The sequence below is a fragment of the Rhineura floridana genome, chromosome 5 (genome assembly GCF_030035675.1).
Source record: "Rhineura floridana isolate rRhiFlo1 chromosome 5, rRhiFlo1.hap2, whole genome shotgun sequence".
NCBI classification, from domain to species: Eukaryota; Metazoa; Chordata; class Lepidosauria; order Squamata; family Rhineuridae; genus Rhineura; species Rhineura floridana.
The window spans coordinates 96,171,821-96,243,909 of NC_084484.1; the positions used below are offsets into that span (position 1 = coordinate 96,171,821).

Here is a 72,089-nt window from a genome sequence, read left to right on the forward strand (position 1 = left end):
CTTTCCTCGTAAGGGAGTCGCTCCATCCCCTTGATCATTCTGGTTGCCCTCTTCTGAACCTTTTCCAACTCTAGAATATCCTTTTTGAGATGAGGCGACCAGAACTGTACACAGTATTCCAAATGGGGCCGCACCATAGATTTATACAACGGCATTATGATATCGGCTGTTTTATTTTCAATACCTTTCCTAATTATCGCTAGCATGGAATTTGCCTTTTTCACAGCTGCCGCACACTGGGTCGACATTTTCATCGTGCTGTCCACTACAACCCCGAGGTCTCTCTCCTGGTCGGTCACCGCCAGTTCAGACCCCATGAGCGTATATGTGAAATTAAGATTTTTTGCTCCAATATGCATAATTTTACATTTGTTTATATTGAATTGCATTTGCCATTTTTCTGCCCATTCACTCAGTTTGGAGAGGTCTTTTTGGAGCTCTTCGCAATCCCTTTTTGTTTTTGTTGAAATGCACAACAGTTCAGTTTTGTACTGCTGTGAGGTGGATTGCTGTGTTTTTATTTCCCGGACTTTGTGTACCCTAAGGCAACACAACAAGAGAACACACAAGGTGAGTAGGAATAAAATAGAGTAGGCTTAGCTTTACCAAGCAATTATTTATTTATTTATTTATTTAAAATATTTATACCCCGCCCTTTTTCCAAAGAACCCAGGGCGGCTTACAAAAATAATCATGAAGAGTTAAAACAGTAAATATACAGAATTAAAATAGTTAAAATGAATTAAATCAAATACAAGGTAAGAGTTAATTACCAATTCAATTAAAAGCCTGTCTGAATAGGATCGTCTTCACCTTAGCACGGAAGGAAAGAAGTGAGGAAGCTAATCGTACTTCACTGGGAAGGGAATTCCACAATCTGGGGGCATCCAGCAAAAAAGCCATATTTTGTGTCTTTGGGTTTGTACTGCAAGTTGTGGGTGGGCCAGAGGTCAAATCAAGGAGCTGTCCACAAAATGGTCTGAAATCGCTACATGTAACCGTACACAGAAGGGTCCCAGAAAACCAAGAGCATGCTATTGCTTGTTCCCATTCAAAGAAATCCCTGGCCAACTCTGGAGTAGGGATGGGAAGATCTGTCTGTTTTGGTTCTCTCCGTTTCTCATTTTTCCAATGTTAAATTCAGTTCTCTACATTTCTACAGCGATCTCCAAAAAAAATCATGAAAATTCCCCACCATTTTACTGCTAATTTCTCCAAATAAACACACTTTTGTAGGCAGTTTTGACAAAGGTACACATTTTTGCAAGCCATTTCTCATCATTTTATGCCTTTTTGCATGTTATTTTCACTTTCACTTCACTTTCCCCTAATATATACATTTTTGTAAATGTTGTTTAGTTGGTGAACTGCAACCCAAAATTCTAATAAATGTGAATTTCGAAGGATGGCTGTGTTTCGGTTCTCATTTGTTGTTGTTATGTGCCTTCAAGTCGACTATGACTTATGGTGACCCTATGAATCAGCGACCTCCAACAGCATCTGTCGTGAACCACCCTGTTCAGATCTTGTAAGTTCAGGTCTGTGGCTTCCTTTATGGAATCAATCCATCTCTTCTTTGGCCTTCCTCTTTTTCTACTCCCTTCTGTTTTTTCCAGCATCATTGTCTTTTCTAGTGAATCATGTCTTCTCATTATGTGTCCAAAGTATGATAACCCCAGTTTCATCATTTTAGCATCCAATGATAGTTCTGGTTTAATTTGTTCTAACATCCAATGATTTGTCTTTTTCACAGTCCATGGTATGCGCAAAGCTCTCTTCCAACACCACATTTCAATTGTTACGGAAATTGCAAATTTGATTGCTTGAAATTCAAACTGAATCAAAATTCTCACCCATCCCTACTCTATAGTCAGTGGCCAAATGCCACTAACCTGGCCCCAAACCATTTAAAGTTTTTAAAGGTCATAATGGGCCCAGAAATTTACAACCCCTCCTTCTGCAGCTCCTACACTCCCCTAAAATCTGGCCCAGATGGTCCCCCAATCTTATAGAGCAGGTCAGGGAGGGCATGGGGGCTGCAGGGAAGAAAATGTCAAAAATTGCCTCCCTCCCTATTCTGCTGATGGATGCTTTCTGTCAGTGCAGGAGACACCATCGGTATACCATCCTATTGCTGTGAGTACTGTTGCAGAGAAAAAGGAAGCAAATATATACATTTCAGAGGCAAACAGCTGATTTGGCATACACTAGAAAAATATAAGAAGAAAGTAGGCACCCTGATCCTAAACATGTTCATTTGGAGATAAATCTAATTCCCTTCAGCAGTACATAACACTCCAAGTGCTGATATCATACAACTGTCATTTATTGAAATGAAGGAAGCTTGCCCAAGAACAGTGTCTGGTGCAATGCATCTATCATTTCATTTACTAAATAAATGCACATGATGCTCATAGAGATAAGAATTAGCTATATGTTCTGCAATAGTTTATTAACTTTGAAATAAAGTTAAAATGCCCAGAGGCAGAATGTTGGATTTTGACTGAAGTATTCTGAAAGATTTGTGATTTTGTGTTTTGATTGTTATTGAGGAAGAAACAATACTGAACAGTAAACTCATTCTTTCTGCTTTTAAGAGGAAAAAATGGAAAAGGATAAATAAAAGGAGGCAGAGCTTATTCTTCATTCTTGTGAGTGGGCTGCATTGAATAAAGGTGGTGGGTCTGGAGAGACAGGTTTGCCCATTAGTTACCAGTGTTTTTTCCACTGTTTAGAAATCTTGTGAAATGTCATCTCCATTAAACATACTCAGCATATACTTTTGAAATGGATTTCAAAAATGTTACTTAGAGCCTGATTTGTAGGTAGCTCTGTTAGGCACAGGTAGGGCTGGTGCCCACGCTAGGGCATTAATGCATTTGTGGATCGCTGTTTGTCCGCACATTTTCTGTGCCTCCATCCATGCAGGGGCTCTTTCAGTTTTATATCTCCAAAATGTATCTCAAGGTTTCTTGTCCACAATAGTGGAGCAGTGCTTCATGGGATGTATTCAGGCTGTGAATTATTGCCCACTCCCCTCAATTAATACTTCCTCATCCACCATAAGTTCCACAAACCTGACATCCATTGTAGCCACGCATGCAGGTATTTGTTTACCTGTGCATGCACTTTTTTGTTTTTGAAACGGATATATCAGATTTCTACGAAAGAAAGAAAGAAAGAAAGAAAGAAAGAAAGAAAGAAAGAAAGAAAGAAAGAAAGAAAGAAAGAAAGAAAGAAAGAAAGAAAGAAAGAAAGAAAGAAAGAAAGGAAAGTGTGTCATTCCAAGCCAGGCAAGGATTTGGAGTTGCTGGCATGAGAGGCTGCTGCTTCCTTTTCCGCCTCCTGTACCTGCAAAGGAAAAACATATTATTTTTAACACTGCTGTTTTGCACAAGAACAGTTCTGTGCAAAAGAGCCATTTTAAGCATAAAAATATCAGGAACATGCCTTCAGCAACTGGCGGGAAAAAGTAGGCTGCATTCTTCCCTTTGGGCTGATGGGAACAAAATGGATAGTCAGCAATCAGCAAAACATCACAACACATGTAAAAAACATACCAACATCATGGTAGGATCTCACAAAACTAGACTACTACAACATAGCCCATAACATCTGTACAGATCTTCCCTAACCATGGCAATATCCTCTTCCTGCAACAACATCAAAGGGAAAAATTATATTCAGATGCCAAAATGTGCACCTCACTTCCCTGCCCAACTTGGATGCTAGGGTGTGCATGTCATGGTGCTACTTCTCTCTGGGGTTCAGAGAGATGTAGCACCATGATATGCACATCCTAGCATCCAAGTTATGGTCTTCTTGTGTGGGCTTTAAGGTCACATCCACACCATACATTTAAAGCACATGGCTTCTCCTAAAGAATCCTGGAAACTGATGTTTGCTAAGGGTGCTAGAAATCAAAGCTCTGTGAGGACTCGCAGGGGTATAGTCATGCAGGGTCTCGGGGGGGGGCTTAGACCCCTTACTTTTTGGGGAACAGGCTTCCAGCCAGCTCCCTGTGTCTCCAGTGTCCTATGAGCCAATCAGCATGAAAGGAGACCGTCTTAGCTGCTACAAAGAGTCTTTTAACATGCTTCCTTGTCCTTTCCTGCTGATTGGAGCCAATCAGAGTGAAAGGAGATGAGTTAGTCACTGAGAAAACTGTTCTCAGTAGCTAACACACTTCCCTTTTGTAATGATTGGTGCCAATGACAGGGAGCAAGCAAGTGAAGAGGCGTGGCTGCGAGGGAACATGGCATGACTAGTGATTCATGAAGGGACCCCATACTTCTCAATTTGCCACTATGCTATTGGTGAGGCGTAAACTACAGCTCCCAGGATGCTTTGGGAGAAGTAATGTGCTTTAAATGCACTGGTATTGGTGTGCTATGTTTTGCTCCATATTAGTCACACAGGTGTGATTGTCATTGAATGTTGGGGGGGGGGGATAAGTTCTGAATTTTTACTCTTGCTCATTGACCTTAATAGTCAATTATGTTAGGCCACTGCTTGGTATGAAAAGATTTCTGCTTGCACCAAAGGTTACCAAGGGCCATAGCATTTGTTCTAATCAGAACATTCCTGTCTCTTTGCCTTAGATGGGCGAGACCTGTGTAAAGAAATTCTTATATTGGCAACTTCATATTTATGTTCCTATTCAAAATGTGTTATGTGCGGGATAGACATTTGAATTAAAATTGCTTCAGGTTCATTAAGAACATAGGAAGCTGCCTTATACCGAGAGAGACCATTGGTCCATCTAGCTCAGTATTGTCTCCACTGGCTGACAGAGTCTCTCCAGGATTCAGGGCCCCTCCAGACATCCTTTTAATTGTGCATGATCTGTGCACATGTTGATATGGGAGCAGTTACACAAGCTCCTGCTTTCAATACTGTTTGCCCCTGCAAAAGTTTTTGTCATACTACATTATCTGCAATAAGTGCACCTCCTGTAGCTTCCTGCTAATATCCTGCAACTTTTCATATCGCAAATGTTGGGGGTGGGGGATTGTCTCGCTTTTGTTGTGCTACAACACAAGAGTGCCCCTCCAGATGGCAATAACACAGTGACATTGAGGAAGCACCCCAGAACAACTAATAAAGCAGAATGATGCGACTGCTTTATTCTGTGACAGAATGCCGTCCAGTATAAATCCACCACTAATGCACTGTTTTTGCATCAATGACATGTTGCAGAAGACACCAGCAAACAAAACAAAACAGTCTAGAGGGGCCCTCAGACGGGGACATTCCCAATCCTACCTGGGAGAAGACTGAACCAGGCATCATCTGCACGCAAAGCCAACCCTCTGCCATTGAGCTGTCGCCTCTCTCTCTCTCTCTCAAGAGAAACAATGGGAAGCGTGTCAGTTTCTTTACAAACAACGCAAACGGACCATGCTGCCCTCCCCTCCTTTCAGGGGCAAATCTGCCTTGGATTCCAGCGTGCAAGTTGCGCAACAGCTGCCCGGTTACACCACCACCCTGCCTGGCAGTTCCCTTTCTGGTTGGGACCGCTCGGGTTCCTCTACCGCCGCCAGAGCGGCGAGAAGCGAACCCCGGAAGTGAGGTCATGGAATGAGCACACCTTGAGTCATCTGGGAAAAGAGCCGGAGCAGCTCGCCTGGCGGTCAGTCAGTTCAGTTCAGGTGTCTCAGGAGAGAGAGTGTCAGGCTGTCACGCTGGGGGAGGAATCCGGGGGCCGCATGGAGAAGGAGGGTGGCTCCCCGTGGGCCATGGGGCTGCTGAAAACCTTTGACTCCAGCGAGTTCGTCAGCTGGGAGAAAATCGGCTCCGGCGGCTTCGGGCAGGTTTACAAAGTCCGCCACGTCCACTGGAAGACGTGGCTCGCCATCAAGTGTTCGCCCAGCCTGCATGTGGACGAGAAGTAAGTGCCTGCCTGCCAAGTTGGGCGTCTGGAAGCGGCTCGGCGGGAGGGAGGCGAGTTGCCTGGCACCTTGTTATTGACTTTCCGAGGCTGCAAAGCATTCGGAGAGGACAGGATTGCGATCCTGTCTCTTGGCAGCAAGGCGGCGAGGATCCCGCTGAACAAGATTTGATTGCCGGGTAGGGTGGGGTGGGGGGTCTTAGTAGAAGGAGACGGCTTTGTTTGGGCTAAAGTGCTCCGAAGAGTGCGCAAACGACATCGCGGCAAAAGCAGCTATTACGGCTGCCACCCTCGGCGCGTTTTAACCTTTGGAGTGGTTCCCTTGGTTTCAAGGCTGCTGCTGCTGCTCCACACCGAAAGTGCCCGGGGTTTGGCGGCGGACGTGCAGAGTTCTGCACGTGTTGAAGGCTGCAAAGCCGTCTACTTAGGAGTAAATCCTGAGCAGGATTGCTCAGGATGGCTCTGCAAGTTACGAGCGTCAAACCGCTTCTGAAACAAGCATGGCTTTTTTTTTTTTTTTGCAATTCCTCTATACAGAGTACAACTGCAATTCTGAGCGACCTGCTAGGAAGGGAATTCTCCAATTTTAACTTAACTTACGAGTAAGCGCGTTTTTAGGCAACACTGGTTCTTAATACAGTAAGAGTTTTGCTTTGTTTTGAATTTGTCCTTGGTCAAGTTTTTAAACTTTTCTTTTGCATAGTTCGGAATCGAGGGCAGCTTGATATGGTGGTATTAAAAAAAAAGCTCGCTGCCTACAGTTTAAAATCAGCGCGCGGTTTACTCTGCTAGGCTTCGGATGTTAGAAATTCGTCCTGACTGTATCGTCGATTCTTAAGGAGCGCTTCTGTCTAGTTTTATTTATTTATTATTTGATTTATATCCCGCCCTTCCTCCCAGCAGGAGCCCGTCTCTAGTGTTGCTCGGATGCCTTGAGATCTCTGGCATTGAGGACGCTGGGACGAAAAAAACCGTTTTCTCCTGCCTTCTGCTAGTCTCCTTTGCACGGTGTAGGGAGGGATGCCCCCTTTGCAATGCACTCGCGTAACAAAAGGGAGGGTAGAGCGTTATTGCGGAGCCTCCTGGGGGAAGGAAAGGAACAGAAGAAAAGAGAAAAGATTTGCGGGTAAGTCATGCTCGGAGTAAGTCCATTGAGATAAATGGGCTTACTCAGAGGACGATTTGGTTGGGTGTCGTTCCGCTTGCTGCGAAACTGTTCGGCTGTCTGAAAGCGAAGCGAAGCTGCTTTGAAAGCGGCGGTGGCAGCGCCCGCTTCCCACGGTCCCAGGATTTGCAGCTCCGGAACGCTCGCTGCCTCTGGATGTTTGTCCCTCGTTTGTGCAGCGATTATTTTCATTATGCGGTGCCCTCTCCATAATGCGTTTGCTTACAAAGGGCGCTTTTGCACAGCGAAGCAAATTTGCCTGCAGATTTGTGCTAATGACCCCTTTGTAAGGCGCTCGCTTAATAAAGGCGAGGCTGCCTTTGTAAGGAAAACGCTTTGGCAACGGGAACAGACGCTGGAAGCGATCGGCTTGTCGTTGCCTGTGCTGTTCTGTGCCTCGCACTTCCTTGAGGGGTGTGCTTTGGAGCTGGGTGGCAAGGACCGGTTGTTCTGCAAAGCGGGTAGGTGGTGGCATGCAAAGGAAGCGGCGGAGGAGAAGGGAGCGGCAGGCCTGCCTCGTTTTCTGGGCTGAAGCTGCCTGGCTTGGCAAGGGCGAGCGGGCGGGCACGCTTTCCATTTACTTAGAAAAGGCTGGCCTTGATTGAGTGGTTAACAACGATGGGTTGGATCCAGACTAAGTTTGTTGCGCTGAGCTCCCATAGAAATGAGCGCGAAAAATTAGACATTACTAAGTTACCTCCCAGTAATTTCAGTGGAACTAATTTAGGGTGCTTCCAGATGCGTGTTGTGGGATTGGTGCTCCTTGCGCATGCAAGGGTATTTGGGTTTTTTTTTTTTTTTTTGCAGTGTCTGCATGACTTCGTTGACCTAAAAATGCCGTTTAATCCAAATTTACCATTTCCAGGGCAAATGTGATAAATGAAAACTTGTTGCCAATATCTCAGTGATCTGTTTGCAAATTAAACCATCATCCGACAGCACCCTTAGTCTGGATCCACCCCAGGGTTTTTGCTGTGGGGCTTACTAGTTGTTTCACATGTCAAACTAGGTTGCAAACCACAGAGTATTCCAGTCCACATCATCATCAGAAGTAAACCTATTGGGGTTTGTTTTGTTCTATGTAATGGTGGGTCTGCAGAGACCCTTACCTTGCATTGATTCCCCCCTCCCGCCAACCATCAGCAAAATTTCTCAGCTGCCATTTGGAAATTGCCAACTCGTACAAACACATTTTTTTTTTGCAGATCAGTAGAGTAGACGTATGCATATTTCCTCAGAAGGGAGAAGTGGGAGTTGCTCAGAGGTAACCAAAGCGCTGTGGCAAAGCACATGCTTTGCACAAAGAAGGTCCCAAGTTGGTCCAACCTCTGAAAAGGACCTCAAAAGATCCGGTAGCATAGTGATGGAAAAGATGTCTTCTGTCCGATACCGCTGAGATCTGATGGCAGTTGGAGTCAGATGGGCAAATAATCTGACCTGGTATAAAGCAGCTTCCTATGTTCCAAGTGGGTTTAGAATGCAGCCCAAATTGTTGTGTATACCTCACTGAAGTAAATGACAAAGCCATCATTGATTTTTTTTTTAATGGGTGGCTTGAATGTATTATCTTGAGCAGCTTCTGGCAACAAATTGCAACTATTTGGCTTCTGATCTGATAATCGATCAAATTATCTTTTTGAGATTCTACATCCTAGGCAAGCTGTCTGTTGGAGCAACTTTGTAGCCATGGAAAAGATGAAACTGATCACTGTCTTCCCATTTATTTGCTATACCAACGTCTGCTAAATAAAGCTTAAGCATCTCATACAAGTCAACCCTCATATGATGTGTATGGATGAATGTATATATTACTGTCACTTCACATCAGTACCGAATCACACTCTGGACGTGCTGCAGTTTGTAAGGGTCTCATATCAGGTCGGTGAATGCTAGAAGTGATGTGTACAGTACTGCTATATATATTCTATGGTCATATCTTGTATTCACATGTATTTTAATTTTCAGGGCTTGGGTATTTCATGAAAGACAAGCATCACAAGGAAATACTAAACTCTTGAATGCATAGAAAATTGAAATTGGCTTGTAGGATCAACTTGTCTGCAAACAAGTTGCAAAATCACAATTTCTTGTGAAAGCCTTGGCTTTTATATATTAATATATCAATTAATAACCACCAGAGTTAAATCTTACTAATCTGTACATCACTCAGACCTAACTCTCAGCTGCTACGATGGAATTTGGTTGCTATGACATCATTACTTATTGCAAAATATTCCACAACATTGGTACTCACTATTTGTTCATGATTTGTGAGCAATATATAGACCAAAATATTTGATACAGATCTATACTGGGTATACTGGTTCACAGGAAAGGATAGGCCAAGACAAAAATAACTTGATGGCAGTGTGTGGGAAGGCAGGGAGCCTTTTCTGAAACTGCTGGACCCCAAATTAGGGGTCTGGAATATAAATCAAGGTATCCTTCATAAACGTATTCAGCTCCACTTTAAATCAAGTGAAGTTTTTCATTCAAACTGTTCAGCAAGAGTGCTGCAAAAAGTTGTGCCTTTAAGAATGGAAACATTATAAACAAAAAGCATCCTGTGAATTCTAACCATAAATGTGAGCACCTTCTAGCCATGGAAGACCCTTCCTTCTCTCCAGAGTAGTTAATGAGCAACTCTTCATAAGGGCTGCTATAGTACATAGGCATGTAACGGCTCTTGGTGGGAGTTAACACCAGGGGTCTTGTCCCAGTGATATCTAGTGGTTGTGCCAAAGAGTTGCCTTGGTTGCTATTATTTTGATGGAGACAAGGATGTTTAAAAATATCCTGCCTGAAACATCTTTGGGAAGAAGCGCAAGCCCTATGTGGGCTCAAAAATATACCTTTTTGTTACATGAGGAGTGTGCAAGCTCTCAAACTGCATATGACTCTTCTCCAGTAGGTATATCTCTTCCTGAATCTCTTTTTAATATTTCTGTATGACATTGAGAACAGATTTCTGGATTTGCAATGTCCTTTGGGGAGGAAATCCCCTTAACTTCCAATGTTCATTCAGGTGGTGGGGATTCAAGAGTCATGTTCCTGGTTGCATAGAGATGGATTATATTGGGAGTAAGGCACCTTGGGGCCAGGGATTAAAGGCAGCCCTCCAGGCTTCCCTATCTAGCCCATGGGTCTCTCCCAAGGCCATCCCCTCTCCTTAGGGCACATCCCTCACCGACTCTGTTCCACACCTTCCTTGAGTGCTTTTGCTTGCCTGTAGTGTGTCCTTGAACTGTGTTGATGCATCTTGATTGCCTAAATGGAGAGAGATTATGTGTGTACACCTGACTCTTGTGTGGCTGGAAAGTGACCTACTATACAAAGGTAACAGTTGCAGCCATTGCTGTGCTCTCTTTTGGCTGTAGCTCAACCAACCCTTGGCATGTGGCCCCTGGAAAGTTCTTCACAAGGGAAGGTGGTCCTTAAGCTTCAAATAAGGCTCCCTCGCCTGTGTACATGAAATAATCACATTATGTTCTCCTTTTACAGTAATCTCTAGACATAGGCCTTGGCTTCCAAACTGATTAGAGCCAGTTTAAAAGCGCTAGATAGTAAAAGGAAGGAAAGTTAAGGTGAACTTGCCCTCTTGAAGAATGACTGTTGTTGCAATAGTGTCCGTACTCATTTGCTGGTACAGCTTAGAGGTACAATGAATATTTTTGTTTCTAAAAAAGCCTTGCTGCAGGAAGTAAGTTGATCTCAGATTTTGAAAGAACAATGTGTGATTCAGTAATGAATAAACCATGATGCTAAACATTTTATCCAGGTAAATGAAGGATTAGAGGATTCTTCCCCACTCCCCAACCTAGCTGGGCAGGGCAACACACTGTGTAAAAAGAATGAAAGTAGGTTGTGTTAATACCATAAGAGGTGCAGGTTAAAGGCCACAAATGAACGCACTTTGAAGATGGGTCTTGATGGGTCTGGGCTCTGACCACAATAAGCAGAATGATTGCCTTGCTCATAACTGTGTATGTATAAATGATGACTAAATACAGTTGCTAAACCTGTTGCTTGTAACTAATGACCTTTGCCATACCTAAAGCAGAAAGAAGTTAAGGACTCCTCCAACAACCTTTGTGTTGCTCCTTGCCTACAGTGTACTGGGTGGGCCTACTGTGGTGGTGACGATGGTAATGATGGGGTTTAACCACTTTAGGCAGGCTGCTGGTAAGAACTTCATGCTCGCTTAGTTAAATGTCATACGCTCTTGCTGGGAGCAGTTCCCAGCACATTAGGCCCTGCCTCAATCAGGCATGTATTGGCTTGTGCTGCTAAGCTTTGCCCGTTGCACCTCCAGAGGTCAAAATAGGCAGCAGAGAAGCAGGAAGTGCTTTGGGTGCTTTCTTTTGAAGTACAAACAAATGAAATGACATGCAATCAGGATCTTTTCTTTAAGTCTATTGCAATATTAGAAAAACACAAAAACCTATGCTGGTGGAGGATAGGGTAGAAAGACTAGGTACAATGGAAGGATGGTTACCACATGGCCTATCTGTATCATATTATCAAATTCTTTGTATTGAGGGATACCCAAGTTGCCACTGGATGGATTTGTATGGCTGATAATTCCTGTCTAAGCAAGTCCTATACATTTTGCAACTACTAACTGTTATAGATTCACAGTCAGGAGTTCCACTTGATGTGATTTCCATGGATGATGTTTGTGTACAAGTTCTCCTTGCCTCTCTGTGAGGGTCTTCCTTTATCTGTCCAAAGGTCATTGCCTAAGAATGGCAGAGAGAGACGTAATTGTTGGGTCGTAAAACGGTCTTCCATGAGTTCTTCCATGGGTGTTGATATGCTGACTCTTGGTTTTTGTTGCTTGTTATGAACTGGAAATTGCTTCTCCATAGCAGAGAGTTTTCCATAAAATGAACCCCATGCAGTATGACTAATAATGAATGGTTTCTCAGAGTGTTTTGTTAGGCTGGGTATAGAGCAGTAATATCTGAGATGCTCTTTGAGCCCAGAAGGTATCTTGCTAATTAAGAATCTAAGAAGAGCCCTGCTGGATCAGGCCAAAGGCCTGTCTAGTCCACCATCCTGTTCTCACAGTGGCCAACCAGATTAACTTCCCTAGAGGAAAGAGGAAGGGCAGCTTGTAGCCACAGTATGTGCATGTTGTGACTACTGTTCTAGCTGCACAGAGTTCAGAGTACTGGGATTCTTCGTAGCTTGTGTTCAGTGCTGAGATTTACAATGACTTCCTCACTAAGGTCACTATCATAATATTGTTCCCATCACAAATTGTTTAGGCTATGTGAGCTATGGGTTGGAACTGGAAGCAAGACTACTTTTTAGAAATTTAGAAATTCAAAAACTTGTGAGAAAGGAAGGACTATAGCTTTGTATGTGTGTGCAAGGGGTGCAAGCTGCGGGTTATTTCTTAAAGTATCATAGCCGTTGACTGTCACTTAAGTTTTATCACCATCAGGTGCCCAAAAGTCTCATGCTGTCTTTAGAATTCATTCAATCTCCCTCGCATAGAGTCCACTCCCAGACCCATCTGTGACCTTCTAGATGTTGGACTCCAACTCCCATTAGCCCCAATCAGCATGATTGGTAATCAAGATGGATGGGAGTTGTAGTCTATTTGGAAGACAAGTAAGTTCCCCACCCATGATCTATATGGTATCAGGACAGTCAGAGGCAATATACTCCTGAATACTAGATGCTGGAAACCACAGGAGGAAAGAGTGTTCTTCCACTCAGTCCTGCTTGCAAGCTTCCCATAGGCACCTGGTTGGTCACTGTGAGAACAGGATGCTGGACTAGATGGGCCATTGGCCTGATATTTGCATCCCTCTGAAAACCCACAGTTTCTACAAAGCTCTAGTTCTACCTTTCAGGCTGCATTTCCAATGGAGCAAAAATTAACACATTACCTGCATTTGCTCACATTTATCCCTTCCTACTCTTGCCTCTTCTCTGTTCCCCCCTCTCCTTGCAAACATTAGTTTGTAAGTTTCTTGGGGCTGGGACTTCTTGTTGTCTCATAAAGCAACATGTATGTCAATGGTGCTGTATAAATTTGTGTGAAAGATTTGTCAGGGACTGTCTTGCTGCCCCCTGTGTTTTTCTCCTGTGTGGATGCAGATCAGAGCCTCTGTTGGCAGAACTTGCCAGGAGAGATTGGCTGGGAGACAAACCTGCAGCCAGACAAGACCTGCCCTTTCTCCTTCCTGCAGGGCTGCTGGTGGTGATAAAACAGATAAGGATCAGCTGAGGACAGACAACAGCTGTTGACACTGAGGCCTCAGAGATGGGGCAGAAGGGAAGGATAGAGGGGGACCACTCTTGAGATCCAGTTGAGCCAAAGCCCACCAGGGAGAAGGTGCTGGGAAGGAGCTTGTGGGGATGACAGGCCACAGGGCAAGGTGTGAGGCCTCAGACTATTCCCAGCTGGTGCCCCAGTGAGGAACTGCTGGAGTGTATTCAGTGGGGGAATAGCATATAATATCACACCCCGTTCCTATTAAACAGTGGTCAACTGAACCATCAAGTGGTTATGGCTATTTGTATGCAGGAAGAGAGGTAGGGGGCATGGAAGCCAAGCCTTTTGATGTCCCCCTACCTATGGAAGCCCAACAATCTATTACAAAGTTGTTCACAACTGTAGTTTTATGACAGTACTCTACTGTGGCTAACATAACTTTGAATTTGGGTAAGAGTTCCAACTGTGACGTCTTAACGCTTGCTACCAAGATAGTCTGCCTTTGAATCACAGACCATGTGTGTATGTTGAACTGTTATAATTAAGTCAAAATAAACAATAGAAAAGTAACTTTGGCATTACTTAATTGTGGATGAGTCTGTTGAGGAATGCATCTTAATACGATCCTTGACGTTGTAGTAAATGGTGCATACAGAGCATTTTGTATTTTAGAAACTTTCAATGTGTTCATATTCTGTATTTGAAATGAATCACATCTTGTGTGTGTACTGCAATTAAGATAGGGAAAATGCAGAAAGAAGGCTGGCTGAAGAAATTATGCTTGAAATAAGAGCTTCAGTTTTAATTCTCTCTAGCTGTACTTGCTTTGGAATAGAACTGTCTCCTTTAAAAAAAAAAGATTCCTCAGAATTCTAAACAATAGTGGGCGACTCCCACCCACAGAGCCCTAGCCAATGAGATCACAGCAGAAGTGGGGGGGGTTGTGTGTGTGTGTGTGTGTGTGTGTTTAATCACATGAGCAGTGTTGCCATGGGCAACTAAGGCATAACATTACTGCTTTTGAAAGCAAGATAATGTTTAGGCAATTATAGATCTGCATAGGACCTTTGGCAATTACTCACTGCAGTTGCTGCCTGCTCCTCCTCATTATGGCACACTGGGCAGATCCACTCAGAATGCCCCACTGGGTGGCAAAATAGTAGCAGCTCTAAGATGCATTACATTTATCAAGAATTTCCTTTTGCTATCTTATTGTGGGGGGGGAGCGCTTTTGTGTCTAGTGTGGTTTGCTGTGAATCTGATAGCAGCTGGAAACCTTGTTCATCGATCAGCTGCAAGCCACTTCATACTGCAAGACGTGCACCTTCACAATGGAACAGGAAGCCATGTGGTGGTTTGTTAACAAAAAAGGTCCTAAAGCCATTTGTGTGATTTTTTTTATAATGCCAGTAAATAGATTGGCACCTTTCCATTGCAGGGCAAAATGTCCCAGTTACAGTAAATGCAAGTCAGCAGGTTTTTTGTTTTTCAAAAGGACAGTAAACTTCTCACTATTTGCATTTCTCCCAATGTAGTCATTGTAGTCTAGTCACTCCTTGTTTGCCTGTGTTGCTGTGCTCAGTAAGTCACTCCCTGTTCTCTCTCCTTGGTAAGATTGCTTCTTTAGGGCCCTTTCACCAGTCTCCATAAAGTATGCTATTCAGGGGTGGGAAACCTGTGGCCCTCCCCAGCCAGCATGGCCAGTGGTCAGGGATGATGGGAGCCACAGTCCAGTGACATTTGACAGCTTCCAGGCTCCTGATCCCATATGGTATTGTTTTTATTCCTTTTACCTTTGATCTGTTCACCTTTTGAGTCATAATCAAGGCATAGTACAGCCACAAACACAATCTATTTATGCTTTTATGCTTAATCATGATTTAGAGAAGGTCACTATGAAAGCCTTGCACAATGTAAATAAAGTCTGTTTCATTTTCCTATTGTTGTAATGGTCTTCTGTATCTTTAAAAGTTGTGCAGGGGATAGGGAGAATTCCACCTTGTGGTTTTTCCCATTACAGAGTTGCAAGAACACCTGCACTTGGCTGACTTTCTCTTCTCCTAAAGATACAGGATCAGGATCAGGCCAAGAACCTGGCAACCCTAGACTAGTGACACTTCTGGTTTCCCATTGAATGCGGTTCTGGGGGGGGGGGAGCAGCCAATGCCAAGAAATCTACCAGGGCTCCTTCGTTCTATGTTACGCTCCTCCTGATATACTGTGGTTAAAATGGAAGTGGTAGTAAAGGGATGCACTTATTTACTGTAGCCCACATTGGTGGGATAAGGCTGAAGGCTGAACTAGTAGTCATGTCTTGCATTTCAGCTGCAAAGCCAAAAGAAGTTCCGCTTCAAGTCTACCTAAAGTACTGGCTGAGAGTTCTCTTTGTTACATTTCTTTTCTCCATAGAGACACTCCAAAGACGTTGGAAGGATAATGCAATGAGAACCACAGTATTTGTCACAATCAGAGAACTGAAATGTGTTTCTAGTGCCTGAAAAAGAACAAACCCCAAAGTGTGTGATTTTTTTTAAATGGGAAATAGGAAAGGCAAATAGGAATTTGAATAACCAACACTTGTCTTTCGGTTATTCTTAACAGATGAAGACTTCCTGTATATTCTTGTTGTTCAAAATGTGTTTGTTTAAAAACAATGAAATGAGGAGACTTTTGGGCATGAAGGGCTATAGGTCAGTGTTAGAGCATGTAGAAGGTTCCGGGTTCAATCCCCAGCATCTCCAGGTAGAGCTGGGAGAGAGTGTTGCCTGAACCCCTGGAGAGCCATTGCGAGCTGGATGGACCAATGGTCTGACTCCGAATTAGGCAGTTTCCTATGTTCTAGTTTTTAGTATCACTTAAAAAACACAGTTCTGTTTCTGATTTGCTAAATGTTATTCTTTAATTTTGGGTCCCTGATCCTGTCCCTGTCGTCTTTCTCTCTCCATCTCTGTTTCTTGTTCTTGGTGGTTCTACTTTCCATAAAATTTCTGACAGTGGAAAAGCCAAGAAGCTCCTTTGATCTTCTAGGTTAAGTGCAAGTTGGGGGTCAGGAGGGGGTTCCTGCTCTGAAAGGCAATTACTGTATTTGTATATAAGCCATGTTTTAGTGTTACAAGGGGCTGCACTGAACTGTGGGCTCATGTGCACCTCCTCCCCTCTTCTCCTTCATTGCTGCTGAAAGGAAAAATTCAGAAGCTTTCATTTTTGACAGTACTGCAGTTTTTTGTATCATCCTTGCCCAGGCAAACTGTGATTAACCTTAATAGTGGTCTGCCAGCTTTGTACATCATGGTTTTCAGTTGGGTTCTCAGATTTCTCAAAGTTGGTTTGGGTTTGGTGTCACATGAAGCTGCAGTTTATTTAAAATAGGAGTCAAAGCCTTCTGACTCCTCCTCCTGGCCACACCATACGGGGAGGGAAAGTGTGAGAGCCTCAGGCTTGTTGCAGATCATCTTTGTAATGCTAAGCCATGGTTTAGCATTATGTGTGAACATTTGCATGGCACTCACAGTCAGATAACCAATTTTACAAGAAATTCACATCAGCAGATTCTCTTTGGGGGAGGGGGTATATTGATACAGTCTACTCTGAATACATTTGCAAACTTTTGAACTCTTGAACTTGTGCCTCTCCTAGCTGCAGGGTATGCACAGGAGTCATGGACAAGGTGCTTTCGATGATGTGGCCAGCAACGTGTCCTCTCAACCCTTGCCCTTCTTGGCTTATTAAAGTTTGCTAAGGGGGTCTGACCGAGTGGATCCAGGGTGTGGTGAACGCATCATTGCGAGAGGGAGTGGTTCCAGCTGCCTTGAAAGAGGCGGTGATTCGACCACTCCTGAAAAAGCCCACCCTGGACCCATTGGTTTGTGACAACTACCGACCGGTTGCAAATACCCCCTTCTTAGGTAAGGTGATTGAGAGGGTTGTGGCGCAGCAACTGCAAGTACTCTTGGATGAAACAGATTATCTTGACCCATCCCAGTCTGGGTTCAGGCCTTGTTATGGGACTGAATCGGCTTTGGTTGCCCTGATGGATTATCGGGAGAAGGACAGGGGGAGTGTGACCCTGTTTTTCTTACTTGATTTCTCAGTGGCTTTTGATACCATTAACCATGGTATCCTTCTGGGCTGACTTGGTGAGATGGGTATTGGAGGCACTGTTTTACAGTGGTTCCAATCCTATCTCCAGGGTTGTTCTCAGAGAATAGCATTGGGTGACTGTCTTTCGGCCCCCTGGCAGTTGTGCTGTGGGGTGCCACAGGGTACCATCTTGTCCCCCGTGCTGTTTAACATCTATATGAAGCCCTTGGGAGCGGTCATCAGGAGCTTTGGGGTGAGGTGTCAGCAGTATGCTGATGATACCCAGCTCTATTTCTCCGTAACATCTGAATTGGGAGAGGCCGTGCAAGCCCTGGACCGCTGCCTGGACTCGGTGGTGGTCTGGATGAGGGCCAATAAACTGAGTCTGAATCCTAGTAAGACAGAGGTGCTGTGGGTTGGTGGTTCCCAAGTTTGTATAATTGGTCAGTTGCCTGCTTTGGATGTGGTCGTACCCCCTCTGAAAGAGCAGGGTTCTCCTGGATCCATCTTTGTAGCTAGAGGCCCAGGTGACCTCAGTGGTTAGGAGTGCCTTTTACCAGCTTTGGCTGGTGAACCAGCTGTAGCTGTTTCTGGACCGGGATAGCCTGACCACTGTTCTCCACGCACTGGTAATCTCTAGGCTGGATTACTGTAATGCGCTCTATGTGGGGCTGTCCTTGAGGTTGGTCCGGAAGCTGCAGCTGGTGCAAAATGCGGCGGTGAGACTGCTCACTGGAGCAGGGCATCGCCAACATGTGACCCCGCTGCTGAAAGAATTGCACTGGGTGCCCATTTGCTACCGGGCCAAGTTCAAGGTTCTAGTCTTGGCGTACAAAGCCCTATACCGCTCGGGACCAGGATACCTGAAAGACAGTCTTATCCCTTATATGCCCAGTCAATCACTGCGCTCTGCAGGTGAGGGGCTCCTGCAGATACCATCTTATCAGGAGGTTCATTCTGCACAATATAGGAAACGGACCTTTAGTGTGGCAGCACCTACCCTGTGGAATTTCGTCCCATTGAATATTAGGCAGGCGCCATCTCTGCTATCTTTTCGGTGCCTTTTGAAGACTTTCCTCTTTCAACAAGCCTTTTATGTTGAGACCTATCCCAGTCTGCATCTGTGTCAGAATTGTTTAATGTGTCGTTTAATAATGTTTTTAACCCTGTTTTAAGGTTGTTTTAAAATGTTTTTAATGCTGTTTTGTTTTAATGTATTTTAAGATCTGTTTTTATGATTTTTAAAGAGTTTTAGTGCTTTGTTTGCCGCCCTGGGCTCCTGCTGGGAGGAAGGGCGGGATACAAATTGAATAAATAAATAAATAAGTAATGCAAGAAACCCCAAAATGAGTAGCAACTATAACCGTATCCTGTGCTGTGCATGCTGTCTTGAGACTTTCAAAAGTGCTTATCCCAAAACATAAATGATAACATGTCATTCCAGATTAGAATAGGTTCTGTATTTTGTGATGTGAAAGGATTTATAGGTAAAGTTGATCTCTTTCTGCTACAAAATTAAATAAGTGAAATAATTCGTTTTCAGAGATTACATTTGGAAAAAAAATATTTTTTACTGACTACTGCTGGATCATTATCTCTTTATCTCTTTGGAGTAATAATAAAGCATTTAACAGGCTTCTCTTAGGAAGTAGATGCTAGAAACACGTACTTTTAAAGCTGTGTTGCTTGCCTAGCCAGTTCTTATTATTGCAATCTACACAGTACAGTCCTTTGCGCTTTATAATAAAGAGAGATGCACATAAATACAAGGAGACAAAGGTCCCTTAAACAATACAAAGGGAACTATCATGTTTTTTATAAGAGGGAAGGGGAGCAGGAGGAGGCAGTTGGCATACCTTCAGGTTTTATAAAGAGGCTTTCTGATTGATTACTACTTTTATTACACATATTTGATGAACTGCTGATCTGCTTCCATGGATCATATCATGACAAAAATATAATTATCCCTCATATGAAGGATGTTTAGGCTAGTTTGGTGTGACTATTTGTTTACATGTGTAGAAAACTAGAACCATATGAAAGCGATCTTCCTTTTTCAATTGTAAGAGTTTTGTTGAGTTAATAATTCGCTTTCTGTGAGTATTGGCTCTTGCAGAATGCATCCCATTTAGAAGGGAGATGAGCAGTATGGAATAAGGAAGGGACCCTTTCACACTTTAAAACTCACGTTCCCTGAATGTACAGGGAGGAGAGTGGGATTGTGCATCCTGACCTCCATGCATTCAGTGGAGGGTGTGAAAAGGGCTTCAGCACACAGACAGTCACATGCACATAGATCTTCCACCTGTTCTGTATCTTTGGAATATAGCCAGATGTGTGTGTGTGGAAGTCCCTTTCACACATTCTACTGAATACACAGAGGTTAGGGATAACAGGAGGGCATCTGAAGAATAGTAACTTGTCTGTGATACTCTAAATATTATCTCATTGGGTGATATATTAGGCTATATTAAGGAACAAGTCCATTCGTTTTAGTGGGTCTATTCGGAATATAACCGGATATTAACCTTTATGTTAAGGCTGGGATTAAAAGTTGAAAAAAATTAGCTGAACATATTTGTAATTAAGGAAAATAGATATGTATCAATGGGATTAATAGAACAGGACCGTGCGATTAAAAACTGTTGATGGATTCTGCCCTGTGCTTTGAACTTTAGTTATGTCAACTGAGTGAATGCAGATATCTTTTTAACATTGTTCAATTATGCACATGTGGTGTCCTCTGACAGTTTAGTTCTCAGTATGACAACAAATTTGGGGAAATTTGACAGCAAGTATTCGAGAAGCTCTCTTTAGGTATTTGGTGTGAATGGATGTTGTGTACAATTGGGGAGGGAACAGGGGGGTGTTCACACGTCCCATGACCAGCTCCCTGCACTTGCTAGTTCTGCTTCTAGACCTTTCTTCCTTGAGAAGGGATATCTGAAGGGGGATTTGAATTGTATTCTGATGAATGCACTTAGAATCTTCCTTGTGGTCAGGACCCCTGATAAGGCAGGATTCCTTAATGTGTTTAGAACCTCCCTTCCAGACCTTCCCTCACAATGCAGTAAAATCTGAAGCTGGTACATGTGGGGAGAGGGAAGGGCTTGTGTGCTCGCTGCTCACGTCCCCACCCCCGCGTTTAGCCTCCACACATTCAGATGAACACCTGAATAGAGCTTTTATGCTTATCCAATATAGGATGTTAGTTCGTTCCATTTTCTGTTTACTTGGCAAACAAGGCATAAAGCAGAGTTTTCTCAGAACAGCGTCTGTTCATCCAGCTCTCCTGAAAGGCTGCTGCCTTTCTTTTGCCCACAGCAGTTATCTATCCCTTTCCAAGTCTCTTTCTCTCTTTCAAGAGCTCCCAAGATTCATAACAATGCAGTCCCCAAGGCAATTATCCTTTTATTGGGAAATAACTGATATCATTTTCCTTTTCCCCTCATCTTTGATTCTTCCTAGTTTCAGTCAAGTTCTCCCCCCCTCTCAAATTTCAATGGCAAGATGTCTGAACCATAACTCAGAACTTCAGTTCTTGGCAAGGCTGTGGAGTCGGAGTCGGGAGCAATTTTGGGTGGAGTCGGAGTCGGTAGAAATGTACCGACTCCGACTTTGACTCCTTCATAAATAGCAAATGTATATTAACTAGTAATAACAAATTTACTGTAGTAAAATGGTAGCACAAGGCATTTCATCACCACCACGTGAATCCAGAGCTTGGAAAAGTTACTTTTTTGAACTACAACTCCCACGAGCCCAATCCCTGGGGCTGATGGGAGTTGTAGTTTTAAAAAGTAACTTTTCCAAGCTCTGGATTCACGTGGTGGTGATGAATGCCTTGTGCTACCATTTTACTACAGTAAATTTGTTATTACTAGTTAATATACATTTGCCATTTATGAAGGAGTCGGAGTCGGACAGAAGAAAAATAGAGGAGTCGGAGTTGAAGGTCTGATGTACTGACTCCACAGCCCTGGTTCTTGGGGTTGTCCAAGCCAGAAGGTTTCAGTAGTTGGATATAAGTATGTTGTATTCACTGCATGTCCTTTCCAGGCTCAGTGTCAGGGTTTGATATTGTTGGGAACCTGCCAAGGCCCTGTAAGGGACACATTGTCAATCCCTGGACTCTTCTACCCCTGCTCCTCCTCACCCTTGCTGTAGCTGTTGGTTCACCTGTCCTCTCTGAAACAGTGAGCAAACAAGTAGTCAGAGGAATAAGGAACAGGAATGTCTGCATGCCTTGCCTTTTCTCTCTGAGAGATAGTCCAGTCTGCACTGGGAGGGAGATGCCAGCAAATAGGCAGCAGCAAAAAGGAGGAGAATTGAGTCCCCTTGAAAGCATCTTGCCCAAGGGCACCATAAAACTTGAGAATGGCATTCATACAGTCATATAACATAGGAACCCTTTGTTTGTAAATTTGCCTTTGAGTTGGTGGTGGCTTTCATTTTACACGTTAGGCCAGTGACTGACCAACCACCTTCACTAATTCCATATCTATATTCAGAGATCTTCTACATCTTGTATCCCAAGCTAGCTAGTTAGATGCTTAGGGGTAAGAGCTGGTTGTTCTGTTCATTCATTGGCACTCCTTTCCTGCTTGTCATGTGAAAGCACTCTGGTGTTTCTCTTCAAAGGTAATTATCTCAAAGGATATTTGCCTCAGGGCAGTAGTAGCAGCCACACCGAATACTAGAAAGACCCTGCAATCTCTTCCCACACCCATTCTGAAGTATTGGGGTAGATGCAGGAGCTGAAGAAGGGTCTCCAAGTCTTCTCTCCAAGAAGCGTCAAACACAGACCTCTAGCTGGAGTCTTCTTGATATGACTTATCAGTCTTGAAAGCCAACATTGCCAGACTCTAACATCTAGATATGGACTTGCTAGTTAATGACTGTGTATTTAACTCTAATGACAGACTGCCTAACACTGATTTCACTTATTTCTCACCAATCTCTAATGAAACTTAAGGAATGAGTAAAACTATCCACTCCAACTATTCACATCAACAAGACCGTGATTGGATTGTTTTTACTATAATGTTCTCAATCATCTTCTATTACACACTGCCTTGTGAAGGCTTATCCAGAAAAGGGGATAAAAAAAATCTATCTATACATAAGATATTTTTGTAAGCACTCACTCCCTTATACAGTGTAAAGGTAGCATTCCATAGAGGCAGGCAGTAGTGGCAGATGCACGGCACGTAAGAATGGCAGACCAGCAGGTGAGCAAGGCAGGCATGAGGCAACCAAGCAAGCAAGGTGGCCTGGGTGAGCCATGGAGGAACAGCCAGGACAGCCCGGGCTAGCTCCTTACCAACCATCCTGCTGTGCTGTTGCTGCCAGCCCCTATCGACAGCCTCAGTGGTGGAAGGCAAGGGGGAAGCAGTGGTAGAGAAGGATGGTTCCAGAGGCAGTGGCCTGGCCACTCCACTGTTCCTGTGTCACTTGCATTGGCAGGCTGCCTCCCTCCTCTTCACAGGAGGTCTAAAGGGAAAGAGAAGGAACCTTAGCAACCTGTTTGGGGGAGGAGGATGACCTGTTTGGGGGTCCATGTGTGTGTTTTTGGGAGTCCCTGGTTGGTGAGTGGAGTGAGGGGGGCACAGCCCCCCAGTCCTAAACATATGAGCAAGCAGTGGGAGCACCAGAAGACAATGGAAGGAGTTTGTGTCTGCAAGGGGCACAACTTTTTGTTGCACTCCTATGCAACAAAAGCTTAACTGTTGCTCCTTCCTTTATAATTATGAGGTGTCAAAATAATGTTAAAATATGGAATAGGGAGGCTTTAATTGTTAGTCTCAAGTTTTTGGGCTACTGCAGTGTTCTTCAACCTTGGGCCCTCCAGATGTTGCTGGACTATAACTCCCATAATTCCTAGCTGGCTTTGCCAATGGTCAGTGATGATGGGAGTTGTAGTACCACAACAACTGCAGACCCAAGTTTGAAGAACACCAGGCTACAGTGATAGACACCTGACTTTGCTCAGCCAGCCTATTTAACCACGAAAACTACTAGATGAATTTGGGGCAAGTTATGCATGCTATTTCTATCTCTTGCTAACCTACTCCAGAGTTTACTGTGAAAATAAAATGGATAGCCTCCATGCAGGCCATCCTGAGCTCCTTGAGGGAAAGCTGGGATAAAAAGTGGTGAAAATCTTTAGATCTTTGAGAACATAAGGATAGCCTTGCTGGATCAGTCGAAAGGCCAATCTAGTAGCATCTTTTTTTCACAATAGCTAACCACAGGCCTACGGGAAGTGTGCAAGCAGGACCTTTAAAATCTAGGGAGTTGAAACCTAGGAGAGTTCACTTGAGATCTGTATTCTAATTTTTTTATCATAGTGCAGCTAAAATTCAATACCATGATGAATATTTTATGTTCTTCACAAGGAATGTAATAAGATAAGTTTTATGATACTCTGTCTGTTTAGCCTTTATGCCTTTTTGTGTTACCTGGACAATAGGATGATTATGAGCCAAAATTGCAATGTATATTCTAGTTCTACTTAACTACTGAAGTGAGATTAATAACTGTAAGCTGATCCTTTTGGTGATTTTTATCCTGTAGGCTTTATATGAAACCCACTTATGAATTATTTTAACGATAAAATGAACACAGTTTAGAAATTCTAGAGAAGTTAAACACGGTGTCTGAGTTTGCACATCATGATAAGCATTGTCATGGCAAGCTTACTGTGAACATGAGAATCATTTCTGTCTTGTTCTTGTCCACTAGTCAGTGGAAGCAACAAACCAAAATCCTTTGCTCAGCTTTATAATGAAACCAGGGCTCATGGTTTGTTTCACTCCAAACTATAATTGGTAAGCAAGAACAAACCTTGGCTTTGTATCATGGTTTGTTTGGTCCAAACAATCCATGATCCCCAGTTCAGACAACACCATGTCAAGGATTGGATACATACAGATGTATGCACTAAATATTGGTTAAATGGAAGAACTTCCCATAGAAAATGTTGAAGCTAATAAATGGCTGATATTGATAAAGTTGATCTAAAGTCCTGTATTCCACCCTTTTTAATGTAGGGAGCGTATGGAACTGTTAGAAGAAGCCAAGAAAATGGAAATGGCAAAGTTTCGCTACATCCTTCCAGTCTATGGTATTTGTAAAGAGCCTGTGGGCTTGGTCATGGAATACATGGAGACAGGATCATTGGAAAAGCTCCTGGCTACAGAACCGCTGCCCTGGGAGCTACGCTTCCGAATCATCCATGAGACAGCTGTGGGCATGAACTTCCTTCATTGCATGTCTCCACCTCTGCTCCACCTGGATCTTAAGCCAGCGAACATACTGCTTGATGCCCATTATCATGTCAAGGTATGTCATAGGCCTTTGATATTTGACTCACAATATTTGCCATCAGCTTCAGGATGAGATTGAAGGGAGAGAACTGGTCTTCAAGTAAAAACTCTCATTTGCCATACATAATGTGAAATTTGGTTGTGACTTAAGTAAGTAATGTATTATTGCACCTGTGGCCTTCTGGATACTGTTGGGCTCCAACTCCCATCAGCCTCAGTCAAGATAACCATGGATGATGGGAGTTGTAGTTCTGGAGGGCCAAAGGATAGCGCCCCCCCCCTGCTTTAAAAGGTTGAACAACTAGCTAAGAACAGTTACAGCTTTCCTACTATTTGAAAAATTGGTTAAAAAATACTGGTGGAGAAAAAAACAGTCTCCCATTTTAAGCAGTTAGTGGAAAGAGGGTTTTTATGCATCAGTGGGAAAATGTGGAAACTTCTCACATGCAAGGAAGATGATTATGGTAGATCACATATGGATCACATACCCCCTCCCATCCCATCTCACATTTTAAGCAATCTTACATTTAGAATTGAAAGCTCTTTGTGTGGGAAGATGTATGTTAATGAGCAAATCTACAGAAGGAAGTAGGAAAATAACAGGAAAACACGTTTGGTTGATCTCTTGTTACCCATACCGATTTCTCTCTGCATAGATGCCTGGGTGTAATGTGATATTACTATAACTATGGACTGCCTTCAAGTCAATTCTGACATGGCGACCCTATGAATAGAGTTTTCATGGTAAGCAGTATTCAGAGGTGGTTTACCATTGCCACCCTTTGAGGCTGAGAAGGCAGTGACTGGCCCAAGGTCACCCAGTCAGCTTCATGGCTGTGTGGGGATTCAAACTCTGGTCTCCCAGGTCATAGTCCAGCACATTAACCACCACACCACACTGGCTCTCAATGTGATATTACAGGCCAACATTTATTTTGTATGTAAAAATACATATATGGAATCTTAATGTTAATGCAGGTGTGCACAAGTTACTCTGGGAGCCAAATATCTTGGCTTACATTATATGCAAACCAGGAATCCTGGCTTACCACAAACAATGGTTAATTGATTAAACAGGACAATTTCAAACCATGGCCTGTTTTCGAACTATTGCTGTAAACCAGGATTGCTGGTTCATCCATAACAGCTGAACCAAGCTTCTTTGGAATAGCAAGTAAACTCTGCAGAAATACTACTCCTGGGCGCATGAGCATGACTATTTGCACAGGTTCTCTGACGCTCATTAAACATGCCGCTAAAACTATGGTTTAGCATTGTGTGTTAACTAACCCAGTCTCCTTTACAACGAACACTATTAGAGCTGAAAATACCTTCGCTGTTTCTTTTTCAATTAATTAATTCTCAAGATTGGGAATTGTGTAGTGTCCGGCTATTTATGGTGTGAATAAGAACAGACACATCTTTGTAAAAATAACTATGTTTAGTTTTGGAACACATTGGTCTGGTTCAGGAGGGAGTGGGGGGTTCAAGACTGACCACAGTGCATGCATATAGTGGGGAGTAATGGTTTCCCACTAGTGTCTGAACAGTACCTTAGACTTTTAGATATATGCACAAAATTAAAGTTGCAGTGTTGCCCGGATTCCTTAGGCACTGGGGGTGGGTGGGTAGAGTTAGCTTATGTTGCCATTTCAAAACTCTTTCATTTTAGAGTTCAGTAGAATAATATTCGGATACACTGAAGACATAATAAACCTGTTGGAAAGTAAAATAGGTTTATTACCAATCACAGATTTCTAAAAAATTCATCTTCCCAACCTTTGAGTCTACTGAATAGCAATATTCATAATAGTAACCTCTGCAGCCAGATTATAGGAAATAGCTTTGGTGTCAGGTATAACACTGCATTGTTATAATTGCTAACCCCATAAAACCGATGTTTAAGTCTTGTGCATTTTCATGAAAGTAGTAAATTAATTTCTTTACTTTTAAATGTAAAAACAGCAAAGCAGTACCTTAAAGATGAACAAATTAAGGTGCCACAAGGCTTTTGTTTTTGTTTTTCGCTGCAACAGCCTAACACAGCTACCTGTCTGGAAATGTGTTTCCGATTTGTTTGTGAGGTTTGTGTTGAGAAGTTCTCATCTCAAAAACTGGTTCCAGAGTGTTGAGGGGAAACCCTGTAGTGGCTTCTGGTGGGGATTGAGGAAAGAGTAAAAGTCGCCCCCCGATATGCTCACAAACAGAAATGCCTTCCACTCTCCAAGCAGGGTTTTTGGATCCAACCCTTGGCTTTTAATTCTCTTATATCTGACAACTGAATACACACAAGTCATAGCAACAGAGCTTAATTTTTAATCCATCTTTATTACTCGACAGGCTACCCTTGGCTTTGAGTGTGATGCAGTAAAACTCCTTACCAATGATTTCGCTGTCCATTCCCCATCAGAAACCCATTTGGCATCTTCCATAGTTGTTTATGTTGTATAACCAAGAAACCACTCTAGCCATATAAATGAACAAAGCTGTTACTTCCACCTGAGCCTTTATCCTACTTGGGTAAGCTTCAGCCCTTATCAACATTTTTCACTGTATGAATTCCTGGCAGGAACATGTCTTATCTTATTTGTCACTCTTTCATCCTGCCTTTCCTCCCCAAAGGCTGGGGCAGCATTTTAGCCTCTCAACAACCCTGTGAAATAGGTTAGGGTGAGAGACTGTATCTTGCCAGAGGCCACACAATAGGGTTTGTAGCCAATGGGGATTGGAACCAGAGACTTCCCATCTGCCCAAGCCTCTGTATCACATTGTGAAATTCCAGAGCCCCTTCCTTTGCTCTGCTTTTAGTTGTGGGTAGATTGTGGCCTCATTTGCTAGAGTACTTTTAAGTGTGTGGTGTAGTCAACAAGCAGGTTGTAAACAACAGAAGAAGCATGGGATAAATGTGATTATTTCAATTGCACATATTTTGGCTTTGTTACAAGGAGGTATAGTGATAAGGGGGGTGAGGGAGTGGCAATTCCAGAGGGAAGAGGTGAAAGGAATCTGGAGACCCTGAGTAGGAATTGAGATTAGGAGAGACAGAAGGGATGAGTGCCATAATGTTCAGAACGGGTATCTTGGGCAGAACCAGAGGTTCAGGCAGTCAGGACACACACAGGCTCTTCTGTTGCTGGAGTTCTCAGGGTGGAAGGAGCCACCTGGACTCCCCTAAGCAGTCTTGGTCCATTTGTTTGAAAGCAGTCTGTGTAAGGGCTTGTAATGTTCCAGGAATTGGGCTCAAATGGTATTTAATGGAGAAGGGCACCTGAATGACGAATCCAGTTTAGCTGAAAATGGATGTCCCTGCTTGTCTTTTACATGAAAATATGAGTGGAGAGACATGGCTTGATGTAATCAAACTGGCTTGCAAATCTTTTTCTCGGGGTTCAAAGAAAGTGTGTTGCAAGTGTTAGTCACACCCTATAGCTGTTGACATCCCTGCAATAATTTCAATAGCCTAAGATCACAATGTTTGTAGAGGGGATTGGATACTTGGCTTCATTTCTCCCTTTACCAGCTGCTATTATCCAGCTGTGTGGGAGGCTATTACAGTATTCCCATAGTACTTTGTTGCACGTTAAAAGTGTGCAAAAGGTGAAAACAGGGTCCTCAAAATAATAACAATGACAACAACTGTTGTTGTTAGGCTAATGCATGCATACTCATCCAAATTAAAATTACCATTTGAAATCTAAAATAGACATATTGGATTCTGAAATAGCAACATGTATAACAAAGTGGAATTCTGGGCTGAGCGATTCAACCTTAAGTGGAAGTCTGGAATGATTTATCTAGAAGAGCTGGGTTCAGTTCTATCAAAATGCTTCAAGTTATGTACTCTATACTTGCTTTACCATTTGGTAGTCTATGGGAGGCTGGTCCTCTCAAACTGGTTTTGAAGGAGACTTAAGTATTTTGACAAAACAAAATGCTGAGCAATGGCATAGAATACTTCGGGTCAGTGAAAGCATTCTAAAGGGTTATGTCAGTCACTTCAATATTTATTTCACTCAGAAGCTAATGCAGGCCCTTCTTAATATTCATTATTAAAATGATGTCATCAAAGGAGGTTTGAGTGGACTGGCGTCCAATAGACCATTGAACCCTTATGTTTGTTAATGGCAAGTAAACTAATGGAGTAACTTTTATAATCTAGTATGCTGTATGTTGTAGTTTGTGTTATTATGTAGTCTTTTATTTCATAACATCTAGTTTTATGTTCTGTATTTGTGGTCAGTTGACTGTAAATAAAGATTTGATTTGATTGACTATTGAACTGCAGAGCCAGCATACAATAGAGATTCCAAGGTGCCTTCCAAAAATTCAGTGGTTTTACATAACTTGAAGTGGTCACTTACCTGGAGCAAGCTCTTCTAGAGTTATCACTCTGGGCTTTTCTGCTTTTACCTTTAAAATTGAATCACACCAGTCTTAAATGTTCACTTTTATGCATAACACTGATTTACTGTTGTACTTTTTATAAGTTGGAATCCATTATTGGTTGGCTACCATGAGAGCCTATAGTCTGATCCAGCAGGGCTCTCCTTAGGTTCTTATATATCTGTTTTATACTCTACCCTGAAGTCTATAATAATTACTTGGGTAGGTGTATGAATATCAATTACAGTAGCACTACAATAAAGCTTGCTCTTTGTATGGAAAATGGGATGCTTTAATTTGCTTATGTGTTAGTGACTGAGTTACAAAGCTGTCGGTTTTCCATTTTAAACGTGAAGCGTGGGTTGAGGTAGGAGATTTAACTCAGTGGTAGAGTGCATGCATTGCACATAGAAGTCCCAACTTCTTTCTCTGACATCTTGGGTAACTAAGCTGGGAAAGACTCTGGCAAGCTACTACCAGAAAAGGCAATGCTGAGTAGATGGACTAATGATCTCACATTGGTATCAGGCAGTTTCATCAGTTCAGGTTTTTAACCATTATAGTTACTTTAAAAAAAGAAGAAGTGTATTTGGGTCCTGTATCCAAGCGTCTGTGTGTAGCTGGTCCTTCCTCCAAGACAATTTTACGTTTTTCTTCTTCTTAGCTTATTTGGAATATTTATAAACCACCCCATAGAAATGAGGTTTCTCTGTGTGGCTGACAGCAAAAATGAAAACACCCAAAGAGATATCCCAGTAGTGGCTAGGAGTTTAACATTTATGGTTCTTCTAATGATGTAACTTGTAGAGAATCCCTTGGACTCGCAAGTACTGAGTCACTGCATTTGACTTTGCTTTACTCTGCCACCGCATAGGCATGTTAGGTTACTCGAACCTAATTAAAAGCCCCTTTTTATGGCTATGGTTTGTGTGCTATGTGGTTCTCGTTGATATTAATAGGTGCTGTATGACTAAACTTCATGCCCAGTGTTACTGACTCACTTCAAAGCATCTAATTTTGAGCCCATAAAACTCCTTCCAGAGCATAGCTCTCCTGCCAAGGATTGGGAGCCCTTGAAGGCACAACTCAGTGTGATTTAGTTGTCAGAGCGCTTTGATATGCTTGAAACTGCAGCTCTACATTTGGCTGTGCTCTCGTTATAATGATAAAAATTTGCTTAAAACACAAACTTGTAACGTGAACTTGAGTTGTCAGGTGATTCATAATGCAAAAATTAGTCACTTCTGCACCTGGGTCCGCCAAACTTTGTGTTTGCAAACTTTGCACCTGGTCAGTATACATTTCATCTGTAGCGGAAATCAAATTACAGAAGAGTTTAGATAATAAGATCTTTTGTCCCTCGGTCAAGGAAAGTAGGTGGGGAAAACATGTCTACAGCATGTGCCTTTGGTTGTTTGTCTACCTTCTCTTCACCCCAAATGGCTTAGCTGAGGTTTGAACTGAGGCTTCAATAATCGCTGCAAAAGTTCTTGCTTCAAAAATATGTGAAGTTAGGATATATCTGTCTGCTTGCGTTCAGGAATAAATACACTTAATCTCTTCCAGCTTCCTTCTCCACCCTCTGGATCGAACTACTTCTGACTTTTTTTGGTCATTTCCCATTAGATGTATTTCCTCTGCCAGCTTGCCCTGGTTTATTCCATATTTCATGCTTAACTATTTTATCCCATACTGTCACTTCTCCCATCAGGCTAACTTTTTCAGAACCTGAGTAAGTGGCACATGCTTATTCAGTGTTACCTGTCCTGAACTTTAGGGTCAGCAAATTATTTTATTTTGATTTGTAATCTTTAACTAGAAGAGGTCTATAACTTCCACTTCCTTCATCTCCCCCACCCCTTGACTGTTTCTCACTCTTTTTTTATAGTCTCCTTTTCTTCTTACATCATGTTGTCCCAAATACATAGCTGTGACGGTATAGCACTTTAAAACGATCCTTGTTTCTCTAACACTCTTCTGACATATAGAGGGGGAAAGTTACTTCTGCTAAATATTTCCTTAGGTTTGCAAGGAACTGTCATGTCACTGTCCTGCCCTGCCCTCTTAAATTGTTGGAGAAAACTAACGTCTCGGGAGGCAGAGTATGAAGGCCTCTGCTTAGCCTTGTGCAGAAAGGCTGCAAGAGTGTGGAGTTTATAGGGTCATTGAGTTTTGTGTTTCCCATCAACTCTCTCCCTATGAATCTCCTAAGCAAAACCTTGGAAGAAAATCTATGGGTTTTTTTGTTTTGCTTTGACACTTAAAAAACACAGTTGGGTATGTGTGAACTCTGAAGACATGCTTGCTGTTCTTGCTTATTCTTTCCATAGCCTAATACTGGCTGCTTGTGTTTTTGTTTTGTTTTGTTTTGTTGCAGTGAAGAATCCTTTTTGTCCCTCCCTAGATATGCCAGGTTGCTGTAGCTTCAATAGGCAAGCCATATCTCTTTCATCAGATTATTTCCTCACTTAACATTTAGCGGAGGTTTCTTGCTTGGGAGGGACAAATAGTTGATTTTTGAGGATAATACTGCACTTCAGCCCAACTGTTTCCAGTGTTCTAGGCCACTGTATTTGTGTTCTGTATCTCTGATTATCTGCTTTTCCCCCTTCTCTGCTGGGAATCTTTATGCTGTAAAGCTGTTTTTCTGTCACTTGCAGAGGTGTAGTTATCCAGGTTCTCAGGAGGTCTTAGATCCCATACTTTTTTGGGAGAAGGGTCTCTGTTTCCAGCATCCTACAAGCCAATCAGCATGAAAGGGGAGTGTGTTAGCCACTGAGAAGAGTCTTCTAACATGCTTTCTTGTTCTTTCCTGCTGATTGGAGCCAATCAGAGTGAAAGGAGGTGAGTCAGCCACTGAGAAGACTCTCCTCTTCAGTGGTTATTGGTTCATAGGGATGTTGTGGTTGTGGGAGAAGGCATTAACAAGGATCTCATTCTCAACCCTTAAGCAAAAAAGAGGGGGGGCATGGCTGTGACTAACATGAAGGGACCCTGCACTTCTGAATTTGCTTTTACAATACTGGTCCCTTTTAAATGCAGTAGTCATATCTATGACAGGACTGAACCCTAAGGAATACAACCTTGAGGTGTATATTAAGAATATCCAAATTGTGCCCTAAGGCTATACCCTAGGGGTGCATATTGCCTTCTCCCACATACACTTGCCCAACCTTGAGAACCTCATCAGAGGCCCTCCCTTAGGTGTGTGGCTACTAGGAAGAAAGCCTTCTCTGTGGTGGCACCCCAGTTCTGAAATGCCCTCTCTACAGAGGCTTGCCTAGTGCCTTGCCTATGGTCATTTCACAGCCAGATGAAGGCTTTATTCTCCCGGGCCTTTTAAAAATCTGTAATTTTAGCATTCTGAACCACTGTTCATGTGCTATGTATGTCTGAGTTCCCTGCTTTTATTCTTCTCAGCTGGGAATGTTTATGCTTCAAACTGGTATTTTATTGTATTGTATTTTAATATGTATTTTATCATAGTGTATTGGGAACTGTCCAAATAACAATGCTGTGGGGTGGTCACTTATATTAATATAGTGAACAAATAAAGATATGTCAAACTTTTTCTCTCTGCTTCTTGAGTATTGTGAGAAATCCTGGAGGAGTCTGGAATAACTTGCTCTAGAGTGGCCCTGCTGACATTTACTACAGTAGCTTGAGGAGTCTGCATTATCACAGAATAAAAATCAAATGCACATACCATTTTTAGCTAACCCCCAAATCTGTCTTTGGACAGCTTTGATTTGAACAGCGTCCTTTATAGTTTGATACAGTTCTTAGCTAGGATAAAAATATGTTGCGCTATTCATTAAAGCCTCTGTGTTTTTTTTAATGGTTTCACATTCCTAAATGTCAGATATAAATTGTGCTTTAGGAATATATAACAAAAGAATGTGGTAAAGCTGAGTATCACAAAAGAAAGAAACCACGCATGCAGTAATTATTTTTGCAGACTAGTCTAACTGGAACTTTTCTTTTTAACTTTATCAGATTTCAGATTTTGGATTAGCCAAGTGCAATGGTCTTTCTCATTCTCATGATCTCAGCATGGATGGACTTTGTGGCACTATTGCATACCTGCCCCCAGAACGCATTAAAGAGAAGACCCGGTATTTTGATACCAAACATGATGTCTACAGGTATGTACCAATTTCTTTCTCTCTCTTTCCCTCATTGCACCTATCATTTCCCAGACATTCTAATTTGGTGCCATCTGGCTCATGCTATTCTGTGCACCATCTAGGTCAAGGCATAATTAGAACAGGGGCATCCAATATGGTATCCCCCAGTTGTTGTTGTTGTTGTTGGACTACAGCTCCCATCATCCCTGACTGCTGGCCAAGCTGACTGGGGCTTATGGGAATTAGAGTCCAAAAACCTCTCAATGGCACCTGGTTGGCTACCCCTGGACTAGATAAATCTTGGTCTGGTCTGGTTTAGCAAGGCAGTCCTCATGTTCTTGAAACCCATTCTCATTCTAACATTATGTGTAACAATGTATTTGATGACCTGGGATGATGAGCACTAAAGACCCTATCAGCAAAAAAAGGAAGAAAGAGAATGCATTCTATTTGTATACAATTAACATTAATTAATGTTTCTGCTTGCAGCTTTTCCATTGTTATCTGGGGAGTTCTGACACAGAAAAAGCCCTTTTCAGGTAAACAAATATTTGTTTTGATGAATCATGTTTTAGATGAGTATCTCGGACAAAGCTGCTCCTCCAAATAAGTATGCCCACCATGATGTGACTAGTCTTCAGTATGTTGAAATACAAGGAGACAAGTTTTGGTACTGTGCAGATTATTTATTACATGCTCTATGCATTTCAGAGAATATATCTCCTTAGAAGCTGTGTATTTTCTTCACTCTGCCAAATTATTAGAACAATAAAACATGTAACAATTGTTTGCCAAAACCTCACACAAAACACACTTATCAGGGCGTCAGAGCACCTAATAAATCATTTACACAGCACCACAGCTTGTCTCCTTTTTTTCAACTACCAGCAGGTGTTTCCCCCCCTCTTTGTTCCTAGTCTTCAATATGCCCAAACTTTCATCACTGCTGATATGCTAGATTTGAAGGAGTCCCAACTATTGTTTCTGCATTGAAAGCCAGACTGGAATCCATAGAATGTGAGACTTGGAAAAGGATAAAAGGGTTGTTGCATCTAATCCCCATGTCACTAGACAGGATCATGGCTAGTTCCCTAACAGTCAGCCAAGCGATCTAGACCTCAGTGTGCTGTAAGCAAAGACCAGATGGGCTACAGAAAGTTGTTTGCAGGACTGTAACATGAAGTGACACATGTAAGGAGTCAGGCCGTATGCGTTATGCCATTATTAGCAGCTCCAGAGATTGATACCTAATCTAGGAGACCCTGTGCATGATGCTAACTGATACACAGCTAGCCAAAGAAAATAGAACTGGGTGCATTTTCTATGCATCAGGGCCAACATTGTGGCATTATTCCCGCTTATATATCTGTGGAGTGATATTTATTCCATTTAGCCTCCCCACCTCCCTCAGCTGAGAAAGGCTGAGAAATAATAGAATAGAAGAATAGAATGTCCTGCCCGTAGGAGCTCAGGTTATTATTCTGTGAGTTTAAGGTTAAGTGTTAACAATTAACATCTTGAGATGGCTAAAATGCAAGCCTCTCTATAGAAAGAGAACCCTAATAGGAAAAAGGACACTGATTAACTGGATCTATGAGATCAGTGAGAGACTCCTTCATTTCCCAGTGTGATCTTAATTTGTGCTTTTTCCGTTGCAGAAGAGAATAATATTCTACATATTATGGTGAAAGTAGTTAATGGCCACCGCCCAGAATTACCAGCTGTCCCCAAATCCAGACCTCGTGCATGTAACAGCTTGATCAAACTGATGCAAAAGTGCTGGCAAGATGATCCTAGCAAAAGGCCAACATTTCAAGGTAAACCTTTTACTGACTAGCTTGGCAAACCTTGTGAGTCACTTCAGTGTTCAGGACTCTATTAATCCCTGGTAGAGCTCCACCAAAATCTTGTAAAAATGATGAATGCAAAGTATACACAACCCACTCTTTTGTGCAGGCAGCAATATGGGGCACTTCCTCACTTCAGGGAACAGATTATTAAAGAGCTTGCCTGATCATGCAGATGTTGATTTAGATGCCAAATGTTCCAGTTAACTCCCCAAATGGCTGCCTAGGTTTAACTTTCTAATCTATAAAGCCTACCCATGTTGTATTATTAAAATCGAAGGCAAAGTATTAGATGTTTTATTTCTTATTTTATGTTCTATAGCATAAAAGAGAACTCACAAAGAGTAAGTAAGGTTACTGATTCGTCTTCAAAAACAGGTAGAAACAGCGTCTTGAATGTTGCAGTACAGGATTGAATGTGGCTTTGCTGCCATACTGCAGTTTGTCCAAGTTCCTTATTATCGTAGTTCTTTTGTATGTAAGAGCCATAAAAGAGTTGGCAATTTGTGCTATAAGAAGAGCCCTGCTGGATCAGACCAAAGACCTACCTAATCCAGCATTCTGTTTTCAATGTTAGACATAGATGCCTATGAAAAGCCCACAAGCAGGGCATAAGCACAATAGCACTGTCCTGTTCATAATCTCCAGGAACTGGTCTTCAGAAGCATTCTGCCTCCACCTGTGGAGGTAGGACATAACCATTAAGACTGGCAGCCACTGACAGCCTATTCTCCATGAATTTGTCTAATCCCTTATTAAAGCCATCCAAATTGGTGGTCATCACTACATCTTGTGAGAGTGAATTCTAGAGGTATGACTGTGCACTGTGTGAAGAAGCACTTTCTTTTGTCTGTCCTGATTCCCAACCATTCAGCTTCAATGGATGGCCCTGGTTGAGAGAGGGAGAAAAGTTTCTCTCTGACCTCTCTTTCTCTGCACCATGTGTAATTTATACACCTCTATCATGTCCCCCACTTATCTGCCTTTTTTCTAAATTAAAAAGCCCCAAATATTGTAACCTTTCCTCATTCTAGAGTTACTCCAGCCCTTTGATCATTTTGGTAAAATACAAAAAGACTTGGTAGCTTGAACCAGTTCCTGTGTGTGCGTGTGTACAAATCATTTGCTAAGCAGAACTACGAATCTTTCCTTCTTCCTGATTCCTGGTGACAAATTTGAACATGGTTACATGAACTGCTAAAGTTGTGCAACTGGCATCCTTTATTCCAGCTCAATAGGTTTTATGGTTACATAATTCAGTCTTTATAGTACAGAAATTCTCCACCAATTTAATTGCTACCACAGAGGAAGTAAAGCACACTGGGAAAGAATATTGTGGAGCAGAGGGAGTGGACCTCCCACTTTTAAAACAAACATTGATCCAAAGACTATGACAGTCTGACCATCTTCACATCTTTTAGTGCTATGCCAAGAGTGGCTGACCAGACTTCCAAGTAGGAAGGGGTGTCTTCTATTAATTTAAATTGCTTTTTTAAAAAATGTGTTTTTAAATTTGTATATTTGTTTTTAATTGTTGTAAAACGCCCAGAGAGCTTCAGCTATGGGGCGGTATACAAATGAAATCAATCAATCTATCTATCTATCAGCTGGACAGAACAACTAACTTTTAAACTATCTAAAAATAATTTATCTGAAATCTTTTGTTTAGAAGAATATTGTGGTATATGGGAAATATACACAGCTGCTGAAGATAATGTGTATTCTCTGATCCATCTTCTTCTAGAATGAATTTAATTTTTGCTTTTTATTTTTAAGAAATTACCTCTGAAACAGAAGACCTCTGTGAAAAACCAGAGATTGAAAATAAGGAAATGATAGTTCAGGAAGACATCAAGAATACTCAGACTTACCCAAAGGTATGTATTTGAGCAGTATGTGAAAAATAGAGGGAACTTGATGTTGCGGTCATCTTCCTCCTATGTAATATTTGACAAGCACTTCTAATTTAAATGCCTGCCTTTTTCTCTCTCCCCTCCACCCCCAATGTCTTCCTCCATTCTCCCTTCAGGAGATGCCTGGGTTATCCCAGCTAAAGCAAGAGTCTGATCCCGCATCAGCTAAGGATTACAGCCTCTCAGAGTTGTTGTCCCAACTTGATTCGGGAATTTCACAGACAGAAGAGCCTGAAGAACTCACTCGTAGTGCTTCTGAATCTAGGCTTGCTTCCAGTGACAAGAGGCTTTCAGGAGTGTCCTCGGTAGACTCTGCCTTTTCTTCACGAGGTTCCCTATCATTGTCGTTTGAGAGAGAAAATTCTGAAAGTGGTAAGGACTTTATAGTTTTATCAAGCAATCACGTGGAAAACTAATTTTGAGTGTGTGTTGGGACTGGGTGATGGGAATAAATGGTTTCTGATGTCCTATATTTACTTTGCTGTGAGATTACCATTTTGGGGGATAATGACTGATGTGACACAGTCAGCAAAATGTATCCTCCCCCCTTTCTTTCTTTGCATGGTGGGTGGCTAATACATGTTTTGAAATGCTGCATATCATTGCTCACTACCCCTCTTAGAGGTTTTCCAGGCAGTTGTGAAGTCATACTCAGAGTAGACCCATGGAAAACAGTGAACTTAAATTCTGTTTCTTTGTTACTCCGACTGATAGCAAACCAACTGAACACCAGCACAGACCTTAAAACAGGGCTGGGGAATCTTGGCCGCTCAAGAGGTTGTTGGACTCCCATCAGTCCCAGCCAGCAAATGGTTAGGGATGATGGCAGTTGTAGTTCAGCAGCATCTGGAGGGCCAAAGGCTTCCTAGCCCTACCTTAAAACCTAGGTGGTTAAGGGTAGGTTCACTGTCAAAAATATTTTTTCCATGTGATGTGTCTTGACTATTCTAAGGTATGCGTTAGGATGGAGAATGCATTGTGTGGCCTCAGCCGTCCACTAATGCAGCTTTATAGGGGACACAGGCAGCTGTCAGGCTATTTATCGATCTAGCCCAGTATTATCTACTACAACAGCAGCTCTCCAGAGTCTGCATCAATCCTATCACCTGATCCTCTTTTAACTGGAGATGCCAGAGATTGAACCTGGGACCTTTTGCTTGTAAAACAAGTGCCCTAAGCACTGAACGATGGTCCCTTCTCTTGTTCTTGGTGATCATTTCATGATAATGGCAACACATTTTCAGTCACCAGCAGTTCAGGAATGGCTTTTGGATAGCCAAGACTATATTTGTGAAGCATCCAATGATATTGCATTCAGACAGTTGAGACACAACACACAGATGAATGCTTGATGGTGAATTGGCCCTAAATGTTTCCTTATGCTGAGGATTAGGAGCCTGATGTGCAAGTAAGGATTAAAGAGTATGGGTTGTAGAGATACTCATGATGTTGGACACATATTTTGGGGTGATTTTTTTTTCTTTGAAAACCAATAGGACTTCACTTAAATGCCCAAATTGCTCTCATCTATAAGCCTCACAGTCATAGCTCTGTGTGTGCAACATTTACTTGTTGAGGACATGTGATCCTGGCAAGCCGCATAAGGAGCACACAATAAAAACAGATAAGAAAGTTGCTTTCTACACTTTGGCTTTGTTCTTTTTTTTTTTTTTAATAATTTTTATTCAAATTTTTCAAAAGACAAACAAAACAAAGTCAAAAAAACAACAATACATCAACAAAAAATGAAAATAAAATAGTTGACTTCCGATTTGTCGCAGATCAGCTATAAGTATATAATATACATCAAACCTGTCCCTTAATGTATACATACAGAGTCCCTTTTCTCCGTAGGCTGTCTTAATTAATCGTCAAATCCCAGTATCATCATTTTATTTTGATCTTTCAACAAAAAGTCTAAGAGAGGCTTCCATTCCTTAAGAAATGTATCTGTCGATTTTTCTCTAAGTAAACATGTCAATTTGTCCATTTCTACTAAATCCATTAATTTCAATAGCCATTCTTCCATTGTTGGTATTGATTCCATTTTCCACTTTTGTGCATAACTTTGGCTTTGTTCTGAATTTCCAAATTGTGAGCCAGTAGAGCGGAGCTGCTATTTTCCCCTGCCCCCCTCTGGCTTGGCTCCTGTGCCTTTAATGTTTGATCGTAATGGAATGTTGATGTTGCTTTTTGCCTCTCTAGATATTGGTACAACAGATATCCAGAAAAGAAAGCTGACTGAGGCGATCACTTCTGGAGACACTAGCAAACTGATGAAGATCCTTCAGCCTCAAGATGTTGACCTTGTTTTGGATGGGAGCTATAGCCTCCTGCATTTGGCTGTTGAATCAGGCCAAGAAGAATGTGTCAAGTGGCTCCTTCTGTACAACGCCAACCCCAATCTGACCAACAAGAGAGGCTCTACACCCCTCCACATGGCTATAGAGAAAAAAAATAAAAGCATTGTTGAGCTGCTCCTGGCAAGAAAAATTAATGTGAATGCTAAAGATGAGGACCAGTGGACTGCCCTTCACTTTGCTGCCCAGAATGGGGATGAGCTGAGCACAAGGCTGCTGCTGGAAAAGAATGCCTTGATGAATGAAGTCGATTTTGAAGGAAGAGCTCCCATTCATGTTGCCTGCCAGCACGGCCAAGAGAACATTGTACGCATCTTTCTGAGGAGAGGGGTTAATGCAGATATCAAAGGGAAGGGTAACTGGGTGCCTTTGCATTATGCTGCCTGGCAAGGTCACCTGTCCATAGTGAAGCTTCTTGCCAAGCAGTCGGGGGTCAATGTGAATGCACAGACAGTGGAAGGAAGAACCCCTTTGCATCTGGCTGCCCAGAGAGGGCATTACAGAGTTGCTCGTACGCTTGTAGAGCTGCAGTCAGATGTCAATGTAAGGAATGCCTTTCTTTACACCGCTCTGCATGTCGCCGCTGAAACCGGCCACACCAGCACTTCGAGGCTGCTTCTCAACCGTGGCGCAGAGGTAGAGGCAGCAACAGCCAACGGCTGTACTGCGCTGCACCTGGCCGCTCGCCATGGCCACTTATCAACTACCAAGTTGTTGATTGAAGAAGGTGCCAATGTCCTGGCCAGGGGCCCTTCAAACAGGACAGCGCTGCACCTTGCTGCTGAAAATGGATATGATGAAGTAGTAGAGGAACTTGTCAGTCTAGAGAATGTAAATGATCCAGATGAGGAAGGCTTGATGCCTCTACATCTGGCTGCAAAAGGTGGCCACGTGCGCACGGTTGAGGTTCTGTTAAAGCACAGCGCTCTTGCTGATGCGGAAAGCCTTGCATTTCATACCCCGCTGCAACTGGCTAAACAAAATGGAAACAGCACTGTTGTTATGCTACTCAGCGAGACATAAGTGAACAGGCAGTGCTTGTCTATGTCTTTTATCTTTCCATAGAGAATGTGGAAGCCTAGCAACCAGGGGTTTTCCTCTGTCTGCTACTCTGGCATGTGTATGAGTCTGCTTCAAGTTACAGGCGAGTCTGAATTCCACCCTGGCAGAAGCTGCTTTGTTGATGTAGCAATGCACTCTAATGAACTGAGTGAGCGTGGGAGCAGGAGCCACAAAATCCTGAGCACAGAGTCTGACACTTTCCTGTGAGGTGGTGTTGAGCAAGCTGTATGTAAAGACATTGTGTTCTTTCCCTGGGACTTCAGCAATGGGGGAGCTGACTTGCCCTGGAGATGGTGTTGAGGAGTAACTTGCATTAGATAGGGTTAAGTGGACACTTGTCTCTTTCAGTGTAGAGTCAATATCTTAATATTTCAATCCTTTTTTACATTCAGACAAATGATGGGAAAGGCATCCTAGAATGTCATGCTAGAATATTTTTGAAATTGATTTTTTCCCTTGCATCCTTCCACAATGTGCACAAAGTATGAGCATTTGCCTTGTTGGAAGAAAAGTTCTTTAGGGGTTATTGTCTTTTAAGCCATATGGATAGCAATCAAAATCTGTTTCATAATGCACAAGAGATTTGTGAAAAAGAATGTAAGAAATGCCTATTTCAAAGCCACACATTTCTGTGTTCTCAAATGGTTGATCTTTCCAAGATCATTACAGTCAGCTAGTACTTGCAATTAGCACTGTGAGCATCCAAATGTTAACTGCAGGGAGAATTGCATAGAAATTCATTCCTGAGATACTATACTAGCTATGTGTGCATACATACAATGTATATGCATGATATTGTAACTGTAAGTGTGTGAATGAAGCAAAGTGAAAAGGTGTGTGCATGTGCATATATGTTGAAGCTGGAAAATCAACTAATAAGAATACAAAAGGTAGATAAAATCTAACCATCTATAAATTTCTTAAAGAACATTTTTTAAATGGTGTAGATTACTGAACCACATGTATAGTACTGCAGTGTCTTCTGAAAGAACTTACTGTGTTTGGTAGACTAATATAAAGATATACTGTGTATATAGTATTTCAGTCCATTGTACATCTCTTTTCTACTATAGAAAATTGTGACTCTTCAGATCTGGGTATGTTTTAATACACCTTTCATAAAGTTCATATATTTTCAAATGTTCAAGTGTGATCTGTTTTATCAATAAAATAGCTCTGCTTCAAATGGTTTTGAGAAATTGAATTGTGTATGTACAGTTTCTAAGGGACAAAAATATTTCAGTAGTATGATCTTGTTTTCTTTCTGTCTCTCACGTACACACACACACACACACAGAGAGAGAGAGAGAGAGAGAGAGAGAGAGAGAGAGAACTACCTGGAATCAATTTTACCAGGAAATATTTACAGCTGTGGGCCAGGCCACCCAGTAAATTCTTCAATGAACCTATGTAAAGCTCAGTCTTCAATATGTGCTGGATTACATTGGCTCTCAACATGGTTTAAAAACAGTTTGCAAATTTTGAGCTAAGTTTTTTGTAGTGGCTTAGAGATGCTGTAAGCACCTCTTGCATGCCAACTACCTTATTTCTCCATCGATAAAATTGTTGGCAATCAACAGATGGTGACAGTTTGTATTTCTTACTGACTAATCAAGAACATGGGCTGGAGAAAGCAGCAGACTATGCTGAGGCTGCTCATTATAAATTGTGACTTTCAACACACTCTCACATATGAAAAGGCAGTTGGTAATTTCAAAAATAAAATTACAGCTTGCCTTTATCTTTCCCTGCTGTAGCTTTTTGTTTGCTTAAAATTTAAATTGAGTTTAAGGAATGGTGCCACATTGCCAATTGTGGAGGATTACATTTCATATTAAACTTTTTTCCTAGGCAATATTTCATAACATCAGGCACATGCTCCACATAACTAAGCATTTCCATACCATAATCACATAACATCAGAAAGCATTTTCTAATTTCCCAACTGTCTGTTGAGTGTTGCTGACTGCTTGAGGAAATAAACCAGACAATGTGAAAGGCTCCATATAAGAGCTACTGGCACCCAGGCCTAGATCACTTGTCATATTTAATTCCTAAGACAGGTGAAATTTCTAAGTGCTCTGCCCTATCCCACTTGTTGGTGCTAAGTCACCAACTGCCTAAACAGGTTATATGAGGGTGTTACTAGTTAAATTTGTGCCAACATGTGTTGATAAGAAATATATTGGCAAACACTGATATTAATAGTCAAATGACTTAACTGGGAGAGAAATGTGGCATCATCTTGGAGCCCAAGCTGTTCAGCATTTTCCCCTCTTAACCAGATAAAGGGAATGGTGTGCACTTGGATTTGATATTAAGTGGAGATATAATGCAAACAGTTTAGAGCAGGTGCAGGCCTATCAGGAACCACAGGTAGATCTCTGGGTCGCTTGGAGAAGGTTGGCAAGGTGTTTGAACTCCTGGTTGGTTAACAACACCAACAATGAAAAGCTCCTCCCCTCTCTTCATCAGCCTGCTGAAACGACAAAAGCCTGAGTGGATTTTTATGTGAAAAGATTCTAAACTCAGTTCTAGTACAGAAAACAAATTCCCAGGCTGTGCATGTGCTCAGACATGTCCTGTTGCTCATTCTGCCCACGCCCTCCCTGAGCCCCTATTTTGCACCTGGCTCCAGCTGATAGATCAATGGGGATTCTAGTAAAAAAACAACAAAGCCCATCACACAAACGTTGATGCCTCACCCCTCTCCCCTTGGTTTAGAGAGATTCTATAATAGTTAAATAACAATGAAATCCAGCAAAGACAAATAAAAAAGGGTTGCTTGTTTCAAAAGCACTCATGACAATAGGAAGCGTGCTGTATGTTAATGAACGACTGATTTGGGGAGGATTAATGTGTGTGTGTTTCTATCTAACATTCAGTGGAAGAAAACACTTCTCATTTTATTAGGTGCTTCCAATTCTGAAAAGTGAGAACTTCTTTAGAAGAGGGGAGGGTGTTCATGGAAGCGATGGGCCATTTTTACAGAGAACTGCTTTCCACTTGCCCTTCTCTGGATAGGAGAAGACAGTGCCGAAGCACACTGTTGCTCCCCAGCAAGCATTCCCCATTCATCATCTTCAACATAGGTTGTTGCTTTGCTCCCTCACTGAGGGAAACCTTGGCCCTTGCACCCTCTTGACTCCACAGACAATTCTGCGAGGGTATCTTGGTTTTTTAAAACAAGTTTGTGTGCGTCTTGTTTTTCCAGTAAACCTGTCCTGCAGAGTCAAGATTGTGCAACAGAAGAGTTATGAATGAAAGGGCTGAGATTTGCCTGCAGGGTTGTTAGCAACAAAACAGCATTCTTTTCTGAGCATGTTCAAATGGCAGGTCTGTTCATGCATTCTGGGGCCTGTAGGAACAAACCTTAATACTGTCCATTTACACAGCATTTTAATAACACTCAGTTGAGAAGAGTGTTGCAAAGGCTGATAATATGTCAAGGACTCGTTAACTTGCAGGTGAGAGGGTCGATTGCAGAAGGTGGAGGGTCATGGGAGCGCACCTTTCCCTGAGACCTAATGGTCAGCTTTATACCCCTTTTGTGTTTGTCCAGGCAGTTAGCCCTTCCTGCTTGTGCATCATTTATCTGTATGCCACCTTTAATCGGCTCAAGGCAGCCTACAACAGTGAATTATGTATTTTTTTTCATAAATTACACAATATAACAAAATTCAAAGAGGTTAATGAAAACATCTCATTAAGAAATATAGAATAAAATTATACAGTCCCCTTATAATTCATCATAAGAACATAAGAACATAAGAAGAGCCTGCTGGATCAGGCCAGTGGCCCATCTAGTCCAGCATCCTGTTCTCACAGTGCCCAACCAGGTGCCTGGGGGAAGCCCGCAAGCAGGACCTGAGTGCAAGAACACTCTCCCCTCCTGAGGCTTCCAGCAATTGGTTTTCAGAAGCATGCTGCCTCTGACTAGGGTGGCACAGCACAGCCATCACGGCTAGTAGCCATTGATAGCCCTGTCCTCCATGAAATTGTCTAATCTTTTAAAGCCGTCCAAGCTGGTGGCCATTACTGCATCTTGTGGGAGCAAATTCCATAGTTTAACTATGCGCTGAGCAGAGCTTGGAAAAGTTACTTTTTTGAACTGCAACTCCCATCAACCCAATCCAGTGGCCATGCTGGCTGGGGCTGATGGGAGTTGTAGTTCAAAAAAGTAACTTTTCCAAGCTCTGGCGCTGAGTAAAGAAGTACTTCCTTTTGTCTGTCCTGAATCTTCCAACATTCAGCTTCTTTGAATGTCCACGAGTTCTAGTATTATGAGAGAGGGAGAAGAACTTTTCTCTATCCACTTTCTCAATGCCATGCATAATTTTATACACTTCTATCATGTCTCCTCTGACCCGCCTTTTCTCTAAACTAAAAAGCCCCAAATGCTGCAACCTTTCCTCGTAAGGGAGTCGCTCCATCCCCTTGATCATTCTGGTTGCCCTCTTCTGAACCTTTTCCAACTCTAGAATATCCTTTTTGAGATGAGGCGACCAGAACTGTACACAGTATTCCAAATGCGGCCGCACCATAGATTTATACAACGGCATTATGATATCGGCTGTTTTATTTTCGATACCTTTCCTAATTATCGCCAGCATGGAATTTGCCCCCTTCACAGCTGCCGCACACTGGGTCGACATTTTCATCGTGCTGTCCACTACAACCCCGAGGTCTCTCTCCTGGTCGGTCACCGCCAGCCCAGACCCCATGAGCGTACATGTGAAACCAAGATTTTTTGCTCCAATATGCATAATTCCACACTTGTTCATATCGAATTGCACCTGCCATTTTTCCGCCCATTCACTCAGCCTGGAGAGATCCCCCTGGAGCTCTTCACAATCCCCCCCTGTTTCAACAACCCTGAACAATTTAGTGTCGTCAGCAAACTTGGCCACTTCACTGCTCACTCCTAATTCTAGGTCATTAATGAACAAGTTGAAAAGTACAGGTCCCAATACCGATCCTTGAGGGACTCCACTTTCTACAGCCCTCCATTGGGAGAACTGTCCGTTTATTCCTACTCTCTGCTTTCTGCTTCTTAACCAATTTCTTATCCACAAGAGGACCTCTCCTCTTATTCCATGACTGCTAAGCTTCCTCAGAAGCCTTTGGTGAGGTACCTTGTCAAACGCTTTTTGAAAGTCTAAGTACACTATGTCCACTGGATCACCTCTATCTATATGCTTGTTGACACTCTCAAAGAATTCTAATAGGTTACTGAGACAGGACTTTCCCTTGCAGAAGCCATGCTGGCTCTGCTTCAGCAAGGCTTGTTCTTCTATGTGCTTAGTTAATCTAGCTTTAATAATACTTTCTACCAGTTTTCCAGGGACAGAAGTTAAGCTAACTGGCCTGTAATTTCCGGGATCCCCTCTGGATCCCTTTTTGAAGATTGGCGTTACATTTGCCACTTTCCAGTCCTCAGGCACGGAGGAGGACCCAAGGGAGAAGTTACATATTTTAGTTAGCAGATCAGCAATTTCACCTTTGAGTTCTTTGAGAACTCTCGGGTGGATGCCATCCGGGCCTGGTGATTTGTCAGTTTTTATATTGTCCATTAAGCCTAGAACTTCCTCTCTCGTTACCATTATTTGTCTCAGTTCCTCAGAATCCCTTCCTGCAAATGTTAGCTCAGGTTCAGGGATCTGCCCTATATCTTCCACTGTGAAGACAGATGCAAAGAATTCATTTAGCTTCTCTGCAATCTCCTTATCGTTCTTTAGTACACCTTTGACTCCCTTATCATCCAAGGGTCCAATTGTCTCCCTAGATGGTCTCCTGCTTTGAATGTATTTATAGAATTTTTTGTTGTTGGTTTTTATGTTCTTAGCAATGTGCTCCTCAAATTCTTTTTTAGCATCCCTTATTGTCTTCTTGCATTTCTTTTGCCAGAGTTTGTGTTCTTTTTTATTTTCTTCATTTGGACAAGACTTCCATTTTTTGAAGGAAGACTTTTTGCCTCTAAGAGCTTCCTTGACTTTGCTCGTTAACCATGCTGGCATCTTCTTGACCCTGGCGGTACCTTTTCTGATCTGCGGTATGCACTCCAGTTGAGCTTCTAATATAGTGTTTTTAAACAACTTCCAAGCATTTTCGAGTGATGTGACCCTCTGGACTTTGTTTTTCAGCTTTCTTTTTACCAATCCCCTCATTTTTGTGAAGTTTCCTCTTTTGAAGTCAAATGTGACCGTGTTGGATTTTCTTGGCAATTGGCCAGTTACATGTATGTTTATTTTAATAGCACTGTGGTCACTGCTCCCAATCGGTTCAACAACACTTACATCTTGCACCAGGTCCTGGTCCCCACTGAGGATTAAGTCCAGGGTTGCCGTCCCTCTGGTCGGTTCCATGACCAACTGGTCTAGGGAACAGTCATTTAGAATATCTAGAAACTTTGCTTCTTTGTCATGACTGGAACACATATGCAGCCAGTCTATGTCCGGGTAGTTGAAGTCACCCATTACTACCACATTTCCTAGTTTGGATGCTTCCTCAATTTCATATCTCATCTCAAGGTCTCCCTGAGCATTTTGATCAGGGGGACGATAGATGATTAGGATTAGGATCACCCATGTTTTTCTTCTAAAAAAAACTTGCAGGAAGGAAGTTGGGTCAGGACTGGAGCATGGGTGGGGATTAAGCCTCACACCATTTTCCTGGTGCAGAATCCTATAAAGCTGTTTGCTCCATAGGGAAAACCTAGAGAGATCCCTGGGGCAAATAACTTTCAAATGGGAAAATGGTGTGTGTGTGGAGGGGGGAAGGTTTAAAAGGTTAAACCCTCTCTAGTTCTATAGTCCCAGTCCAGTTCTGTCCTGCACACCTCACAGTTGCTTTTGTAAAAAGAAACGTGCAAAAATTATGCGCCAAGGTTGGCCCCAAGAAAATCTTAAGAGCAGACACAAATAGACTGGCCCTTTGTTTCACTGGCCCTCTGTTTCACTGTGCACTCTTGCCCATTGATTATATCCAGTCCTCAGTTTGATATATCCAATTTTTGCAGGGTGGAGGAGAAGGAAAAATTCTTAGATAGTTAAAGGATCTAACCTCTGTTATTGGCAGAGCTTGGAAAAGTTACTTTTTTGAACTACAATTCCCATCAGCCCAATCCAGTGGCCATGCTGGCTGGGGCTGATGGGAGTTGTAGTTTAAAAAAGTAACTTTTCCAAGCTCTGGTGGACTACTGCTCAATGAATTGTGTGAGAAGAAAAAGGCGTGGCGAAAGAAGGGAGCTCATAGTTAAACTACTGCCATGAGTTCAGTTAGTATTCCCTAAAGCAAGGTGTAGTGATGGCCACCATCATTTTTTGAATGTAAAGCAGGTTATATATTCTGAAATGAAATAATAACATATAACTTGCACATCTTAAAAAGGGGATTAGATAAATATATGGAGAATAAGGCTATCAATGGCTTCTAATCACACTGGATGTATATCAGTGTCTGGGGATCACTTGCTGGAGAATGCCATTGTACTCAAGTCCTGCGTGTAGGATTCCCCTAGGCATTTGGTTGGCTACTGTAGGAAATGGTATGCTGGACTAGATAGGCCTTCAGGGCCTGATCCAACAGGATTCTTTTTTTGTTCATATGAGAAAGAACTATGTATGTGGCCTCAAGCTCTTTGGAGAAAAGGTGGGACCTTAAATGTAACAAATAAATAATGGGCATAGCCCATTGTTTCAGGTTTATGATTTAGTTAATTTCAAGATGACCAGAGAACAAAGAGAAGAGAACCTATGAAGCAGACCTGGCAATCCTGTTCCAATGTTTTGACAGTAGGATCTTGGTGTATGTGAAGATAATCATCTATATATCCCCATTTTTGGGGGTATGGAACACCTAGTATTAACTATTGCATTGTTTGGGGTATAAGAAATGTCTTCATTCAATTATCAACTGTAGTAGCTTTGTGGATTTATACTTTATTGTAACCATACAGAGCTGAGGGGAAACACACACACACACACCACTAATATAATAATAAGGCTATAATAGGACAGAAAGCTGCTTGGGCAGATAATGGAACAGATCCTAACTTGCTGTCATATGGCAGCAATTCAGGTATGCGGCATGATTTGTTGCCTCTGACTAAGTGAAGCTAAGGTTTGAAATAACAGGTGTGTTGCCGGGCAGAATTGTGGGAAGCAGAGAGAAAATGGTGTACAACCATTGTGCGCATTGCAGAAGCACAAAATTTGATGTTGTGGTGGAATTTACTGTGTATAGAATTCATTGTCCTAGGAACCTCTAAGGGTTTTTTGGGGGGGCCTAGCACTTAAGTCAGTGAATATAATATTTAAAACTCAATATCTTATAGAAGCCTGCGGTTGGGTGAGGCAGAACACAGCTTCAGCAAACTGTAAACTTTTTTCTTTTCCTCCTAATCACTAATTAAAACAGAATATATAACACAAAACTATTAAATTCATCCAAAGTTACAGAACTTAGCTTTTAAGGGTGCTGAATTTCAAAATAAATATGTGCACAATCCTAATCACTAAGCATCCACATTTTAAGGATGGCTATATGGTTCAATAACTCACATAGCAGAAATCCTATGGCTGCAAATTTATACCCACTTACCTGGGAGTAAAGCCCGTTGAACTCATGGGACTTATTTCTGAGCAGCATGTATAAGATTGTGCTGTAAGACTGCAATTCTACTTACCTGGGAGTAAGTCCCACTAAACCCAATGCATAGGATTGTGATATTGGTCTTATCTGTACCCTTCACTTTAAAGTGCAAATAAGATTTTGACTGCTTTTTGTGATTTTATCGTTAAGACTTCTTTTTTTAAGAAATAAATAAAATAAATAATAATTTTGATGCCAAAGTGGTCAGGCTAAGAAAGAAATCTACAATTGCTCACATGCCAAACACAGTAATAAAAAAGTAACCCTGAAATCAAACAGTAATTTTCAAAAGTTTAACACTAGTTTAACTAAAATGCGACAAGTGCCAGAATTTGGATTTATCTGAATGAATGAGATACAAAGGAAACTCTGTGTGCTTTCAGAAATCTCCTTTCTGTATTGCAGCTTTAAAAAAGCATTTTAATCTTATCTACAAAGTAATTGTACACAAAGGAATCTAAAAATCGAAAGAAAAAGAAGTATATTGGATGACAGAACCTGACCGTCAACTTCCTTAAGGAGTTAGGAAAGTCTTTTGTTATGGAGAAGTATCTTTCTATTTGGTTCTGATTATTGCCATGTTCTCTTGTGTTGCTGTTGATTCACCAGTTGCTTTTTTAAATGCTTGATGTAAGTGATGAGTTAACAGCTCTTGAGTCTGAACATCTTTGTTTGCTCACACAGAAGTGGAAGATTCCATCACTTCCAAAATGCCTGACATCTAGATTTTCACGGTGATATTGGTGTTTGACATTATGTGTAGAGAACAGAATGCTTTTGCAATGCAATGGTAGTACTATTTAAAAAAAAAGAGTGAGGTTATGAAAAGAGTATTGATTGAATTGCCAGGAGAGTCACTAGCAGGACAGGGCTAGCTCTTGATGTTTATTTATTTGGTTGACATTTTGATATTAACCTTGGTTTGCTGTGTTTTTTAAAAAAATGAAAAATAACTATTTTTCTGGTGGACAAGTCTCTTCCTCTTTCTCACCAAGTAAGCAAAGGAATACAGTGTCACAGGTTTTCTATCCTTTTAACTGTTCCTTCATTAACCTTGAAGATGCTGGCATCTACTCTGTCTTAGACCCTAATTTCCAAAGCATTTAAAATTGGTTGGTGCTATAGAAGGGCTGAAAAAAAGCATAGGTTCGTCTTGTCTGTGGGCTCATGATCTGACTGGACATATCAGGAAAGAGGAAGAAAAGAATGAAAAGACACTGAATAAAAACTGCATGACAGAAAGATGTGCAACCCTGTCATCCTTGAGTCCTCCCTAGCCCTTGAATTATCCAATCTTGACATTTTTAATTTTTTTGACATCTTCATAGTCCATCTTCATGTACCACCTTCTAATGCTGCCACATGTGGCCCGGTTATCTCTTGTTTAGATTGCCCCAGTCTCCTCCTTGCTGGTCTTCCATTGTGCATCTTCCTTCTCTAGTCATTTCAGAATACCTCTGCTAAACTCCTTCCTGCACTGCTTTGATCAGGCCATCCTTCTCCTAAAACTTCTGGCTCCTCGGTACTCTTCATAATTAGGATGATGATTTACTACTAGCATGCTGCTGTTCCTCCAAGGAATGTAAAAGGGTGTTTTGGCCTCCCACTATCCCTTGAGGCACATTCGGCTCAGAGATAAGTGGCCCAAGGCCCCTGGCTGAGCTTTACAGCTAAGGAGGTTTCTCACTTTTCAACTGTGCCTTTAACTACAGCTTGATGTACAGATGAGAAGGCAGCAGGCTAGCCTGGAGGGTGTAGGGCAGTCCAGGTGCCACACACATCTCTAATTTCTAACGGAGGGGAATGGATTGGGGGGGAGGCCATTAATGCCCCCCAGCATTCGTTGTCTGAGGAAGGGCCAGCCCTACCTATTCTCTTAATCAGGCTTCCTCCTCCCTCATAATCTAAGGCCACACTTGCACCATACATTTATTCCAATATCAGTCATGGCTTCCTCAAAAGAATCTTGGGAAGTGTAGTTTGTGAAGGGTGCTGGGACGAGTTAGGAGACCCCTATTCTCCTCACAGAACTACATAAGAACATAAGAAGAGCCTGCTGGATCAGGCCAAGGACCCATCTAATCCAGCATCCTGTTCTGACAGTGGCCAACCAGTTGCGCAAGCAGGATCTGCGTGCAAAGAGCGCTTTCCCCTCCTGTGGTTTCCAGCATCTGATATTTGGAAGCATACTGCCTCCACCTATGAAGGCAGAGCATAGCCATCATGGCTAGTAGCTAATGATAGCATTTTCCTCCATGAATTTTTCTAATTCTCTTTTAAAGCCATCCAAGTTGGTGGCCATCATCACTGCCTCTTGTGGGAGCAAATTCCATAGTTTAATTATGTGCTGTATGGAGAAGTACTTTCTCTTGTCTGTCCTAAATCTTGCAACATTCAGCTTCTTTGGATGTCCACAGGTTCTAGTGTTCTGAAAGAGGGAGGAAAACTTTTCTCTATCCACTTTCTCCTTGCTATGCATAATTTTATACATTTCTATTGTGTCACCTCTGACTCGCCTTTTCTCTAAACTAAAAAGCTCCAAATACTGCAACCTTTCCTCATAGGGGAGTTCCTCCATCCCCTTGATCATTTTGGGTGTCCTTTTCTGAACCTTTTCCAACTCTACAATATCATTTTTGTGGTGAGAACTGTACACAGTACTCCAAATGCGGCCACACCATAGATTTATATGATGGCATTATGATATTGTCAGTTTTATTTGCAATGCCTTTCCTAATGATCCCTAGCATGAAATTTGCCTTTTTTATGGCTGCTGCACACTGGGTCAACATCTTCATTGAGCTATCCACGACAACCCCAAGGCCTCATTCCTCGTCAGTCATCACTAGTTCAGACCCCATGAGCATGTGAAATTGAGGTTTTTTTGCTCCAAAATGCATACCTTTACACTTGTTAACACTGAATTGCATTTGACATTTTACCACCCATTCAGTCTGTCTGGAGAGGTCCTTCTCTAGCTCTTCACAATCCCTTTTTGTTTTAACAACCCTGAACAATTTAGTATCATCAGCAAACTTGTCCACCTCATGGCTCACCCCTAACTCTAGATAATTTATGAACAAGTTACAAAGCACAGGTCCCAATACTGATCCTTGGGGGACTCTACTTTCTACAGCCCTCCATTGGGAGAACTGTCCATTCATTCCCACTGTACAGTTCCCAGAATTCTCTAGGAAGGGAGACTGACTGTTAAACCACTCTGACAATTGTAGCTGTGTGAGAACAGGAATCTCTTAAATCCTCTCAGCACCCTTCACAAACCTCACTTCCCAGGATTCTTTTGAAGAAGCCATAACTGTTTAAAGTGGAATAATGGTGAAATAAATGTATAGCGTGAATGTGGCCCAAATCTCTTCTCCAAGATTCAGTCCTTTAATAAAGATGCTCCTGAGCGACCCCAGCTTTGGCTTAAGTACAGAGAGTTCTGCTGGATCTGACCAAAGGCCTGTATTTACACTACCTGTCTTGCTTACCATCTTGATCTTGTATACTTCCACCCACACTCTTCACTACAAGCCTCTGACTTTTCCTCCACCCCCACCCCAGTTTTGTCCATCTAATGTGGACTGTCATGTCTTTGTTCTGTGAGGACCTTGCATAACCACTGACATTAAATAAATGGTCAGCTGCAGGCTCTTACCATATATGGAGTGAGAAATACCAGATGTCCAGGCTGGATTTAGAAAGGGAAGAGGTACCAGAGATCATATCGCAAACATACATTGGATAATGGGACAGAGCAAGGAATTTCAGAAGGAAATCACCCTGTGCTTTATAGATTACAGCAAAGCCTTTGATGGGGTTAGATCATGAAAAACTATGGAATGCTTTAAAAGAAATGGGGGCGGCACAGCATCTGATTGTCCTGATGCGCAACCTATACTCTGCACAAGAGGCTACTGTAAGGACAGAATATGGAGAAACCGATTGGTTCCCAATCGGAAAGGGTGCAAGACAGGGGTATATTTTATCACCCTATTTGTTTAATCTATATACAGAACATACCATTTGGAAAGTGGGATTGGGCCAATATGAAGGAGGTGTGAAAATTGGAGGGAGAAATATCAATAATTTAAGATATGCAGATGATACCATACTACTAGCAGAAACCAGTAATGATTTGAAAAGAATGCTGATGAAAGTTAAAGAGGAAAGCCCAAAAGCAGGACTACAGCTGAATGTCAAGAAAACTAAAGTAATGACAACAGAAGATTTATGTAACTTTAAAGTTGACAATAAGGACATCGAAGTTGGGAAGGATTATCAATACCTTGGCACAGTCATTAACCAAAGTGGAGACCATAGTCAAGAAATCAGAAGAAGGCTAGGACTTGGGAGGGGAGCTATGAGAGAACCAGAAAAGGTCCTCAAATGCAAAAATGTATCACTGAAGACTAAAGCCAGGATCATTCAGACCATGGTATTTCTGATCTCTATGTATGGATGTGAAAGTTGGACAGTGAAAAAAAGCAGATAAAAGTCAACTCATTTGAAATGTGGTGTTGAAGGAGAGCTTTGTGTTAGAACAAATTAAACCAGAACTATCACTAGAAGCTAAAATGATGAAACTGAGGTTATCATACTTTGGACACATAATGAGAAGACATGATTCACTAGAAAAGACAATAATGGTGGGAAAAACAGAAAGGAGTAGAAAAAGAGGAAAACCAAACAAGAGATGGATTGATTCCATAAAGGAAGCCGCAGACTGAACTTACAGGATCTGAACAGGGTGGTTTATAACAGATGCTATTGGAGGTCGCTGATTCATAGGGTCACCATAAGTCGTAATTGACTTGAAGGCATATAACAACAACAAAGTAGCTAAGAGCCTGGGCACGGCCTTTTAAACAAAACTAAACAAAACCGCTCACTTTCTTTTTCTTTGGCAGTGGATAACTCTACCATCCGTATGACACTCTGGTAGCAGTTTTAAAGACAGGCAGCCCAAACTCTGTAAACTGACTCCTATGCATTTTTGCACAGGGCTGTGCTGCACTCTAGTCATACCCTAAATTATAGTGTGCAACAAGCATAGTCCAGGAGCACCCAAAGTGCACCAACCCAAGAGGCTTCTTCTACAACAGGGAGTTAATTTGGTGTTCTACCCAGATGGCCCTACCGAACGAGCCACACCTTGGTATACAATCGTTCACAAGCATTGTTTCGAAGGCAGCACACGTTGACATTTCATTGCTGGGCTGGGGTGGTGTTTGTGTCAATTAGAGCCGCAATTCCATCATTACATGCTCCTGCTTATCCTTCTAATGCTGCTCCCTTGCTCTTAAATGTTGTTGGCTCATGAGACATTGTTTGTTTTTCCAGGGTATTGTACCAATCAGCTTAAATACATCTCTCTAAAAAAATCCCATGCATGCCCCATTTCAGTCCCACTGTAGAGAATCTCATTTCCTGCTGCCTGCTAGCTCCTCTCAGCTAAATAATGTGACCTCTGAGCTAAATGATGTGATCCATCATGAGATTTGAGTCTTGTTGACTGCTGCATGTTGCTTATTGTGCAATATCAGTCAGTTGCACAGCCATATCTTGCTAATGTGTACTGAGAAGTGAGCCCCATTTTGTTTGGAGGGGGGCTGTCTTGCAAGTAAGCGTGCACAGGGTTGCAACCTTACACAGTCATGAGAGAACCTAACACATATGACCTCAGACATAAAGCTAGCCACCAGCCATAGTAGTCCATATTTTCCCCATTTGTGTAGGCAAGTTTTCATTATGGTCTTAACATCGCATTGCCATTTAGTAATTTGTTCAGTTTAGAAATGTATGCTCTGGTTTTCTTTACAAAATAAACCCCAACACAGCTTATTAAAAAAGTTCATAACGTACACTACAAAACAAAGCCAAAACAGTCCAAATGACTAAAATCAATTTCGTCCAAGGAAACCAAGACAATATATTTTGCCCATTATCATATTATATTATATTCTCATATTATATATTATATATATTACAAAATAGAAAATGGCTATACACTATTAGTAGATCTATCTATCCACTTCTCTGATAAATTAAAAGAATATATATGTATGAATGTGTGTATATACTGTATATTATATAAAATATATTATATTCTCATGTTATATATTGTATCATAGGATATGTGTGGCCCATTGTCATATTATTGGCAACTCAGAGAGCTTATGTCTGTCAGGGCACTGGAGAAGAGTCTAGAAATGGCTCTACACTATTAGCAGATCTATCTATCCACTTCTCTGATAAATTAAAAGAACCAAAAACTCAAGAAGTGTAGCAGTCTGTTTTTTTAAAAGGTGTGGCAAAGCCTGTCATAGCCTACTGTTAATGGTTGCCATGGGACAGAAAAGGCAATTTGTAGTTGTAGTTGAAACAAACAATGGTGGAAATATGCTAGTGTTCTACAGGTATATTATTTGCCTTGTGGTGTAACCAGCAATACTGGAGTATACTTGGCCCCCAAGAATGTCGAGTGTAACCCTCTCTCTGCCCTTTTCCTCTGGAAAGAAAGAGCTGATATCCATATATCTATAAATGACTGAACCTTTGTATGCCAACAGAAGCCTCAGTTATGATATTCTGGATAGTTCATTTTCCCATTAGGGAAGGATGCAGGAGAAAATTGATTCAGTTCACATGTCAAGGCAAATCTACCTGATTCACACTTTCCGAAACAATACACACACTGAAACAGAGTCATCCTTTAATATTTGCACGTTGCCGAATTTTGTAATTTAGTTCTCCAGCAAAGTAATGTGTACAAAAATGCATATCCTGAGGTAAAGTGTGCATAAAAATGCACATGTTAGGGGGAAATGGTTTGCCAAAATGTGTATATTAGTCAAAACTGCATACAGACATGTGTGGAAGGAGAAATAAAATGCGTATGGATTTTCATGAGGACTTTTTTAAAAAAAATCACAAACTGATATGGAAATCTAGAGAACCATACTTAAGACTGGAAAAATGAGAAACTGAGAGAAACCAGCATTGACAGATTCACCAATCCATAAGCCCTATGGGTATGTTGTTGTTGTTCTTGTTATTATTATTAATTGCATTTATATACCGCCCCATAGCCGCAGCTCTCTGGGCAATTTACAACAATTAAAAACATTAAAAACAAATATCCTGCCACCCTAAGGAGGGGCCTGTCAGGGGCTCCTCTGGTCTGCAGAGGCCCTCAGCCAGGGCCTGACCTGGCCACCCTCTCGTAATAACTCCATTTGGATGCACAGACAAGCTGCAGCTAGTGGACCTTCCCACATTTACTCCCCGCTTCCTCAGTAACCACAGGATTTATCTCCCTGCAGAAGTGGCTGGGAAAGAGTATTCTCATCGAGACTGCAAAGCAGATGGCAGTGCACGCTTGCAGTGGAAATGATCCGGGGATGCATTATTCTGAATGCTCATTGCAATGCAGGTTTACACCTGGATGCTTATCTACTTTCAGCCTACACATGAAACACCTGCATCCAGATTAGGGTTGCCAGAAAGTCAGCCAAGTGCAGGTGTTCTTGCAACTCTGTAATGGGAAAAACCACAAGGTGGTATTCTCCCTTCCCCCTCCACAACTTTTAAAGATACAGAAGACCTCTTGGTTGCCAGGCCCGGCCTCCAAGAGGTCTTCTGTATCTTTAAAAGTTGTGCAGGGAGAAGGGAGATTTCCACCTTGTGGTTTTTCCCATTACAGAATTGCAAGAAGACCTGTACTTGGCTGACTTTCTCTTCTCCTAAAGATACAGGATCAGTCTCAGGCCAAGAACCTGGCAACCCTAATCCAGATGTACACCTGCATTGTGATGAGCATTCAGAATAATGTATCCCCCCATTTGTATTCCAAGCATGCACTGCCATCTGCTTTGCAATCTTGATTGGAATACTCCTCCCTAGCAATAAATGAGTAGTCCAAAGAATCTGCATGCTTGCTGCTCTTCTTTGGTGCCTTGGATTACCCATTTGTGTCTTAATGAAGGCCAAACAAGACCTCTGCAGTAAAACCGGGAGGTGACAGGCCAAGACCCTGTATAAATCATGATCATGGATATTAGCCATGATAACAAAATAGTGGAGCTTCTTTTGTCTCACAGTCGCAACTGTCAGGGATAAATAGAAGGAGATTGCTTTTTTCATTGTGCTTGTGAGGTTCCCAGAGAAATCTGCCTGATGATGCAAATTGGTTACTAGTTCTTTATTCATGTCTACATATTGGCACAGCAGTGCCATATGTGCCACTGTCCTGCACCCCATGAAATCTGTGGGCCAAAGCCAAATGCAATATCATCCTCTAGAGGACTATCTCCTGAAGGTTTTGATGTATGATTTGGAGTGGTCCAAAGCTTATTGTGGGGTGCACACCCCAAGTTCCTTTTTTGTTATTGATATCTCAGGTCATCATGCATTCATGAGTGTTGAGCAAACACAACACAATTTTGATTGGAGAAAATTATGGTGGACCTCAAAAGGGTTGGTTCACCAGTAATGGACATACATGATATGGGATATCCCAAACCTTACTTTGAGATTCAGGGACCTGTACAGTTTAATTATTTTTAAAGTTTTCTGACTGAGCTGTATTTTGAACTTTTGTGCAATTTGGGAACTAGGAACTGTGATGTTCCTATATTAATGTATATATGGTAAGTGTTGTTGTTTAGAAGATACATGGTAAGTGGAGTGAAAGAGGGGGAGTGAATGGGCAGTAGAATGCGAGATGATTGGCTGAGTGTTTAAAATGGCTGAACGTATAAAAGGAAGAGTGAGAGTGGAATCTGGGGGGGAGAAGAGAACTGAGTGGGTTGCTTGGTGGGGTTTAGAGAGTTGTTTGCCAGGAGGGAGGTGGAGTTCGGATTAGTATTGAGTAAAACCATATGCTTATGTGCCTTAAGAAGAAATCTTGTTAATCTTGTTAGCTTTGTTATCTGTAATAAATACTTAATTTGGTTTACCAAAGGCCTGATCCTTGGCTGGGGTTTCACAGACCAGAAGGGAGGGTAAGGTAATGACCAAGGCTGAAGGGGAACTGTAACAAATGGTGGCAGCGGTGAAGAGAATAACAATACCAGTATTCAGAGTATTCTGGGAATACTAGTATTGGGACGTTACTGGTGGTTGCCTAGCAGGGGGATCTGTTGAGATCTGTGCTAGAGCGGGGAGAGAAACCATAAGAGAGAGCGGTCCGGGCTGGTGGAGTCCCTGGTGGTGCCTAGTGACAGGCAGTAACCACGCGCAGGTAGGAACCTGACAGGGAGAGCCAGGGAAGGACGCCTCACAGGAACCAGTAACCAATTTCAGCATTCTATCTGGATGGACAACTGCAAGAGAGTACTCTATTTACCCATTCACCTTCAGAATCAAAGAGTAATTATTTTAAAGAACAGAACAAAACACAATTGCACGTGTATTCTTTCTTTATTTTCAGGATTCCCTAAGCCAGTCTCACAACAGAATACAGCTGTGGTTGTACTGGATGCAGCATGCCCAAGAGATCTCACAGGCAATGAGCTGTGGCCAAAGCAGGATCAGAGCCATATAGATCCTGAGTGTTTACCACAAAGCCATTTTTCCTTTCATGAATGAAACACAGTGACTCACTTCACATCTCTCTTCTCATAAACCCTATGACTTGGATGGCAAGCTAAGGCTGGTAATTCACCCAGCCTGTACTGACATGATTCTGAGTAAGAGGCAGCAATCCTCCTTTTTCAAAAGAGTAGGGTCAGCATTTTGAGCTTTCTTCCATACTTTTAATATTTCAACTTGACATTGGGAGCTTGATTCTCCCCACCACCACTGCCCATGTGGTGTCTCTTGTCATTAGCTAATTTTTAAACTAAGGGGAAAAACATTCTTGAGACTTGATCAAATCCTCTGTGTACTGTTCAGCCATTGGCTGACACTTAAGCAAGATTGTTTTCTCAGTAAAGGAGTGGGAAGATAAGGATGCATACATCCATGAAAAGCCTATACAAGTCACCACCCACCATTTTGGATAGGAGAAAAAGAACAGCATGCAATGCTACAGCATAAAGCCACAAGTCATTCCTATAATGGAAATGAAAATATCAGAAGCACATTTGCCACATCTGCAGGCAAATCAGGCACCCACATACTCAAAATTCCATTTGTGCCCCTAGGTGCTTTTTGCCTACCAATGCAACAGAGTTGTCTGTGCTTAAGTTAGGCCACCAGTCTATAAAAAGTGGACCTTGAGTGTGAACAGAGGCAGCTCATTCTGCTCCATTTGTTCTAAACAGCAACATCTTATGCATGTTTACTTGGAAGTAAGTCCTACTATCTTCAAGGAAGCTTACTCCTAGGTAAGTGTGCACAGAATTGCATAGAAAGTTAAGTTGAGTGATGTCTATGTAACTCATATTTATTTATTTGCCTTACTACAGAGAAGACTCTAAGCAACTTACAAAAGATTAAGATCCAAAAAAGCATAACATAAAAGTAAAACAGTATATTCTAATAAAACCATATCAATAACCAATAAAGAATCCCACCAAAAGAACAAAAACTTCAGCAGCAAAAACATTCCCATCAGCCAACTTACCATACTTTGTCAAATGCCTGGGAGAAGAGATATGTTGTAGCCTGAGGCCAGAAAGATGTTGATGATGATGCCAGGTGATCCTCACTGGGGGAAGCATTCCACAGATGGGGAGCCACAACTGAAAAGGCCCTCACCCTTGTTGCCAACCTCTGAACATCTCTTCAGAGGGGGCAAGAAAGACTTCAGATGAAGGCCAAAGGGTCCAGGTAGCTTCATATCAGGAGAGGAACTCTGAAAAATTTAGGGTCCTGAACTGTACAAGTGTTTATAGGGTTTGTGTGTGTGTGTGTTTTAAAATTAAATTTTATTTTTGAAAATACAACAGAGGAAAACAGAAGAAAGAAACATTGTCAGCTGACATTAACAATGAAAATATTCCATCAATCCTAACAAATGTATAAATTAATATAGGCAATCTATATGTCCAAACAAGATTGATGGTTAAGCTAGATGTTCAAACACAGGACGGACAGTGAGAATTTCAGACCACTGAGAAGTAAATGTTGGGTGTTTATCTTTCCAACCCTGCAGCATTAGCCTCTTTGCAATCATAACGGCTCGCAGGGTCCAAAAGATTTTATAGGTTAAAACCAGCATTTTGAATTGGGCTTGGAATGGTACAGGCAGCTGGTGTAGTAGTGGCAGGATCAATGTTACATGATCAGGCTCCACTCACCTTGAGCTTGACAGCAGTGAAGCAGCCTCATTCTGCACTAGTTTCTGAACCATCTTCAAAGGCAACCCCATAAAAAGATTAGACAAGAGGATAAATAATAATAATAATAATAATAATTTAATTAGACAAGAGGATTAGACCAATGCATGGAGCATAAGGCTATCAGTGGCTGGCCAATGTGGATGGTACTTTGTCTAGTATCAGTGGTACGATTCCTCTGAATACCAGTTGTGGAGGAGCACAAGTGGGGAGAGTGCTGTTGCACACATGTCTTGCATGTGGGCTTTCTATAGGTATCTGGTTGGCCACGTGGGAACAGGAAAGGACTTTTGGTCTGATTCAGCAGAACTCTTCAGATAGTCTTAATATGCAGAAATGTTCAGTGTTATATGAATAACAAAAGGGAGTCCTCTACATTCCTGACTAGAAATCACCTCTCTTTCAATGTCTAGCCAGGTTTTATTTGTACCCCCTTGAATTAAGAGAAGGATATTCTCAAACTGGGCAGCATTGTGATATAAGTGAAAATTAGGAATACCCAGCCTGCCCTTTTTAACATTCCTATATAAGTTTTTTTTGTTAATCTTGCCTCGGTGAATAAAGTTATTAAGGATTTGTTGCCATTGAAAAAGATTTTCCTTAGGAATTAAAGTTGGAATGAACTGAAACAAACAATTTAATTTAGGTAAAGTGGCCATTTTCATTACGGCTACATGTCCTAGCCAAGACAGCGAAAAGTGTTTCCATTCTTTCAGCTTGTGAATACTAATTTTAATAAGAGGAGCAAAATTTAATTGTACTAATTTAGTAAAATTTAGGGGGTTTATCACTCTCAGGTATTTTAGTCCTACTGGGAGGAAGGGTGGGATATAAATTTAATAAATAAATAAAGATTTGGAGCGGATTTTTAGTTTAGATAGGTCCTGAATTTCTTTAATTTGGTCCAGGGCATGTGCAAACCTAAACATTCTGATTTTTGAAAATTGATTTTGAGCCCCACAACAACACCATATTTTTGAATTTCATGTAATAAGATCAAGATTACTTCTTTTGGATTGGATAACATTAAAGCTATATCATCTGCAAAAATTTTGATGAGATGGGTCTGTCCATTGTAATTCCTTTGATGTGGGGGTTAGTCCTTATGACATTGCCCAAAGATTCAAAGACAAAAGCAAATAAAATAGGCAAAAGAGGACAACCCTGTTTAGTATCTTTACTAATATTAAAGTTTTTTTTATTCTATGCCATTTATTCTGATACTAGAAAATTGGGCTGAAATTAATAAAATGAAATTCAATAAAGACAAATGCAGGATTCTGCATTTAGGCCACAAAAACAAAATGCACGGGTACAGGATGGGAAATACCCGGCTTAGCAGTAGTGCGTGTGAGAAGGACCTTGGAATTGTAGTGGATCGCAAGTTGAACATGACCCAGCAGTGTGATGCTGCGGCAAAAAAGGCAAACGCGGTTTTGGGATGCATAAACAGAGCTATAGTTTCCAGGTCGAGGGAAGTAATAGTCCCACTATATTCGGCATTGGTCAGGCCTCATCTGGAATACTGCGTTCAGTTCTGGGCGCCTCATTTTAAGAAAGATATAGACAAGTTAGAGCGGGTTCAGAAGAGGGCGACGAGGATGATAGCCAGTATGGAGAACAAGTCTTATGAGGAAAGGTTGAAAGAACTTGGCATGTTCAGTCTGGTGAAGAGAAGGCTGAGGGGTGACATGATTGCACTCTTTAAGTACCTGAAGGGCTGTCACATAGAGGAGGGTACAGATTTGTTCTCTGCTGCCCCAAAGGGCAGGACTAGGTCTAATGGTTTTAAGTTGCAGGAGCGTAGATTCAGATTGGACATTAGAAGGAACTTCTTGACAGTAAGGGCAGTTCGGCAATGGAACCGACTGCCTAGGGAGGTGGTGGGATCCCCTTTGCTGGATGTCTTCAAGCAGAGGCTGGACAGCTATCTGCGGGAGATGCTCTAGCTGTGGATTTCCTGCTGTGAGCAGGGGGTTGGACTCGATGGCCTACAAGGCCCCTTCCAACTCTATGATTCTATTCTATTTCTTCTATTCTATTCTAGCACTGCCCATATACAATGATTTTATTACTTTTAGAAATGGAAGCCCAAAATGCATAACTTCTAACACTTTAAATAGAAATTTCCATTCTAGTTTGTCAAAGGCTTTGGTACCATCAAGGGACACCAAGGCCATTTGACTTTGATGTCCATTTGTGTAATATACAGTGCTTATGATCCTGTGTACCAGGTTGGAAAAAAATAAAATTTTATAAAGCCAAATTGTTCCACATGTATATAATGGGAAGTTACGTTTGCTAGATGAGCAGCAAGAATGTTAGAGAACAGTTTTGTGTCTATGTTAATAAGTGAAAATAGGATGATATCATTCAACATGTTCTCCATTCTTGCCTGGTTTGGGTATGACTATTAGGCATGAGGATTTCCAGGAATCTGGAACCTGGCTAAAAAGCTTTTTCAGTAAAGGCAGTAACAAACTTTCTAGTTTTTATAGAAGGCTCCAATGTAACCATCAATGCCTACTGCTTTATTAGGTTTAAGGTTGGTGATTGCTTTTAGAATTTCTGTAGAGGAAATTCTCTTTTTAGATATTCATTATGACCTACACTTAACACCATGTTTTTAATATAATCATCTATAGATTGGCCTTCAGAGTCATTAGAAGTATATAGATTGAAATTAAAAGTATGACATTTTCCCAGTATATTTTCAGTCTTAATTTTTTCATTGTTATCAGATTTTAAAGATATAATTTTGTTTTTCAGTTTCTTCTTTCTTAATTTGTTCGGATTCTTGTCGCCAAATTCATAAAATTATTGATTAATATATTGCAAAACAGTTGAATTTTTTGTTACATCTAAGGCATTAATTTTGACTTTTTTCCCTGTCAATTTTGTGTATATATCACGTCAGGCTTAATTTTGTGCTGATGTTCAAGTTATCTTAAAGATTTAAGTAAATCCAACTGTTGAGATTCCCTATCCTTATGAAACCTAGACTGTTCACTGATCATTGTTCCCCTGATTACCACCTTAAGGTTTTCCAAGCTTATTGCAGGGGTTTGGCTCTCATTTTCATTATTTTGCAAAAATTCAGTAATGTTATGAACAATTGTTTCATAAGCCAGGGTATTTTGGAGCAAGCTCATATGCAGTTTCCAAGTAAAATGGCATTGTAGATTTAGAATTTAAGTTAATCAGAACAGGAGCATGATCTGAGACAGTTATGGAATCAACCATTGCCAATTTAAGAGCTGAAATAAGATCATCAGTGAGCAAGACATAACTGATTCCTGAGTGGGTGTAGTATCTATTTGAATAGAATGTAAAATCTTGTTTCAGGGGGTGGAGGAATCTCCAATAGTCGATTAGCCCGTATTTAGCAAGCAGACAAGAAAGCTCTGAGCCAGAATTTGCCAATGTATTTTAACATAAGTTTCCTATCTAGATGTATATTGAGTCAAATTTGTCTCCCCCTAAAATTAGTTTACCTTCTTGAAAGATTACCAAGTTTTCAAAAACCTCAGTCAGAAAAACTATTTGAAATGAATGAAGGGCATATACAGGCCCCAAAGTATATTTTTAATCATTAATGGTGCCATTAACAAAAAGATATTGCCTACGCTGATCAGACAGAACATCTTCATATACAAAACCCTCTTTATGTGCAAACCACAGCGCAACTCCCCTGGCTTTAGAAAAGCCTGGGGAAGAGTACCAATTTCCTGCTCTAGGCAGCAGTATGCTTCATTTGCAGCCTTTTTGTGTGTGGTTCTCTTGTAGGCAAATTACATCTATATTACTTTTAGACAGGAATTACACAACCCTTTTCTGCTTCATAACCATCCCCAACCCATTAACGTTCCAAGACAAAATATGTAAATCAGTCATTAAAAGTAATTAGACAAAATAGCAGTGTAATCTAACCTTGAACCAATGCAGGAAGTAAAATTTGTTCTCTTAACGGTAACAAACCCCCATTTCCCATCCCTCCCTCCTACCCCAACACACCAAATAATATCAATGCAACCGCATAACTTAAGCCACCAGGAAACCTCTCCAAAGAGAGATTCAGAGAGAAGCTGACCACTGTCACCCACATGAGCATTAAGATGGAGAAGGTGTGCTAGTTGAACTTAATGCCCCCTCCCCCAGGGCAATACAGATTAAAATGGACAAATGGCAGCATTCCTTAGTAGCATGAATACATTATAATCAATGTCACTATCATTAATAAGGAAAAAGGGTGACAAAGAAGATTGATATTGCATTTATGCTTATTGCTGTCTTCTGCTTGTAACTTAAAAGTAGAATTATAGATCTGCAGATCAGACTTTTCAAGTATAGAAAGTCAGAAAGACACTGAGTCCATTGACTTGGTTGAGCACAACAGCGTCTGGCTCTCTTGGTGCCTTTTCTCTTCACTTGCCAGTCATGGCCATCTTCTTCATTTCAGCTGTCAGAGTTAGTGTCCGTGTTGCCCCCTTCCTTCAGCTTCAGACCCAAGAGGCTTGCCAGGTCTAACTTCTAACCACACGAGTAGCACCAACAGCTCTTAGAATGAGCTTAAATGGAAATCCCCGTTTATATTGCTGGCCTGCTTTACAGAATATGCCAGTGAAGGATTTAAATTCCCTTCTTTTCAATGTCTCTTGACTTGTCCTGGAAAACACATGCTGGGAAGCCCTTCCATTCTAGAGAGTCTGTGGTTCTTTTTTGAGCAATTGTTTTCATTGTTGCATATCTGGTAAATTTCACTATAATATCTGGAGATCTGCCTCCTGCTTTGGCTTCAGCTAAAGAGAAGGATGGGCTCTTTCAATGTCGGGTTCTGTCAGTTTCAAGTCAGGAAAACAATCATATAACCATTGGATCAGTTCATCTGCTTCAAGGGCCCCCTCACCCTAAGATTCTGTCCGTGGGAGTGATTCTCAAGGTCTGCAATATGTTGTTTCAAGGATTGTCATTCAGCAGACAGGTCTTTCATGGCTGCGTTACGCTTTAAACTAAGTTCCTTTGTGTCTGAGACAATTTGAGGAGTTTCTTTAATTTAGGTAGTTAATTCTTTAATTTATCTAAGTGCTAAGATATCTTGGCTGAAGTGTTTTTGTCCAATCTTCAGACTTAAGTTTTGCAATTTATTCTGGAAGATTTAAATTTTGCAAGAATGTCTGTCATTAACTCAGTATCCACCTTACAGACTTTTGGGGCTTTTGGTGACATGGCAGAGTCACTGTCATCACTGCTGGATCATTTTCTTTGCTCAGAGGCTGTAAAAGATCATTTTCATTGCACAATGATTACAGCGATCATTGGAAATCTGATGTGTCTCAATAAAAAGTTGTTCAAAAATCAGAAAGCATATAATTTCAAAGTTTAGTCCTCAGGAATGAGAGAGAAAGAGCTTAAGGCACCATCACTGTAGAATGACATCTCCTCCCCCAGTCCTGAAAATTCTTGATATGTTGAATTGATGTAGATAGGCTCTCTTACCCACAGGTGAGTATGTTAGACTCAAACCCTAAATGACTTGCTCAAAGCCATATAGTGAATCTATGACAGAACTAGCAACTGTTTCTTTAAAAAATAAAAACCCTAAAGGGTTTTCTCAAATAGTTACTTTTGGTGGGAAAAATGTACCACCATTATGTAGCTGTTGTTAAAGATCCAAACATTTTCCTCAAAACAGGATTTTGTCACTGTAGCCAGCATTGCCATAAGTAGCAGCTGAGGTAACAAACTGCAGAAGACTGCAGAAGAGGATATATTCGATTGAATGCTCTTCCATAACAAACATACAAATAAATTTTCTTGTACACAGAAAATTAGATGTGAGAGAGGGTTCTTGCCTAGTCGTAACAATGACACTTTAGTTTTCTACATCCAGGGAATAAATACAAGCACTCCATCCCATCTACTCTCCCATCTGCAGTCTGAAGTGATACAACCCTTAAACATGTTTGCCACCTCCTTTGTTTTTTTGTGAGAAATAGCCTAGGTCTCAGTTGCTGCAGTGGATCCAAAGATCTTCTTCTGATACAGAGAAGCCACATTTGTTCACTATTCAAAACACAAAGTGGTACAAGTGGAAAAAATGCACCCCTCCCAAAGTAGTGTCTTCATTTTTAATCATGCATGCTGCTATGATTGTGGCAGAACAAGTGTAATGGGTGCCTATTAAATGGCATGCCTAGTGATGAGTGACACAACTACTCTCCATGCGGGCATGCCATTTCTCATCTATTTTTATATGCTGAGTTTTTAAATGCTTAATTTGCTCTATTTTTAAGAGCCTATTAATTAATTAATTCATTCATTCCTTTGCATACTGCATTTCTACACAACAGCAGTGGTGCCATTAGGTAATTTTAGATTCTGGATGTCATGGTCATACAGTGCCTCCCCTTCACTCCAAAATGTGGGAAGCCAGACCAGCTGCATTTGGAAGCCTTCCTAATCATTCTGCTGAGTGGTCCCTGGGCTTCTGTCCCAAAGTTCTCAAAGCAATTAGCTTTTCATATGGGTAAAACAATGAAAACATCATAAAATAACATAAAGTAATAACTTAGGAACAGCTGCAGTTTAGGAGTCTCACCTCAAAAGGCTTGGAAGGATTTTGAACAAGAGGTTTGTTAAAAGGAGTTAAGTGAAGGAGAAAAGCGGGCTTCCCAGGGAGGACATCGCACAGGTCCAGGGCCATCCTGCTCCTCATATATGTCAATCTGGAATATTTTTTAAAAAAATGATATCTGGAACACAACTTCATGGGCTGATATTAAATTGGGGTGTGGGAAGGGCTCTCTGAGATATTGAGAACCCAGACTGTTTAGGGCTTCAAAGGTCAAAAAAAAAAATTCCAGCTCCTTAAATTGGGTTGGCGACAATCAAACTGGAAGCTAATGCAGTTATTTTAAATATGATCATTCACTTGTCAACAGTTAGGCAGCTGCATTTGACACCAGGTGAAGTTTCCACCTCCATTATTACAATACTCAAACTAGAGGCTGAGTGCTCCCTTCTCATTGCATTGGAGGAAGGAAATTCTGTTTACATCCTGTGTGCTAGAATGCTGGGCAGAGTCTTAGCAACTTTAATTACCTGCTTTTGATAGCAAGAAAGTAAAGGTGACAAAACTCTCCAGGAAGGCAATCCCTTTTTCATCCTGTGGGGATTAGATTTGCCAAGAGAAGGATTTGCAGAAAAATTGCGCAAGGGGGTTACTTACTATAAATTGCTCTATATGGGTTTCCTTTTGAAAAGTGTTGGAAAACCCTGAGGTTTGAAATTAAGCTGCCAGAATCTTGGAGTTGCCAGGACAATAAAACTCTTGTATTATTTCAACCTCATTAGTTACCCATTAGTTTCTATATCCATTGCAAATAGTGGGTTCTTACTTATAAAGCCCTAAGTAGCTGGGGACCATTTAAGGACTGGCTCCTGCCTACCCATACTCTCAGAGGTTTTGACAGGTGGGTACATAAGACAGAGGTTTTTTTTTTTTTGGTCACGACACCTCAGCATTGGAGTGCTCTCCTTAGGGAGCCCTACCTGGCTCCATCCCTATCTGCCAGGAGGAAATCAAACACATCAATAAAACTGCAAAAAGATGACTGATAAATTAGGATGCAAAATATTTATAGAACACAAGACTGCAAATTACACCAACATAAACATCTTTGAAAGACATAACAAACAAAAAATAAAAACACACTACAGCCACTCTTGGGCAAATTAACAAGGATGATTTCCTATATAACAAACAACCATTCATGTACAACAAACGATTAGATGCATCTTGACTATGTTTGGTTTTCTTCAATAAAATCTGTATAATCTCAATTCTCATCTAGCACAAGAACTAGCTTTCATGAGCGTTATTTATTTATTTAATAAATGTTTCCCATAAAACATCTGAACTTGTCTCTCACTTTGTCTCTCAAGTCCAATACAGGCCGTGATAAAGATCTCCACTTAAAAGCCTTGATTGAAAAGAAAGGTCTATCTGCTTGTGTAGTACACAATTTTGCAGTATCATTCTGAATTTACTAGTCATGTTTTCCCATCACTGGTGGTAAAAACATGGCTTTTCTGGAAAACTTTAGGGTTAATGTAAATTACCTGTAGAGCTGATGTTGTTTTCTGTGCGGGGCTTTTCTTTTTCTTATAGTTGTTTTTGTTATTGTATTTGAATGATTTTTTAAAATTGGTCAGCCAACTTGGATATGTTTTATGGGATACAAATGTTTAATGCCGATCCAAAAATGTGTTTGGGGCGAGCCAGTTTCTTATTTGCACAGCACCCACTTCTCCTTGCTGTGACTGTCTCTTGACCTTCACTCTAAGCACTGATAAGCATCACCTTTGTTGGCAGACTCACACTACTAGCCCAGCCCTCTTTTTTTGAGCAGGTTGCAAAAGCATCCTTGCTTCACCCTCTTTGTTCAGCAGGACTGCAATTTGATGTGCATGTGCCATGGCAAACTTCCACATGAACATCTCAGCATGTGAGCCTCTTTCAAGTTCTCTTATAGGAATCCTGTGAAGAAGAATCCCATCCTTCTTTTGGCTAACTACCTCTCTGCTGTTCTGACATATAGTACTGATGCTGCAACTTCAAAGGATAATGTCCTTCCTACACTCATTTATTTTTAACATTAGCTGGTGGACCACTTAAATCCATGTTCCTTGGATTTTGCACTAAATAGATCCTAAACTTTAAAACTCATTTTTAGCAATGTCAACTTCCCCAGAACTTGCCTTGGTGTTTATCTTCACCTTATGCAAATACTCTGTGGTTGTCCTCTGAGATACAAATACTTTATTGTTATGAACCTAAACATGTATGGATTTTTACAAAAAAATTAAAGATGTAAAATAAAAATAAATGGAACTACTTAATTTACACGTAGAGAGTTCCTCAAATTCCATTGCTGTACTATAAAGGCACTATGGGAGTAATTTAGGCTGCACACCTATGCTCATTTGCTTGGGAGTAAGTAACAGTGAGCTGGCTGGGACTTACTTCTGGGCAAACATGTATGTATTGGAATATTGATCTATTTTCCCATTGCTTGAATATCTTCTTTGGTCTCTCCCAAAGTTGCATAGCCAGAGCGGGAGAGTGGGTGAGTAATTACTAGTATCTTTAGATTCCTGTGGCTAACTACAGTTTCCTGTATGGAAATCTTGCATTTTATAATTAATTTTTGCTCAGGAATGTCCTCTGATTAATTGGTTATCATCTAATCTAATGTAATCACCCATGCTTAAGATCCTTATGGGCAACAGGCTGCATGTGTGCAAATATAATAATCTCTTAGCAAGAGGTTTCCAGCCCAGCAGCTTTACAAGTTACATCAAGGACATGCATGGCTTTAACATTTGTTTGGGATGCATAGCCAATACCATCCCAAAGGTTCAGAGAATGGAATCATGGTCCTGATCCAGATATAGTCACATGCACCAGTGCTTTTGCAGCCCAACAGTGTTGTTGATGTGCATTCCCATTGCAATGTAGATAAGTATGCCTAACACAAACAGGGTTGCATGGGCTGCTTTATGTTCAAACGTACATTGTAATGCACATTCAAGTGGTACATAGCAAGGGAAGGGCTGTGGCTACATGGTAGAGCATCTGCTTTTCATGCAGAAGGTCCCAGGTCCAATTCCTGGCATCTCCACGTAGGCTTGGGAGAGACCCAGGTCTGAAACCCTGGAGAGCTGTTGCTAGTCAGTGTAGACAATACTGAGCTGGAGGGACCAATGGTCCTATGTTCCAATTCAGGAAAGGAATCCACACATGGAAGCTGCTTCTGCATGTGTCTCTTGCTTGCTGGAGTCTGACATGTGTGTTCAAATGATATATTTACTTCATTATACAGCCACAAGAGTGGCTGTATACTATAGCCAGCATGGGTTTTTCACATTCTGCAATGTTAAATTGAAAATAACCCCCATGCCATTCTGATGCTTCCCATAAGCTCATTTCAACAAAACCTTACAAAACTTATAGTCCTGAACTCAGAAATGCTTGCTTAACAACCCTCTCAATTTTCATGGTGATACACAAAACAGACAGAGAGAATAGAGAGATCAAAGTCTCAGAGGCACATTACCAAATTCTTCCAAGCTACACAGGAAGTGGATTGGACTGTGAAAGATCAGACTGTGAAACATCTCAGAGAGGAGTTTAGGTCTCCTGCTCCCCTGGTGCATTCACTATAGGTGCCGAATTTCCCTGCTTTTTAAAGTTTGATAGAAATAACTGTGGTCTATAGGTACATTCTTAAACCGCAAGGTTTTTTGCCTATTTATTTATTTAACTTGTACACCGCCCCATAGCCGAAGATCTCTGGGCGGTTTACAATAACTAAAAACAAATACAATTTAAAATACATCTTTTAAAAAACAATTTAAAACACAATTTAAAATTTAAAACAATATAGAACACATGCTAAAACGCCTGGGAGAAGAGGAAAGTCTTGACCTGGCGCTGAAAAGATAACAGTGTTGGCATCAGGCGCACCTCATCAAAAAAATCATTCCATAATTTGGGGGCCACCACTGAGAAGGCCCTCTCCCTTGTTGCCATTCTCCGAGCTTCCCTCAGAGTAGGCACCCGGAGGAGGGCCTTTGATCTTGAACGTAGTGTACGTGTGGGTTCGTATCGGTGTTACAAAAGGGCAAGATGATTGTCACATCGGGAGAGGCGTTCCATCAGGTATTGTGGTCCCAAGCCGTGTAAGGCTTTATAGGTCAATACCAGCACCTTGAATCGAGCTCGGAAACATTAAGGCAGCCAGTGCAAGCGGGCCAGAATCGGTTTTACGTGTTCGGACCGTCTGGTCCCTGTTACCAATCTGGCTGCTGCATTTTGCACAAGCTGCAGTTTCCGAAGCGTCTTCAAAGGCAGCCCCATGTAGAGTGCATTGCAGTAATCTAATTTAGAGGTTACCAGAGCATGGACAACTGAAGCCAGGTTATCCCTGTCCAGATAGGGACATAGGGAATCTATTAGTGAATAGATTCATAAAGTTGGAAGGGATCTTATAGGCCATCTAGTCTAACCCTCTGGTTGATGCAGGAAATCCAGAGCTAAAGCATCCTCAACAGATGGCTGACCTAGCCTCTGCTTGAAGACCTTGGTGGAGGAGAACCTACTATACCCCTAGGTAATTGGTTGCATTGTCAAACTGCTGTTACCATTAAGGAATTTCTCAAAATCTTCAGCTAAAATTTAACTTCTTTACTTCGGCTGGTTAGATTGAGACCTACCATCTGGGACAGCAGAGAGAACAAGTCTTTTGCCTTCCTTGTGAGACCCTTTAAGGGTATTGGAAGAGTGCTACTATGTCATCCTCTTCTCCAGGCTAAAAATATCCAGTACCTTCAACCTTCCCTTGTAGGACTTATTTTCTATGTTCCTTGTGATCTTTGTTGCCCATTTCTGAACCGGGTCAAAGTTGTCTATTAAACTACATCACCCAGACCTGTATGCAGTACTCCAGACAAGGTTTGACTGGTGCAGAACAAAGTGAAACTATTACTGCTTGTGACTTGGAAGCTATGATTCTGTGAACCGGGCCTACAACTGCATTAGCCTTGCAATCAGCTGCAATCCCAAGATACTTTTCACAGGCCAAGTATTCCCCATCCTATGCATTTTTAAAAATTCCCTAAATGCATAACTTTGTATTTGTCTCTGCTGAATATCACTTTATTAGCCTCGGTCCATTCTGTTATTTTTCTCCTTTTTTAAAAAT

General features: G+C 41.5%; 1 protein-coding gene across 3 annotated transcripts; it reads left to right on the forward strand.

The window, feature by feature from the left end:
* Positions 1 to 5,550: 5,550 nt before the first annotated feature.
* On the forward strand, positions 5,551 to 41,528 carry RIPK4 (receptor interacting serine/threonine kinase 4). Of its 3 annotated transcripts, none has more exons than XM_061627593.1 (8): positions 5,551 to 5,890; positions 24,417 to 24,708; positions 33,072 to 33,220; positions 33,692 to 33,741; positions 34,861 to 35,019; positions 36,826 to 36,926; positions 37,079 to 37,334; positions 39,168 to 41,528. In XM_061627593.1, exons 1-8 carry the CDS (start codon positions 5,709 to 5,711, stop codon positions 40,343 to 40,345), a joined length of 2,367 nt encoding a protein of 788 aa, XP_061483577.1. In that variant the 5' UTR covers positions 5,551 to 5,708; the 3' UTR covers positions 40,346 to 41,528. The 3 variants fall into 3 exon arrangements, with proteins under 3 accessions (XP_061483577.1, XP_061483578.1, XP_061483580.1); XM_061627594.1 differs by lacking the exon at positions 5,551 to 5,890 and adding an exon at positions 6,949 to 7,016; XM_061627596.1 differs by lacking the exon at positions 5,551 to 5,890 and adding an exon at positions 8,866 to 8,933.
* The last annotated feature ends 30,561 nt before the right edge of the window (positions 41,529 to 72,089 follow it).

Excerpts from the sequence above, each read along its gene's own strand:
- RIPK4 (XM_061627593.1), top strand. The coding sequence starts at position 5,709 with ATGGAGAAGGAGGGTGGCTCCCCGTGGGCCATGGGGCTGCTGAAAACC. Across the intron at positions 24,709-33,071 it reads ATGCCCATTATCATGTCAAG|ATTTCAGATTTTGGATTAGC; the intron begins GTATGTCATAGG and ends TAACTTTATCAG. Across the intron at positions 36,927-37,078 it reads ATACTCAGACTTACCCAAAG|GAGATGCCTGGGTTATCCCA; the intron begins GTATGTATTTGA and ends TTCTCCCTTCAG.